This window comes from Peromyscus eremicus, unplaced genomic scaffold (genome assembly GCF_949786415.1).
Source record: "Peromyscus eremicus unplaced genomic scaffold, PerEre_H2_v1 PerEre#2#unplaced_355, whole genome shotgun sequence".
Lineage (NCBI taxonomy): Eukaryota > Metazoa > Chordata > Mammalia > Rodentia > Cricetidae > Peromyscus > Peromyscus eremicus.
The window spans coordinates 109300-181388 of NW_026734591.1; the positions used below are offsets into that span (position 1 = coordinate 109300).

Genomic DNA, 72089 nt, shown 5'->3' on the forward strand with positions numbered 1-72089 from the left:
AAAATATGGAAATCATCCTCAAGATAAAAAGGGAAATTATTTATTTCAAAAGACGCTTCTCGGCATAAAAGTTTAAGGCGAGGCAACAGTTGCTTCTGCAAATGAGATAAAGATTAGCACGCCTCCACTGAGTACTCCTTGGCTCTCAGAATCTATCATCTTCAGAGAAAGAGGCAAGAGATCGTCTCCTGATACCATTGTTCCAGAACAATGCTCTTGACAAAATAATGCAGCTGATTTGTGAAACATGTCAAGGTGCTAATTGCTGACAAAGCCTCCCGGGGCCTTCCGTCTTTTTCTTAAATGACAGTGTGGGACACCCGCATGCACTCTGCAGCAATCAATGTTTGCCAACATGCTGTCTCTGCTACAGATGTTTTGAATTCATTACATTTTCAGTGAAATGAGGGTGGCACAGTAAAGGCTCTCGCTATTTATAGGAATAATATGGACAGGTAGGTAGATGTGTGTGTGTGTGTGTGTGTGTGTGTGTGTGTGTGTGTGTATGTGTGTGTATCAGCATGCAGAAATGTACAATTACATGATAAGAATTCTAGCAGCCCATATGTCAACCTGTGTGATTGTCATATGCTGTCTTGTTATCAAGATAAATGCTTAAGTTTTTAAATTATTTTTGTAATAATTATTTTATTTTATTTGATGTGTGTGTGTGTGTGTGTGTGTGTGTGTGTGTGTGTGTGTGTGTGATACGTGGATGGGTGCCTGCAGAGTCCAGAGCAGTCATGGGATCCTCTGGAGCTGCAGTGACAGGTGTTGTGAGCGGCCTGACACAGGTGCTGGAAACCAAACACAGGTCCTTTGGGACGGCAACAAATCAAGACATCTCTCCAGACCCTTAGATTTTGTATCTATAAACTTTGTATAATTTCCTTCTGGGTTCTTTTATTACCTATTACAAAGAAAGTATACATATATATGCACGCATTAAATCTAATTAGACTCTAACTAATAGAATTAATTCTAACTAATAGAATCAATTTAATTACTGTTTAATTATTACCTTAATATGAATTGCAAGCAAGATTTAAAATAATAACCAGTATTAATTTGGGATCATCCCAAAGTAGTAATACATCTTTTGTCATCTAAATAGGACATGCCATGTCCTCTGCATAGAAAAAGTCTGAAACCACATGATGGGTTCAATTAAAATTAACTTTGTCCCCAACTCTTTTGTGTAATTAGTGTGTAATATAAAGTATTGAAGAGTGACACAATATTAGTGAAAATACAATCCCTTAAGGAATTTGAAAAGGAATGTATTGAGAAATATTCTAATTTAAGGCAGACATAGTAAAACTCCCTGTTGCGTGACTGAATTTTTTTTTTTCAAATAAATGATACCAATGGCCGTTAATGACAAAATTGAATTTCAGAAAACCATCAAATGCCTGGGAACGACAAGGAGGCATAGCACTGTGGAAAGCGACCTTGCAGAAGGACCAGAAGTCACTTATTTCTCCCGGGGGAAGTTGCCTGCTGTGTTTTGCTCATGGCCCACACTCCGACAGGGACAACAGTTGACAAAAAGCTCCACGGGTGGTGACTTTATGTCCTGTGGCCCATTAATCTCGTTTACTTCTAGCCTAATAAGCTCATTTAACAATTTTAGTTAAAAGAGTACATATAATACCTAGTTCCTCAAGCGTCCTCAAAACATATTTTAACGTTTTATTTATTTCCTCCTACTTAAAAATTTTCTAGATTTTGTGTGTGTGTGAATGTCCTAGTTTTGACTTTTTAAAGACTTATTTATTTTATTTCATGTGTGTGGGTGTTTTGTCTGCATGTCTGTCTGTGTGCCACATGTGTGTGCTGTGCCTGTAACACCCTGCCTCCTGGAACAGGAGTTACATATGGTTGTGAGCCAACATGTGGGTTCTGGGAATGGAATCCAGGCACTCTGCAAAGGCAAAAGTACTTTTAACCACTTAGCCACCCCTCCAGCCCCATTGGCTTAATTTTAAACTCTTTACATTATAATTTGGCAGTTTGAGGGAATTCTAAGGTAGACTAATATCTTCTGAAAAGGACATTGGAGCAGCATATTTTCTTAGCTCTCTCTGTAAGCCAATTAGAACATGACTTTGTTGAAATTCTGTTTCTTTTGCTTGTGCGGTTGATGCCATTTTGCACAGGTTTTGTTTTTGGTTAAGTCTTTATGTTTTTCTAAAGTGTGTGTGTGTGTGTGTGTGTGTGTGTGTGTGTGTGTGTGTGTATGTTACCTGACAAGTATGAGTGTGTACATGCTCATGCACTCACATGCAGAGGCCAAAGCAGAACAATGACTGTCTTCCTTTATCTTTCTCTGCTTAATTGTTTTGAAATAGGGTGTCTCACTGCTGCTGACTTTTGTAGTCTAGGGCTAGAGTAGCAGGCCAGGAATCACTCAAAATCCACCTGGCTCCAGCCTCGAAGGCTGGGGTTACAGGTACATGCAGTCATGCCTGACTTTTTACATGGGTCCTGGGACTTTAAAATCAAGTACCCATACCTGCAGAGCACTTTGAGCCACTGGACATCTCCCCAGACACTCAGCCCCACCTACCAAAGGCTCCAGGACCCCTTACTAGTGACTGAGGCTGGGGACCAAGCTTTCAACACAAGGGCCTTTGGGGTGTTCGAGTTAGAAACTGGGCTCTTGCCAGCTATTACTCTAGTCTAGCAGCTTTGCAGCTTTGCTGTAGTTTAGGTCAAGCATCACGCATCATCACAGGTGTCTACCTTCAGTTCCTGCTAAAAAAAAAATCTCATTTTTCTGTTGGGTGAAAGAGAATATGCTAATGCTTTCTGTTTTCCCACACCCCTTTTTTCAACACAGGGAATGAGATGACACCCTTTGAATCCTCCGTGTCTCTACTTAGAAACTGGAACTCTCCAATCTATGCATTCTAAATACTAATTTTACATTGAATTTATAAGCATGACTGAGAAAAAGGAATATTTGCTGTGAAAGATTAGACATGTCACAGGTCGTTCTTAAGGTTTATTTGCAAGCATTAAAACAAACTAACCACCATGGAAAAATAATAATAAGCAATGGAGAAGAAACAGAAAAGAAAACGTGGAAGTCCAGTGAGCATGTGAAGCTACTAGCCATTCTCATTGGTTTCGCTCTTGGCTGGTGTGAGCCTGAGGTGCCACAAAAAGCATTCCTGTGGCAATGGGAAGTGATGCTGCTGTGTTGCCTGGACTCCTGAGGTACATCTGAGCTCACATCTGCCTGCATACATATGTCTGTGGGCAGCTGTGCCTCCAAGAGAGTGGGCAGAGGTTTGGGTGTTGTTTTAACTTCAGCATAGTGGCTGCACCTTAATCTAATGATATTTCAACCAGCAATTATGACTCCACAGTTACCGGCCTGCTTCTCTGGCAGTGACCCGGTAGCTCAGACAACAGCCTGGTGGGAATTCTGTTCCCACTGGCCCTGTCACTGCTACTAAAGGTAGCTTCAGCTAAATATTGTTCTATTTATAAATAAGTCTTGAGATTCAGGGTGAAAACCTGCAAGCTCAGAGAGGCTGAGTAGCAAATAGCTAACCTTTTCTCCTCGCTGGGGTCTCCCAAAGAGGATCCTTCCACTCCACCAGACGAAAAAAAGCCATGCCACTTGATATCCCTCCCTACTGCTTCCGGTGCCTCTTTCTATCTCTTCCAGATGCCCTCTGATGCTCTATAATTGCTTTCTGTCAACTAGTTGCTAACTGAGATGCCTGACCCAGGGTTATTTTATTTAGTTAATAGAAATGCAAACTCGGGGTTCATAGTATCAAATATCCCCCAAAAGTGGGGGCAATCTAATATGTTCTTTTCTTCCCCTGTGTACCTGAAGGTACACTCTGAGTTTTTCCTTCTTTTTCTTTCTCCATATTTCTCTGCAATGCCTTCTGTTCTGTGAGTTAAGAATCCCTTTCTTAAAACAAAGCCTCTTTCTCCTTGCACTAACGATCAGGGAGTCTTCAGCATGGCTGTGGCTATTCCCACCACATCCATCTCACAATCTCTTTTTCATATTTTCCATGTTGCCTGTGTGGCACACACACACACACACACACACACACACACACACACACACACACACACACACCAGCACAGACAAGTCACCGCATTGCCCATTCTGAGACCTTCCCTGGAGAGTGTGTTGTAGCTAGAGTTTTCCTGCCTGGCCCACCTCAGGACAAATCTCTCTCACCTGCCAGACCCACAGCTGCTCAGACCTGACCAAGTAAACACAGAGACTTATATTGGTTACAAACTGTATGGCCGTGGCAGGCTTCTTGCTAACTGTTCTTACAGCTTAAATTAATCCATTTCTATAAATCTATACCTTGCCACATGGCTTGTGGCTTACCGGTACTTTACATCTTCCTTGTCCTGATGGCGGCTGGCAGTGTCTCTCTCACCCATCTTCCTGTTCTCTCAATTCTCCTCTCTGTTAGTCCCGCCTATACTTCCTGCCTGGCCACTGGCCAATCAGTGATTTATTTATTGACCAATCAGCAACACACTTGACATACAGACCATCCCACAGCACTTCCCCCCCCTTTTTTTTTCAAGCCTCCATGCCAGCCCCAATTCAATTTTCAGCCATGTTTGAGGTGTCTTTGCCTTTGCTGAAATTGGAAAGGACGTAAAGAGTTACTAAATGTCTTGGCTTTGAAGGAAGAGGGCTTTACTTGGCTCACAATTCCAGGTCGCAGTCCATCACTGTGGGTTAATCTGTTTTACAATCATGTAAATAGAAACATTAAATTCATTAAAGTATAAAGCAAACAGAACAAAAATATTTCTGAAATTGAAAAAATGCACAGATGATGATTTGCAGACTGAACTTTTACTTTATGACATTGACTGAGGCCACGCGAGGCCACGTTTGGTGGGAAGATCAGTTTGGGTCAAATCTTGTTTAGGGAACCCTCAGAACTACAGAGCCATCATTCAGTGGGTAATGAGAGCCACGTTACCTGTAAGAACCAGAGCACTAGCACTGTGTTGGGTCCGTTCGTTTCTGTCTTCAGCCCTGGAGTGACCTCCCTTGGCTTAGATTTATGTCTGCTGGGGACACTGGATGTCTGTAGCCAAGTGAGTTATAGCTTCATCCTGATTATCTGTATGACCTCAGGTGATCTTGGGGCAAATTGTCTAATGAAAACTTATAGTCCTGGCTTCAGTGTCTAACACAGGCCTGGTTTAATAGTTTGACTGTGAACCTATTTACTCAATATTTATCAAGCGTTATGAATTCTTGGCTCTGGGAATTATAAATAAAATAGTCTTCCATCTAACAGTCAAAAGCAGCTTACTAATTCTTATACCAAGGGAAGAATCAAGATGGTGCTGTTGAATGGAAGACAGAGTCTGGCTTCTGGGTCCTAGCGCCTATCACATCTGTGATAACACGGAGAATCGTACAATTCCAAAAGCCTTTAAAATTATGTTTTTTTTAACCACTGATTTCATAGAACAGTGGCATGGATCAGAAATTTTAGAATAATAGTCCTTTTTTATAATGTATTACTTTTGTTTTATCATCTGAGTGTTTTGCCTGCATATATATGTGAGTATATACCACGCATGTGCCTGCTTCCGAATGGCAGCCGAAAGAAAGTGTCAGACATCTTAGAACTGCGGTCACAGACAACTGCTGTGAGTCACCAAGTCAGTGCTAGCTTCTAAACTGAGGTCCTCTGTCAGAGCAGCAAGTGCTCTAACCACTGAACCACCTCTCCAGCCTCCTAGAATAATAGTCTTAAGTATAACAGCAGTATGGATGGAGGGGACATTGCCTTACCAACAGCACTGCTCATTTTTAAGAAATTAGAAACTTGGATTTAGCATAATTCATGCATAATTTCAAAACACCAAATTGCATGCCATATATACTAGTAATTTTCACTCATCAATAAATTTTACTGAAGTTAAGGAGGAAAATGAAATTTGGAATCCATTATAATCCAGATTTGCACAGATAACATCTTCTCATCACTCAGGCTTTTTCAGGCTTTTGTGTACATAGCCAGAACCTCTGAAGTAGCAGGCTGCACTGAGTTTGGCAGAAAGACCTTGGCAGGTGCAAGGGGAGGCTGGAAAGAACCGGGGGCATAAATCATGAAAGGGCTGTGAGCTTAGCTCGGAACAGAGTAGGAAGCAAAGGTGAGCTGCAGCAAGGAGCAAATGAAGTGTGTCAGCATGTCATGGGCATTCCCATTCCTCCATCAGAAAACAGGGAGAACATGAACATAAATATTTACCGTGAGCTGAGATATCACAGGAAGAGAAGCAATCACGGTGCAATAAAAATCAAGTCTTCCAAGCTGGCAGTGGATTTTCAAGCCCAGCACAAGCCCATGCAACACTCACACTCAGGCTGACATTTCAAGAAAGTTCATGAGCAAAATAAGGCATTTTAAATACTTGTCAAAGAGAAATAAAATCATCAGGACAAATTTTATTTAATAATAGCTTTCTTCTGGTTTCAGTTACATTAAATTTGAAAGGTGTATATTTTTAACACAATGCCCTGTGTGACTTTCTCTGGTTGCAGCCTAGCTGGGCTTAAATACTCCAGTGAATAATGAAGATAGAGAGTATGAACTAACCCAAGTAACGCTGATTTCTAACAGGAATGTCTTTCTTTGACATTGACTAGATAAGAAGTGTGGTGGCACCAGATCTAGATCTCACCCACAGCTTCCTATAAACACATACACTAAATACTGGATTCCTTCTTCTAGATGAAGAAACACAGGGCTGGAGAGATGTCTCAGTGGTTATGAATGCTGCTCTTGCAGAGGACTCCAGTTCAGCTCCCAGCACCCATATTGAGTGGCACAAACCACCTGAAGTGCCAGCTCCAAGAGATCTGATATCCTCTTGTGGCCTCTATGGGCACCTGCATGCACATCACACACACACACACACACACACACACACACACAAATCATCATTATCCTCATCACCACCACCATCATCATCACCATCATCATCACCATCATCAATAATAAATATTTTAAATACACACAAAAAAACGGGCTTTGAGAGAAGCTTCAGGTTTAAAATAGTATGAAAACCTGCCCCATTGCTCCAGAACCAACCCGAATGATTCAGAGAATGGCAGGTTTGTCACAGATGACGGTGAACACTGTGGGTGCTTTGGTTGGTGTGCATTCATGTCATCTTTTCCTGATTTGTTTTGCCAGTCACTGTTGTTCAATAGACAAAATGCGGTTTTGAAAAATGATACAACCTTTCAGCTAGGTGGAGGAATAAGTAAAATAGACCCTGTGGTGACTATCGTCAACAACAATGTATACTTGGAAAATTGCCAAGAACATAGTTCTTAAATGTTCTTTAGCAGTGTTGTGAAAACACTCTGATAATACAATCATTAATTAAATGCAATTAAATATACATAAGTGTGTGTGTGTGTGTGTGTGTGTGTGTGTGTGTGTGTGTGTATAAAAGCAACATTTTTTTCTCCTGGTTTTTATCTTCCTTCCTGAGACAGTGATTGAGAGCATCTTACTGATTCTTGACATTTCTTGGGCAGAGCCTGGTGGGATCTATTCATGTGACATGTTTGTTTAATGCATGGTTTACTGCATAGCTAACTTCAGCAGGGTTTATATCTTCTGCTATGCCATGTATTTCAACACTCACGTTGTGTTATAACATTTCTGTGGAATTGTAACTCATGCAATATTTTTAGAATTCTTGTTAAAATTTTAATTGTATAAGTGCATATGCATGCATATGTGTATTTGTATCTGTGGATGTTTCAGTGTGTTTCTCTGTGTGCGTGTGCATGTACGCACGTGTGTGTGTGTGTGTGTGTGTGTGTGTGTGTGGTCTCATGCATGAGAAACCACATGTGTGGAGGTCAGAGAACATCTTTGGGGAGTGGGTTCTTGCATTCTGCCTTGTTGAGGCAAGGTGGCTCTTGCCTGTACAGTCAAGCAGCAGGCCCCAGGCTACCTGGCCAACAAGCTTCCTACCAGCTCTCCTGTCTTCCCCTCCCATCTCACTGCAGGAAAGCCAGGATTACAGATGGGACCCCCTGCATCTGCCGTTTATTTTTAAACATGGATATTAGAGATCTAATTCAGATTTCCAGGCATGATTTTAGAATTTTTAGAACTCTAGTTTATTTCATCAGTACATCCTGCAAAGGCCCGTACACTTTAGCAAACCATGGTGATTCTACATGTGTTTGGATATTATGTATGTGAATGTATATGCACACATATGTATATTTAATTGTCGTTGCTATTATTTTTGAAACAAGGTCTTGCTCTGTAGACCTGGCTGACATAGATTTTCTATATGGAATATGTTGATCCAACACCCCTGGTAGTCCTTCTGCCTTTCATTCCTGGACAATGATACATTTGAAATCCTAAGTATACTTTTTCATTGGCGACACAGGGTATGGAGTCGGCCATCTTGATGGGGTGTGATTTCTGCTAGTAAGATAGTGAGATTAACATAATGGAAATAATGTAATTTTGCAAACATTCAGTGATATTGATATTCGTCATCTGAATAACCACTATTACAACATTAAGGTAATGGCTTTTACACAGAAGGAGTTCTTTATGACTATTTTGGGAAACATGCCACAAGACTCATGCTTCAACATGCTGCCTCTGATCCACATATTTTTTTTATTATTCTCATTAGAACTCAATTTGTTGTGTTTATTTAGGTGTTCTATCACCAGAAGAAACAAAAACACAAAATCAAACAAAATATTACAAAATTAACCACAAACGATAGACTTGATAAGAAATTCGCGATTTTAACTTTTGCTTTCTCTGAAGTGCAGCAAGAACTTGGAGCAGTGGAGAGCCTGAGTGGAGAATTCTTAGAGAGGTTTGTACTTTGCTGGTATTTTGTCATTGCTGGAGTGCTTCCCCCCCACACACTTATTTTTCTAACATAGTTTTATACTTTGTTATTCTTAGGGGATTTTATTTGCTACTTTTGCTCTTGAGACAAAGTTTCCCTGATCCCTGGTTTGCTTCCAGCATCCCATGCAGCAAAGGCTGGCCTTGAACTTCTGATGCTCCTGCCTTCATCTTCCAAGTGTTGAGATTACAGGTGTTGGGCACCATGTCAAGAAATTTACCTTTTATGGAATAATTGCCTTCTACAATCACATACTATCTTTTTGTTTATCATAAAATTAACTTGCGTGGTGCCAGTATGGGACACAGGGTTTGAGAGTGAACACAAAGTAAACTCTGGTGAGAAAACTGTTCAAACTGTTGGGAGCTTCATAGCCTGGAGGCGTCAGCATACCACAGAAGCAAAGGAGACTTTCCTTAGTCACCTCAGCAGAACTCGGAGTTTATATGCTATTGTCTGAATTATTCATAATTAATATGATTCACCTGAGTGGTCAGAAATAAGCAGTGCTATATCTCATTAATATTAGTGATATTTCTACTTACAACTACGAGAACAGGCATGATCATGAGGTTGCATACGATGTATGCAATGAATAGCAAGTAATGTGCATCCAGTTTATGTTAAATGCATGAGGATTCTATGCTGAAAACCATAATGGAAATGGCACCTTCCCTCTGGCTTAAAACTCAGCTTGTAAATATTGTATTGTTAATTAATGATAACTACTAATTTAGTATTTTTAAATGTGATCTCAATAAAAAGCAAGAGCTTTCCTTCACGTATGAAGCAAAAAAGTTACCAGTAATGTATATGTGTGTACATAAATACATCTGCATGAATGTCCCAGTGAAATCAAGAAGTTAAAATCATGACTTGGAATTTTTACCAAAAAATGTGTGATTTTCAAAGTTTCTAAAACTGATAAGCATACTTTACTGTTCTGCCTCATCTACTGTGACGTGGTCTAAACTGACCTGATATCTGCTGGTGTGAAATGTTCTCAGAGTCCCTTCTGAGGAGTCATGAAAATTCTTCAAAGCTGCTTGGTGCTAAGATGCAAGCAGGGCATCTCAGAGGAAGCGAACCTAGCTATTGGGTCCATAAAATGCACCTGAAAAAATGTCTTCAACTGGAAAAAAGGATGGTTTACCTAATTACGCTACTTTTCAGTGCTGCTCTTAGCGTTAGGAAAGAAATACATTTGGGGTTTATTTATTTGGATAAGATTTAAGGTATCTTTACAAAAACAAAGTGTTTATGTTGTCCTCCGCCAAAATGGTTTTGGTGCACACAATGTTAATTCTATATTTGTCACCAAGTTATTGTTAAATTTATGTCTTTTATGAGAAATATTTATAAGAAGAAATATCAGATTTACATTTTAAAGAAGTGCCCTGCACTTTCCTCAAAGTTGTACTTTCAAAAGGATTTGAAGTTAATTCCGATTACTTGTTTTCTGAGATACATATTTTAAAGTCGTAATGCAGACACGCTTGAAAGATTTTACCACAAAGCTTCCTAAAACTCAGCAATGAAACAGTTCAGCTTGAAGAAATTAATAGAAGCTTCAAACAGAGCACCAGCTGTGACTGTATCACCGCGTGTCACAAGGCAGCACACGCATTGGAATGATGCACCCTCACTCGCATGGGGACGACAAAGTCCAGCTTCCTCTAATCACAATCTCAGCAGCAATCTCCATTCTCAGGTTCCCACAGTAGAACTCAGAGGCACAGGCAGAGTGGGCACACAATCTGGGTTTACTTTGGCAAGTGAGACAGTCACTGTCATCTCCAAAGCAGAGGGCAGACCGAGCCATGCTGCAAAGCCCTGCCTCTAGTGTCTGGATTTCAGCCCTGGCCAACTTTTTCTCCTGTGCTTGATCGCCCTAGGGCAATCTGGGATAGATGAAGGTCTTCTTGGAAGCCAACTGTGGTGATTTGAAAGAAAATGGCCCCCAAAGGCAAATGGCACTATTTGGGGGTGTGGCCTTATTGGAGTAGGTATGGTCTTGTTGGAGGAAGTGTGTCACTCTAGTGGTGGGCTTTGAGTTCTCATACATTCTCAAGCCACGTCCAGTGAGACAGACTACTTCCTGTTGCCTGCAAGTCAAAATGTAGGAATCTCAGCTCCTTCTCCAGCACTTTGTCTGTCTGCATGCTACCATGTCACACCATGATGATAATGGACTAAACCTCTGAAACCATAAGCCAGCCTCAATTAAATATTTTCCTTTATAAGAGTTGCTGTGGTCATGGTCTCTTCACAGCAATAGAAACCCTAACTAAGACAGCAACCTTACCCACAATTAAGTCTGTTATATTAAATGCAATATTAAGATGGTTTAACTACTCATAAAGTTAAGACACTTAACAGGTGAAAAGGTAAGGTGTCTGTGACTGCTTCTCAGGGTGGGCATTGTGGGAGCCAGTCTGAACCAGTGCAGACCAGCTGCCTTTGTGCTCTCAGAACCTGCTGTTTCTCTTGTCTGATTGGCTTGGCCATCACACACCCAGCTGCAAGCCCTCTTCTGGACCTTCCTCGGGGCTCCCAAGCTCTGCCTCTGATCCCTTACACTCACCTTACCCTAGTACTTGTTTTCACCATTACAGTATACATGAAAGAACATTACAGGCCTGTGTGTTTATAAATTATGAATGTGATGTATATTTTCATAAATACACATGCACACATAAAACCCACCACATACCTTGGCTTCTCTTTCAATTCTTTTTCTTCGCCATTCTCTGACACGTTTTCTTGAATAATCTTTCCTACTTCTCCAGCATGCCAGTGACATTACATTAATCACCAAATATTCTCACCTCTCTTCTTTCTGACTCTTTCCACTTATATTTTCTTCATTTGACTATTCTCAATTCCTTTTGTAAATCCAAATTTCACTATATATGCATATAGATGCACACACACACACATACACACACACACACATAACCATATAATCCGTTTTCTGGTGGAGTGGGTCACTCTCCGCCCCACATGGAAACCTCAAGAACATCACAGCCTTCTTCAAAATAATGAGCGTACATAGTAAACTACAAATGTCTTTTCTTCAAAGACTTTATTTTCATTTTACGTTTATGGATATTGTATCTATATTATGTCTGTGCACTACACGTATATCCTCTGCCCTGTGCCCACAGAAGGCAGAAGGGCATAAAGGCTCGGCTGCTTTGCTTGTTGCTGAGATCAGATGGCTGACAAGCAGCAGCCCACAGAAGGGTTTATTTTGCCTCCTACTTCAAGGACAGCACAGTGCACAGTGGTGGGGGAGACCGGACGGCAGAAGCATGAGGCAGAAGTCACATCACATCTGCAGTCAGGAAGCAAGGGAGATAGATGCTGGTGCTCAGTGCAGAAGTCATATCACATCTGCAGTCAGGAAGCAAGGGAGATAGATGCTGGTGCTCAGCACAGAAGTCACATCACATCTGCAGTCAGGAAGCAAGGGAGATAGATGCTGGTGCTCAGTGCAGAAGTCACATCACGTCTGCAGTCAGGAAGCAAGGGAGATAGATGCTGGTGCTCAGTGCAGAAGTCACATCACATCTGCAGTCAGGAAGCAAGGGAGATAGATGCTGGTGCTCAGTGCAGAAGTCACATCACATCTGCAGTCAGGAAGCAAGGGAGATAGATGCTGGTGCTCAGTGCAGAAGTCATATCACATCTGCAGTCAGGAAGCAAGGGAGATAGATGCTGGTGCTCAGCACAGAAGTCACATCACATCTGCAGTCAGGAAGCAAGGGAGATAGATGCTGGTGCTCAGTGCAGAAGTCACATCACGTCTGCAGTCAGGAAGCAAGGGAGATAGATGCTGGTGCTCAGTGCAGAAGTCACATCACGTCTGCAGTCAGGAAGCAAGGGAGATAGATGCTGGTGCTCAGTGCAGAAGTCACATCACATCTGCAGTCAGGAAGCAAGGGAGATAGATGCTGGTGCTCAGTGCAGAAGTCACATCACATCTGCAGTCAGGAAGCAAGGGAGATAGATGCTGGTGCTCAGTGCAGAAGTCACATCACATCTGCAGTCAGGAAGCAAGGGAGATAGATGCTGGTGCTCAGCACAGAAGTCACATCACATCTGCAGTCAGGAAGCAAGGGAGATAGATGCTGGTGCTCAGCGCAGAAGTCACATCACATCTGCAGTCAGGAAGCAAGGGAGATAGATGCTGGTGCTCAGCACAGAAGTCACATCACATCTGCAGTCAGGAAGCAAGGGAGATAGATGCTGGTGCTCAGCACAGAAGTCATATCACATCTGCAGTCAGGAAGCAAGGGAGATAGATGCTGGTGCTCAGTGCAGAAGTCATATCACATCTGCAGTCAGGAAGCAAGGGAGATAGATGCTGGTGCTCAGCACAGAAGTCACATCACATCTGCAGTCAGGAAGCAAGGGAGATAGATGCTGGTGCTCAGCACAGAAATCATATCACGTCTACAGTCAGGAAGCAAGGGAGATAGATGCTGGTGCTCAGTGCAGAAGTCACATCACATCTGCAGTCAGGAAGCAAGGGAGATAGATGCTGGTGCTCAGTGCAGAAGTCACATCACATCTGCAGTCAGGAAGCAAGGGAGATAGATGCTGGTGCTCAGTGCAGAAGTCACATCACATCTGCAGTCAGGAAGCAAGGGAGATAGATGCTGGTGCTCAGTGCAGAAGTCACATCACATCTGCAGTCAGGAAGCAAGGGAGATAGATGCTGGTGCTCAGCACAGAAGTCACATCACATCTGCAGTCAGGAAGCAAGGGAGATAGATGCTGGTGCTCAGCACAGAAGTCACATCACATCTGCAGTCAGGAAGCAAGGGAGATAGATGCTGGTGCTCAGCTGCCTTTCTCCTCGTTATTCAGTGCCGACCCCAGCCCATGGGATGGTACCATCCACATTTATTATGGGTCTTGCCATCTCAGTTAACCTAATCTAGAACCTCCTTTATAGAGAGTGACTCTAGAACCTGTCAAGTGGGCAATCGGTACTGCACGTGCCCGGGGTTAGTGCCTCAGTTTCTGATAGAGTAAGGACAAACACCTGACATTTCATGGATATTTAACCACAAAGGGTTTGTGTCTCCACCAGGAGACAGCTGCTGACTTCGTACAGCTGTGGTTCTCTAGGCCACTCATAGCCACCTCCTTTTTGGTCAGCTCAAGGTCCTGCTGCTGATCTTCTGTCAGCTCAGATATTCTGCTGCCCCAGGGTTAATGAATTTGTTTGGGGTAGTGGAGCAGAGAAATGCCGCAGCAGATAAAGATGCTTGCTGCCAAGCCCGACAACCTGAGTTCGAGCCCCAGAACCCACAAGGTGGAAGGAGAGAACCACCTCTTCACACCTTGTCCTCTGACCTTCACCTGCTGTGACCCAACACACATGCGCAAGACAAATACATAATAAAAATAAAAGGGAAACTTTGATATTTTAACACTAAAGAGTTATCATGAAGGTGGGAAAGAGTTCTGCAATAATTTGTCAGGCTGTACAAACAGGAGCAGGGCTTGGGCTGGCTTCTCAGGGATCCTTCTTCAGCTCTCTCACACACGCCCATCTTCTGAGCAATGCTGCACCGGAAGCATTAAGCAGCACATTGAAATGCCAGTGTTTCTATAGTTTGGCACCAAATCTAAAGCTCTTTCACATATTCATTTTTCTTCAGGATAGTCTTAAGTACTTGCAATACAGTAGGGTAGATGTTGGCCAGAAAGGAGAAATTGTTTCTAACCTGTGTGCCTCTTTTAAACACTGCCAACAATCTCTACACCTTGTAGGGCTGCTAAATTCAAATTCACTCACTTAATACCAGAAGAAGCCGTTTAATTTCAAACTTCAATATTAGAGTCCACTTACAAGTAGCAATGATGCTGTCATAAAACAAACAAATAACAAAAAAAAAAGTTTAAGAGTTCTTGTTGAGCAGAGCTTTCAGAGGACTGTCAACCACCTCAGTTACTCACTGTGCACCATACAAAAAGAAATTAAAATTGCCTTACAGAATGTGCTAGGGATTAGAGAAACAAATTGCTTAAATAATCTAGAATGTAAAAGGATTTGGGGGAAGGAGATTACAATTTGTACTATTCTCCAAAAGGAAGAGCAAACGTGGCTGTATTTTCATGACTACTGAACTTGCCGAAGCGGGGGGGGGGGGGGGGGGGGGGGGGGGGGGGGGGGGGCGGTGGTGCTCGCTTTTTTATATTGGTTCTATTATGCTGCTTATGTGTATGTGCAGACTGTACCTCATATGATTGGGGGAAATATCCCGAAACTCTTGTAGATGTACGTCATCCTACACTTGCACAATCTCAGTGCCTCTGTCTTAATCAACTAATGTGTATGTGTTGGTAGTAATATCTTACTTTAGGCTGCCTCTTTAGTTCCCAGATGTACACCAACTGCCACGGAACACCATAATAGTGCCTTGTTCTAGACGTGTTGACCATCTGAACAGGCGAATCAGGGCACACTACACATGGCAAATGACCCTTCCCCATTACAAACTAACAAATCTTCAAAAACCCAACACAGAAAGGACAAGCAATTGGAAAAGCACACATCAGAAGACAGGTAGTTGTTACCTCTACGGTTTTAAACTGATCACCAGAAAAGCCTCATCACTGAACATGTGGTTCATGGAAGTGACGTCATTTTCAAAGCCTGTATCGGTGTGTACGTTCTAAGACTTGCCGCACAGAAAACATACCAAGTAATGATGCTGACCAGAGAAGGGAAATGGCTGGGTGCCCCCTTGAAGATTGCCAGCACTCTGTATACCCTGTTCTTTATATCTCGTATGAGAGAAGATGGGGAAATTTGATCACCACTTGAAATTACTGGTCAGGAAAAAGAAAAACATCGTAAGACCTCAGAAAAAATACGTACATTCAATCTCTGCCTTTCTCCCACTAGCATACATAAAAGGAATGGCCAAAAATAGTCCATTTCTTAGAGGTTAGCTTTTATTTTTCTTTGCATTTTCCTAACGGGTGGGTTTGGCCATGACAAGGACAGTAAGCTGTAGCTTACTCATCTGTAGCTCAGCACTAAAGGACATTTTACAGTGAATCAGTAGTAGCTTCCGAGTAACATTGTAAGACACCCCACTCTTTAAAGGGACTTTCTGGATTGGATAAGGTTTGGATAAGCCAAGATTCTCTGCTGCGGTTATAACCATTGCAACATGTTTCTCTTCAAAGGGCTTGTGAGGCATTTAAGATTAAATGTCTTCTAATTAGATATATTCTAGATGATAACCAGATGTCATTATGCTAACTGCATAGATTTATACGCAAGTAATACCATTGGCTATTTAATTAGCCAGAAAGTTCTCAATTTTCCACGGGCTACTGAAACACTCTCCCCTAAAAATCCTGAAAATCATTCTAAAATAGCATGACATGTCAGGACTTGCTGGCCCTTTGTAGACCCTAATTTAAATCCTGCCACTTAAATTGCAAGAGGCTGCTTAAATTCCCTGGCTAGACTTTCTATAAATGAGCGAAGGTACAATGACATCTGCTGAGGATGATCACCACAGTCAGAGATAATGTGCGTTCTTGACGACATATCCTCTGCCTTGCCTCGACACCCACCCTGGCTACAGTATCACAGATGTTTTCCAAATGAGAGGATTGGATATTTTTCAATATTTTTTTTAACTGAAATAGAATCATATCACTTTCCTCTTCCCTTGCTCCCTCTAGCTCCTCCCATGGCCCCTCACTCTCAGTTCACGGCCTCTTTTTCTTTGATTATTATCGTTATGTACATACCTATGTATACGGTATGTGCACAGATATATAAACACAGCCATTGAGTCTGTTTTCGTTGTTTGTGGCTGACCACTCTGCATTAGACAACGAGTAAGGGGGCTTACCCCTGGGAGAGGCCAACTCTCGCTCCCAGCGGACGGCACTGTATACTTAGAGAACTCTCTCCATCTGTTTGTACCTTAACTCCGAGTCTCACGGCAGTTAACATGGTGCACTGCTTAGCTCTCTTGATGTGACAAAAACACCTGGGGGGAGGTGCAACTTAAAGGGGGGAGGGTGTTAATTTAGCCACAGTTGGGGAGAAGTTGCTCATCAAGGGAATGGGACCAGCTGTTGCATTGCCTCTAGAGTCAGGATGCAGAGACCAGATTGGAAGGAAGGGTCCTTCCCTGAAAGCCTTAAACACCTTAAAGCCCACCAGGATGGCCCATGTCCTTGACCTGAAGCAAGCCTCTACCATCGTAAGTTCCAGTACAACGTCATCCTTTGGGCACCAGAAACATTTTCGTTCAAACCACAGTACCTCACATTTCTGTTTCTCATAGTTTGCTTTTCCTATTCCCCTTCTATCCCCTAGTGTAACCCATTCAGACATTTTCTTTTCTTGCAGGTGCTACCAAACATAGGGCCATGAATCAGGGTTTGTAGAGTTCTGAGCATTGGCTGGTGCTGGCTGGAAGTCACAGATAGCAAGTGTCATGGGGCCTTGAGCTTTCGCTGACCTGCAGAAAGGTTTGACGGACAGGACCCCTAAGGTCCCTTAGTCAGTGCACTGAGGGAGAGAGAGACTTCCTCCATGACTTCCCCTACAGCACATGACTGTAATGCGTAGCTGTTCTAGCTTTGACCTGGAAGTACTACCCCCATTGAGGCTTCCAGTAACTGTCACACCTATGAGACAGGGCCAAGAGAGGAGCTCTTGAGACCCGAGATCCGGATATGCCAGCTCTCTTGGTTCCTAGATCCTGGACGCTGGAGGTAGATTGAGCAGAGTTTTCCAGAGAACACCACTGGACTGCAGTTCACCTCTCCCAGACCCTGTAACCATTCCCTTTACTTGCTGTGAGTTACCCCACAAAATAAACCTCCCTTTTAACTACGTGAAGTTGCTTTAACACTTCCACCAATACATGACAGTGGGATTGGAACAGGGGTAGGTGTTTTGATATACAAAAACAAAAAGACAGAATTTTCATGCCAACACTCAAGAAGACAGGAAAATACCAGTTTTCAGGGGTGTGGACAATTTATAGTTCTTGAGACCCAAGGGACACAAAGCTGACAAGCTCCTGGAGGAAGAGTCTTAATTTCCTTGATCTCCACTGAACGTCCTTTTGCTTGGCTGAAAAACCCACCTCCTCCAACGAACTTGTCTAGGACCTACTGTGGAATGTGAGCCCCACTGTGAGCATCACTGCTTCTAATCCAGTGAGGAAAGCTAGAGAGAGCAGGGTCTCCAGTGCAGTTAGTCTCCACAGGCTCCTCAGTCAGATCTGATCAGGGGTCCCTGCTTTAAGATGCCTTGTGAACTATCAGTAATCCCTATGACATTGATAACTGTATTGTCTTCCACACAGTGGGCAGGAGTGTCTCGAAGGCCAGAGTTTAAGTCTATACCTCCAAAGCCGAGAGAAAGACAAAAGAAATTTAAATAATAATAACAGCTCTTAGAAATGGCTCTATTGTGAGTTTTGTTTACAGGCGTTTCTGACAGATTAGTAAATTTTACTCCCTTTTTTCTGTTAAAGGCTATTTCTCTAATATTGATTCTGATGCAAATAAGTTACTAAAACCCAGAACAAAATACTAAAAATCAGATAAAGTAACAGATTTTGTCTGGTAAGAGGGATTGTGGGAGTTTTACTTCATTATAATTTATAATATTTTAAGTATTTTCTATTTGTTTCTCATGACAGTACCACTGTTTAAAAGGATAAAAGCAACCCCTCAACACTTCTACCTACTTTGAGTACTTAAAATCCATGCTACTTGCCTTGACTCTTCGAGTGTTCATGCAGAATACCTTCTTTCTCTGATGTCTCCATATTTATTTTATTTTGTATTAGCTTAGTTTTCAAACAAGTTATATCATAAGATATTAAAAATTATTCCCACACAATTAACATCATTTATGCTCCACTCTGAACTTTATATTTATGTTACATTTATGATCTGTTGACTTTTCAGCTAACACTACTCTTTCCTGGGAGGGCTTTATCTTCAATCTCATTTTTAACAACACATCCCATGATAGATTTCAATAACAGCAGCCATAACTACAAATCTGTGTAAACATATTAGAAAAGAAATATTTTCTTTACTCTGAATATATTCTTTCTTAGCAGGTCAAACTCTCTCCAGATTTTCATTGTAGATGGGACTAAAAGCAGCCAACAATAACCATGCCACAAGCTCAATGCTAGGCTGCCTTAAAACCTCCTCTGTCAAACTAATTGATATATCACTTTCAAATTCAGCCTCCCATCAATGATTAAGATATGGACAAGGTAGACAGAGTCTCTCCCAGAATGTGACATGAATGGCCTACAATTCAGATCCCCAAACTGCCCTTGCAATAGTGTCCTAATCAATATTCCATAAGGCTTGCTATGCCTAAAACTTGCTTTAGAAAGTGAACATTAAATTGTTATAGAACATAATGATGAATTATATGTGTAAGCTAAATAGTACTTCTAATTGGAATCCTTTATTTTGTTGAGGATTCATTATTACTAACATGCCATTTATAATCTTAACTGCTGCTTAAACAGACATATGGCTGTGATAAAACAGCTGAGATGAAGCTTCAAATTCATGGTCTTACCTTATGCTGGAGAGGATGTGGAGCTAGGGGAACTCTCCTCCACTGCTGGTGGGAATGCAAGCTTGTACAACCACTTTGGAAATCAATATGGTGATTTCTTAGAAAACTGGGAATCCATCTCCTCCAAGATCCAGCTATACCACTCTTGGGCATATACCCAAGGAATGCTCAACCACACCACAAGAGCACTTGTTCAGCTATGTTCATATCAGCATTATTTGTAATAGCCAGAACATGGAAACAACCTAGATGCCCTTCAACTGAAGAATGGATAAACAAAATGTGGTACATATACACAATGGAATACTACTCAGCAGAGAAAAACAATGACATCATGAGGTTTGCAGACAAATAGATGGATCTAGAAAAAATCATCCTGAGTGAGGTATCCCAGACTCAGAAAGACAAACATGGTATGTACTCACTCATAACAGGATACTAGATGTGGAACAAGGATGACTGGACTGCTACTCACATCACTAGGGAGGCTACCTGGAAAACAGGACCCCAAGAAAGACACAGGGATCGCCCAATGACAGAGAAATGGAATGAGATCTACATGAACAGCCTGGACATGAGTGGGGGTAGTGAAGGGCGAGGGTCGAGGGAAAGAGAGCTTGGGTGAGTGGGAGATCCCAGCTGGATCAACAGAGAGGGAGAACAGGGAATAGGAGACCATGGTAAATGAAGACCACATGAGAATAGGAAGAAACAAAGTGCTAGAGAGGCCCACAGAAACACACAAAGATACCCCCACAACAGACTGCTGGCAATGGTCGAGAGACAGTCCGAATTGACCTACTCTGGTGATGGGATGGCCAAACACCCTAATTGTCGTGCTAGAAACCTCATCCAACTACTGAGGGATCTGGATGCAGAGATCCATGACTAGGCCCCAGGTGGATCTCTGGGAGTCCAATTAGCGAGAATGAGGAGGGTTTATATGAGCGAGAATTGTTGAGACCAAGGTCGGATAAAGCACAGAGACAAATAGCCAAACAAACGGAAACACATGAAATATGAACCAATGGCTGAGGGGTCACCAACTGGATCAGGCCCTCTGAGTGGGTGAGACAGTTGATTGGCCTGATCTGTTTGGGAGGCATCCAGGCAGTGGCACCGGGTCCTGTGCTCATTGCATGAGTCGGCTGTTTGAAACCTGGGGCCTATGCAGGGTCGCTTGGCTCGGCCTGGGAGGAGGGGACTGGACCTACCTGGACTGAGTCCACCAGGTTGATCTCAGTCTGTGGGGAAGGCTTTGCCCTGGAGGAGATTGGAATGGGGGGTGGGCTGGGAGGAAGGTGAGGGGGGCGGGAGGGGGGAGAACAAGGGAATCTGTGGCTGATATGTAGAACTGAATTGTATTGCAAAATAAAAATTAAAAAAAAAATTCATGGTCTTAGCCTTTGTCTTGCTAATTCAACACCCTCTGCAGTGGTTGAAGGTACATGTTCATAACCCACTTTAAACCTTCTGGAACTATTTTCTACTGATAACACATCACATTTTAGACTCTGTGCAGTTCTTTGCAATATGAAACTCAATGTTATAATTCTTAGAGTATTCAAATAGATAACCCGTTAAAGCCTTCACGAAAAGCCACATGAGAACTATCTTTAAGAATTTTGCATCAGAGGCAATGATTCATGATTACACTGGTTATTTCATTTTTCATTTTTTGCATATCACAGAGAACTTAAATATCTCAGTTTCTATCTATATTCTGATACACTTTACAACCCTCCAGTAAGTAGGATCACCCTTTCTGAATCGTGTTTAATTTTTGCATTACTGGGTTTGGCACATTTTTAAGTTTGATTTTCAATCATTTTCTATAATGATTGATTTTGATTAGGAAACATCCAGGAGATGATATACCTCTTTGTGCACCTGTGATGGCATTTCTAGGAATGATCAGAGCATTAAGGGTCTAGCCTAGTGAATGAATTGAACCAGTGATGGATTTATGATAAGGCAGTATTGTCAAGAGCTGAGGCCTCCTTAGAGGAGACAGGTTACAGATGGCATGTCCTTGAGGCCACATCTTTCCCTGGGCCCTTCCTTTAATCTCTGCTTCTCTGCTTCCTGTTTACGTGATGTGCACTACACTACAGTGATTCACAACCCCCACTCACACTCCCATAATGGACTGACATGCCTGAACATTCAGAATCCTGGAGAAGTTTGCAATCTGCACAGAGCAGGAAGCATTGTGGGCTGTGATGGTTCAAGAGAGAGATCCAGAGGCTCTGCTGCCTTGTATATTAATAAAGGGCTTAGAAACTAGCAGAGAGCCACATACATGCTTGGAAAGCTTTGTATCTACAGTTAGAATTTCAGCTTTGCAGATGCAGGAGATCCTTCAGAGTGCCTCCTGTTCAGGCTGGGGTCAGTTAGGTGCCTGGAAACCATCTTGCTAAAGCCAGGTTTCTTCTAGAAAAGTGCAAGGGTGTTACTGTCTGCATCACACAGTGGCAGACAGAGATTGTTAATGGCTGTATCACACAGTGGCAGATAGAGAAGCCATTATGCACGCCTATCAGTTTTCTCAGTTTGAAAGTAAAACCATCATGGCCAGAGGGTGAGACAACATCAGTGTGAGGCAGCCTGACTGTTTTGCATCCACACCTAGGAAACAAGTGATGAATGCTGGTGCTCAGCTCTCCCTCTCCCTTTTATTCATCTTGGACTTAGGCTCATATGAAGGCTGGGTCTTCCCACCTCCATTAACCAATCCCACAAACTCCCTCACAGGCATGCCCAGAGGTTTGTTTGCATGACAATTCTAAATCCCATCAAGCTGACCATCAACATTAGTCACAGCTTCTTTAGTGTCAAGCACTAATGTGGACAGATGCAGTCATCGTTTAAATTGATGTACCATGAACATGAACTCTTCCTTCCTGTATGAATAACAATTTATGATCACAGGTAAAATGTTGAACCAGGTTTGGTTGCTCTAACTATTCCACAGATATCCAAGTTGGACAACTTATCTTTATAACCTGATGAGACCCACAAGGCAGTGTGGCTCCTTTGCTTCGCTGTTGCACTCAAGTCCGAATAAGCAGCCAGAAATATTTCAATTCTATTTATATGACAAAAAAAAATGCTACCACTTTGAGCTTTACAAACATAGTATTTACAAATGAGTCGCTGTGCTCTGGTTCTGGGTTACAGTTTGCCCAGAGACTTGTAGGTTCGATGTTGTTTAGTGAGTTTCTTTTTTTTCCTTTAGAAGATATTGGGCTGTAAAGGACCAATGAGCATTGCAATGTGAGTTACAGAAAACAGGATTTCACTCTGAGAGAAGATGCGTGAGGATGTGGCTCAGTGGTAAAACACTGGCCTAGCAAGCACAAGGCTCTGGGTTTGATCCCCAGCACTGCAAACCACACAAGACAAAATGCACAAAGCAAAGGCTAAGCCAACTCCACTAAAAGTAGAAGGAAAATACAGTCCACTGTTCACCAGAACACCGCAAGGAAGGACAGACCTTATGTCAAAGTACCCCTGAATTCTGCCATGATCATACAGGAAAAGCTTAGATGTTCAGGACACAATGTCCATAATTGATAACTGTCACTCCTTTTGTTGCAATTATAAGTAAATGTCTCGAAACATAAATGAATAGGTAGGACAGGAAGAATCAATGGTATTTGAATGAATGTAAAGAGGTTTTGTGTCAAGAGCTTAATGTGCAATATTAGTTTAACTATGTAAAGATGTGTTGCATTTGTTTTTGTTGTGGAATATTTGTTTAACTATGTAAAGAATGTTGCATTTGTTTACCTTGCCTGTCTAAGGTACCTGATTGGTCTAATAAAAAGCTAAATGGCAGTAGCTAGGCAGGAGGTATAGATGGGACTTCTGGGCAGGAAGAGTAAGTAGGAGGAGGAATTTAGGCTTATGGAAGAAGAAAGAAAAGGAGAGGACAGGGAAATGCCAGGGACCAGCCAGACACGGAAGAGGCAAGAAAGTAGGACATACAGAATGAAAGAAAGGTAAAAAGCCCTGAGGTAAAATGTAGAGGAATAGTGTAGTGGGTAGCCATTCCAGCTTTGACCTGGAAGTTCCAACCCCCAGTGAGGCTTCGATAATGGTCACACCTACAAGGCGGGGCTGAGAGAGGACACTGAAGACCCGAGATCCGGATGCGTGGGCTCTCTTGGTTCCTGGACCCCGGACACTGGAGGTAGACATAGCAGAGTTCTCCAGAGAACACTGCCGGACTGTGCTTCGTCTTTCCCAGACCCTGTAAACTATCCCTTCACTTGTAAGTTACCCCACAAAATAAACCTCTCTTTTAACTACATGGAGTGGCCTTAATAATTTCACCAATAGAATAGAAACAGGTTAATTAAGTTAAAAGAACTAGTGGGACAAGCCTAAGCTAAGGCTGAGCATTCATAATTAAGTCTTTGTGTCTTTATTTGTGAGCTGGTTGGCAGCCCAAAGAAAATTCCAACTCTAGCTTCAGATATGAAAAACAAAATGCCTCGAGTATTTTTGTTTTTATAGTACTGTGATAGTTGTGATTGCCAACTTGAGGGGATTTGAATTGCCATGGAAACAAACCTCTAGTCGTGACTAGGAGGGAGTTTCTGGGTTGGGCTGAGGTAGAAAACTCCACCCTATTTGTGGGCAGCACTAGTCCATGGGTTGAAGGCCTGGACAAAATAAACAGGGGAAAAAGAGCTGAGCACCAACCAGCATCCATCTCTCTCTGCTTCCTGACTACAGAGAGTCAAGTTACCTCACACTCAGGCTGCTGCCACTTCCCTGACTTGATGGACTGTGGCCTCCACCCGTGAGCGAGCCAAAATAAACCGTCCCTGCCTGAAGTTTCCTCATCAGGAAACTTTTACCACAGCAATGAGACAGGTAACTGATACAGCCCCCTGTGATATGGAGTGCATACAACTTCCATTTGATTGGCAACCACCCCTTACAGCAAACCCTTCTGCACACTGAATGGGTGTGGCTGAATGAGCAACTTTTGCATGTATCAAAAATCATGATTTTCATGCTATACACACTAATTCACTTTTAACCTTTTTCTTTAATTGAATTCTTGCGTCTCTTTGAAAGCCATGTTCATGTTCATTCTTATAAGTTGGGTCACACAGCAATTTAAATCAAAAGAATCACAAAATGCAATAAATATTTAATTGACAAATATTTCAAAAAAAAACTATTTTGAGAAAACATAGGTATCAGAAGCTCTACCATATAATAATACCTTCCTGAAAATCTGATATTTTCATATTTTTGATACATGGTATTTTAAGCCTTGAGAACTCAGCACTAAGAATCTCACAGTTTGGAAGTAGATGGAAAACTGCTCATGTCTGAGTGAGCCAATTTCAGGACCGTGACACAAGAGCTTTCCCACTGATGTCCTGGGCTTTTAGGAGCTGCTCAGTGAGGAAGGAAATGAAAAAGTCTGCCTCCCATTGTCTCTTCAGCCACACTGGAGAGGAAGGCATGCTTTCCATCACCCTCTGTCTTTAGAGTTGAGAATTTGCATGTGGCCAGTGTCCCACTCAGCAATATCAATTGTATTTTAGGCACCTAAATATAGCGATTGGAACATCACACAGAGACAATTTCTACTCGACTGTGCAAGGCATTTGGAAAAAATTCAGATCTCTCTAATCACCGAGTCACATAGTCTAGAACACAGTGGGAAAAAACAAGACTAATTATAGGGAATTAGTGCATTCTGTTAACCCTCCAAAGGCACAACATAGTTTGGACTGTATTCTATTAGTCTGCCAGGAGATAAAATATGAGATTTCTTTTGAGAATCATTTTCTATCCTGTGACTATTACAGATCATTTTTGAGGAGTGCATTCCTCCCACCAAAGGCAGACGATAGGAGACGGTCCACTGTGAAGCACCGTGAAGCTTCTCCTCTGAAAACAGTTTCAAAGCTTCGTTCTCGAGAGTTCTCTCCCCACTGCCAGAATCTAATATTCGCAGTCAGGTAAGAAGGCAATGACCCGTGGAATTGGAAGATTTTCATTTTCCAGTAACCAGCCTGCACGCAAATGAAACCATTAGCCCCTCCTCAGAAGTAACAGAAGGCAGCCAGCTCCTGACTGAGCAGCTTTCCTGTAGTTTAAGAGGGGCAGAGGCAGAGGGCCCTTAGCTTGATGGGCTTTCCAGGGGAGCAGGGCTGTAGCCTTCTAGAATTTCCCACAAGGCCATGGACTCTTCAAGAAGTGGCTAACATTAGAGACTCTTCGAGTTTGAATTGGGTAAAGGCATCAAAAACTCGGAGTCCTACCTACACCTTCCATTTGGTTCTAAAGTTAGGCGTTACCACTTCGTCTTCTGATTTAATTTTATTATGTCTCAAACACTTTGCATGAGTTTTTTCTAGTAATTCAGTCTATATTCTATAAAATGCAGAAATATTTTTAAAAATATAGAAATACATAAAATATCTATATATAAAATATAAATCTCTCCAATCATAGATCCCATGTTGCATTCATCTGTGCCTCCATCTAGCATGTTCACATTGACCCATGCATGTAGTTCTAAGTTGGGGAGGGGTCCCAGACAGTAAACAATTGGCTGAACCTTGAGCAGTCAGAGTACGTGCAGAAAGGGAGCTACTGCAAGGACTATGTCTTTTGTTCACGGCCCTCCCAGAAACTGCTTGTTCAAGTCTCAGGAAACTGAAATTGAGGCCTAATTTCTGAGAGATGGCTGAGCAGCCTGTTATGGCATCTTTCACACTCACACACGCAGAGATGCATGTACACACATAGACAAATCCACCTTACAAAGTTAAAAAAAGAAAAGAAAAGAAAAAGGCTTCTGAGCTCCATGTTTATCATAGTCATTGGGGCTAGGGGTTTTCAAAGTGCAATAATTTGTCCTTGACCTTGCTTAGCATGACCTAATTAATCTGGTACATAAAATGATACTTGTGTGACACCCCCTTGGGCTATTTTCTGATGAACATGTAGCACATGTGGTCTTACCAGGGCACTCGGGATTCTTGCCAGTAACTTTTCTCTGGGTCAGGCTAACATGGCTCTCCTAACATGTAGATCACTGTAGTGTGCACATGGTCACAGTTCCTTCCAACTTCGCTGTGACCAATGTCACATAAATCACCATGTGGCACAGCTGTGGATCTGTTTTACCTTGCATAGTAATACAGCCTTTTCTTCTGAGCATAATATGATCATCTCATTCCATCTTACAGCAGAGATAACCTTGGCCCAGTAGCCATGGCAGCAAAATAAGCAGAACAATGCAATAACAGCCTCTCCTGTGGTAAGGATATGGGAGCTGCTAACAGTTCCTCAATTAAGGGGAGAAGGCCAGAGGACCATCACCGGGCTGCTAGTCCTTACTGTCTCCCACCCGATACTGTAGAGACTCGGCAGATGCACCCTAACGATGGCCTCCACACACTGTATCCACATTCCGTATTTTAATAGTACCGTGGATGCTCCTAGGTTCTGTTGGATCATAGTCAGCCATCATGTCCTTGATCTTTATGGAATAAACGCTTCACCCCCCTCCCTCCCACCCTCGTTAACATTCTGGGAAGCTTCTAACATCTGCTGGCTGTAGAAATCTTAGCTATTTACTTCGGCTTTCATAATGAATACACATGTCCCTTTTATGCAGGCAAAGCCATACTGAATATGATCCTGACTCAGCTAGAGATACCAGGGGAGATGGAATCAAGTCATAGCCAGGGGAAGATGATTATCTGAGGCACCTTCCCCACAGGAAGCCTCTTCATGGTCTCCAGAGAGGGGCACCCTCCCCCTCGAGCTGTGGGCCTCTCCTCCGAGTGCAGGACACACGTCAAGCACTTCACCTCAGACATTCTCATGCTAGGTGGAAGGTGGCAGGATGTCTGTATCTGCTTGGTTTAGCAATGAGGCTTCCCAGGACTGAAAACAAACACAAATCACAGAATGAGCAAGCGGGAACTGAGGTGGTGTTTGTCATGGCCATGACTCTGTCATGTTCAGCCTCATAGACACGCGTCCACCGTCTTAGGGGAGGCAGGTTCGTGGGCACCCACGCAGAAAACAACTGGCCCTCCTTGCTCCGCTCTAATTGATCCTTGACTAACTGGGCTCGTTGTTTCTTTTCTTTACTGCATTATTAGCACTCGGAGAGATCCAACCAACTCCATTCATCTAGAAATCCCATTGTAATTATATTTTCCAACGTTAGAGAAATGAATGACTGACATATCCTCCTTTACCTGTATCCAATCCCAGACACACCCCCTTTACTGAATCCAACCCCAGACACACCCCTTTACTGTATCCAACCCCAGACACACCCCTTTACTGTATCCAACCCCAGACACACCCCCTTTACTGTATCCAACCCCAGACACACCCCTTTACTGTATCCAACCCCAGACACACCCCTTTACTGTATCCAACCCCAGACACACCCCCTTTACTGTATCCAACCCCAGACACACCCCCTTTACCATATCAAAACCCAGACACACCCCCTTTACTGTATCCAACCCCAGACACACCACCCCCTTTACTGTATCGAACCCCAGACACACCCCCTTTACTGTCTTCTACTTCAGCTCTATCCAAGTGAGAACCAGTCATTCCTGACACTGTAGTATTGAAGGTCTGTCACTCCCTATCACACCCCATCCCTCAATAGATCCCTTGGCATTGGACTGTGATGATGGTCAAGGGTTCTTTCTTGTGGCATTGCCTACATTTGTTACAGCTCCCACTGTGATCACCAAATATGTTAGACAAAAGGACTTCAAACAAACAAACAAACAAATCTACTATTTATTGTCATTCATAAAGAAAATCTGGGATCAGGAGACGTTTAGCGCTGATAATTGCCTCCGAGTCACGCTTTTAGCTGCTGGGGGCTTGTATGTACATTCACTTGCTCTTGCTGTCCGAGAGCTTACGTGTCTATCAGGCAGAGACTGTTAAGAAAATTCAAACTATGTCTCTCTTGAGTGAATCCTGTTTTTTTCCTGAACACACACATGTCCATGTGTGTGTGTGTGTGTGCGTGCGCATAACAAAACTCATGAAAGATAAACATAGTTTTTCAAACACAAAATAGTAAATAAATAGTGTCTTGCCCTGGAGCAAAGGGCAGATTCACTCATGCTCATCAAAAGGAGAGATAACATTTCAGGAGAAGAAAGGGCTTATCTGTAAGATGAATTGCTAAACGGTCTTATTAATAAAAATACCTGGAGCCAGATATTGGGGTGAAAGCTGAGAGATCAGAGGAACAGAACAAGCCACAGCCACAAGTTTTTACCCTAGGAAATCCTCAGTCCAAGAGAGGGCTACTTCCTGTATACTCATGCCTATATCCTTTCTGTGCCATACCATCTCATTCCTGTCTGTCTGTACAGACCTCCAGACCTCTGAGGTTAACTACTCCTGGGAATAAAGGCATGTGCCTTCATGCTTGGCTCTGTTCCCAGTGTGGCCTTGAACTCCCAGAGATCCGGATGAATCTCTGCCTCCTGAATGCTGGGATTAAAGGTGTATGTTACCATTGGCTGACTTCTATGTTTAATATAGTGGCTGGGTTTTTCCTCTGATCTCCATAGAAGCTTTATTTACTAGAGCACAAATAAAATATCACCACATTTATCTACCACTCAATGTGAAAGACAAAGGCACCGTCAGTGTTGGGGTGCTCTTCTGTAAGCCTCACTCTGTGCTTTGCTCTGGGAGAGGAAGACTTACAGAACAGATGCAAAGTGGCCGTTAGTGTTAGTGTTAGTGTTAGTGTTAGTGTTAGTGTTAGTGTTAGTGTTAGTGTTAGTGTGGCTTCTACTAGTATGGAATTAACTGGGCTGGCCCATGCCTGCCTCAATAGTCTTTCACCTTCAGTACAAATCTATGAAATGATGGTTACTAAGGGGTTGGGTACAAAGAAAGGGAAAGCCTTCAAGGACCCTTCAGGTCACATTGGGAAAAGTGGAGATTCATATCACTCCTTTAAGGGAAATTCAACATATTCAATAACATGGCCAAACATGCTTCTCTTTTGTTGCTATTGAAACCTTGTCCTGAAGACCTCACTGTTGATAAGTTTGCTTCATTTTCCTCCATTAGAATACCCATTACTACCCAGTTGCTAACAGCAAACAACTAGAAATGATGCCAGACACTCAATAACAGAAGACATTAATTAAATGATACATTTATTAGTAACAGAGCAGCCCCATCCCATCAGATCACCATCTTTTGGACAAGCCCAGCCAAGACCAGAAAGGACTGCCAGGAAGCTTCCCCTTGGTGCCAGGAAAGCAGTGGAATGATTTATGTTTACTTAAGGTGGTTGGCTTTACTTCAGAAAGATTTGGTGTGGGGTGTAAGAAGCACCGTTGTGACGTTAACTACCAACAATGCACACAACTGAGAGGCCCTGGTCATCAGAGGCTGCAGAGACATTTCATATAAAAAGTGTAAACGGAAAAACTAAAGCAACTCAGAGACAATCTCACTGCCACTAATTTCAAAACAATGCATGCTTCATTAGGATCCAGAAGCATGCAAATTAAAATGATAAATTATGCTTCTATCAGATTAGCATGATTCTGCCAGTGCTGTAGATCATCAGGAAGCTTCTAAGCAATGGATACTCTTGTATTGGTTGCAACCATGAATATTTGTATAATGTTAGAAAAGTGTTACATTTGTATGTTCTAATAGCTCAAAATCCATATACCCCATAATAAATTTTATTTCTAAGCCAAAATCTGGAAGAAATGGATACATAAGGATCAGGAAGCACATAAAATTATCTCCAGAGCATCGCTGTGTAAAATTAAAAGACCAAAATTCACCAAGGTCCTATGGATATTACACTGGATTAATACATATAGTATATCTATTCATTACAATATTAACAGAGATGTGGAAATGGCCAAACTCTAGACTATGAGTCATAACAAATAAATCTTGCAAAGAAAATGGTGAATTGAAACACTAGTCACAGAAAAATAAAAATGTACTCATTTATTTACATGCAATTTTGAATGTGAGAATATATTTATGGATTGATACCAGTAGGAGTTATAAAGAAGAAACTCAATCTTCTCATAAGTCAAGATCATGGCAATGGGTCAGAAGATGCTGTATAATGACCACACAGAGAGGTTACTGCAACATTATCACCTTAAGTCTTGCATGATCTACAGGTAATAGAAAAGAAAAGAGAAAGGTGGGTAATGTCTTTCAAATGAGGGAGCTGTGGAGAAAATTATCAGGAAAGAAACAAAGTTGTTGTAGCTGTTTTATAACACATAGAGTGCTAATTCCTATCTCTGCATTATGTACATTTGCACACACACAAATGAACATCATACATGCTATAACTCTGCTGCTACATGGTACGTCTCCTCACAGGAAGGTCCTTGCTGATTCCCTGCCTCTTCTGCATTCTTAAATGAGAGTATATGAATGTTCCATATTAACTAGAAAGGCAATTAAGAAAAAGATAGTTGATAAATAACTGCAAATTTCAATCACTTCATGGAATTCTCTAGACATTCTAAATTCTAAATGTTTACTGCACACATAAATGAGATTTGAAAGTGAGCAATGCAGCCTTCAGATGCTCATCCTGAAAGCTTATGAACAAGGAGGGCAGACTGACCTGGGGTTTTCATTGTGCCTGGGGAGTGAGGCCAGGGCATGAGTTCTCATGAGCCACATGGACTTGAGTTATTTGGACTCCTCTATCCTGCAGGAGAGATGAGCACCTAGCTTCCTCACCCACTTGAGCAGGAATGAGTAACAGAGGGAAGAGGAATGAATGGACTCACAAACTGTCAGAGTCAAAAAATAGAGATAAAACATCATGGCACCAACTTCTTATTGAGAAGATAACATTGAGATTCCTGATGTGTGATGTGACAATATCCCTTCCACAAACATCCAAATCCTCAGGATTCAGGGGACTGATGGGAAAAATCTATAATCAGGTTTCTACAGAACTATGAATAAGAATGGAGATTTCTGACAAATGAGTAGGAAAGCTGACAAAAACATGAAGGAAAGATAGCTGAAAACCATGTGTGGATGTTACAAAAGAAGAAAGAAAAATGGCTGACTGGACATGAAAAAAGAATATTTTCAATGGAACCAAAAACCTATCAGTAGGTAGAAGAGATAGATGATAGATTGATAAATAGATAAACAAATGATAGGTAGTTAGACAGACATAGATGAGAGAGAGAGAAAAAGAGAGAGAGAGAGAGAGAGAGAGAGAGAGAGAGAGAGAGAGAGAGAGAGAGAGAATAGACAGGTAAATCTATGATGATAGATAGTTTAGGTAGATAGTAATAGAAAAATGGTGTGAATATATTAAAACCCCAGAATATAACTTACTCCCTCACCTTAAAAATCATGAATATTGACTGAATTGAAGTTGGCTCAATCCTTCAGCATTTTTAATTGTCCCAATAAGAGGACATAATGATTACCTGAGACTGTCTGCAGTGGCTTCTGAGACTTAATGTTCAAGAATGGCTATGTATGGAAAAGGTGGCTGATTCCATCCACATCACTCAGATCTGCTCTGTAGAGAGATGCTTGTCAATGCAGTTGCCTCTGACTTCTGCTCTTGTAAGCTAAAACGAAAATGGTGAACTCATCACTTGAAGTTTTGTATTTATTTGTTTAAAGAACTAACAATTGATTCTTCATGAAGAACGGAATACCAGCAGAGGGTGGTGGGTGGAGCTGAAATGCTCTCACCCTGACTTTCTTTTCATCTTGGAGCTTTGGACTGCACATCTTACTTAACTCTGCATATTTTACAGCATCCATGGATAAGAAAAAAAATAATGTGGAAAAGCTGAAGGAACAAAGCCAGGTTCATGCCTGTGAAAGCCATCAACAGAGTCCTTAGTGGTTGATGGCTGCCAACCTCCTTGATCTCACATCTGATTTCATTGATTGTTCAAACTGATGAGTAACTAATTTTTCAGAAGTACAAATGGAGCCCTAAAAGACAATAAATATGAAAGTGAATCATTTTTCATATTTAGTAATGATTTGAGATATGGAGACTTTTAGAAATAATCCAGGCCAATCTACTGATGTATGTGTGAGGATTTCTGAGCTAGAAACCATATTTTTCTGATTTCAGAATTAAGCACCCAAATGCTCAAAATTTACAAATCAAATGAAAACAAAATAATGCATTAAAAACATGGATTTTTATCTTTATAAAACTTCTATTTACAAAACCCATCTTACATGCTTTGGTTATCAACTCATCTTGCGTCACAACTGGTGACTTGTTGATTTGGCTGAACCATTGGATCAAATCCTATTCATGCTGAGTCTTGCAGAATGAGAGATTAATAAAATCAATAGTGGATATAGCGGAGGAAATAACAAAAAAAATGCATCTTATCAGGATTGTTCATGCATGTGGAGACACAGCAGGGCACAGAGGCTCCAGTTCAAAATCTGGAGAAGGGAGAGGACCCCTTTCCTTTCTTATTTAAACTATGAACTATGAAACCTTCAATGCCTACTGCAGCTCACCCAATGTTTAAAGAAATAAGGCTTAGTTATTGGACTCTAATGGCGTTTCTTCCCAAAATATACACACATCCTGAATTAGTGAGCTAAATAAGTGCTGAAAGTGTACAGGGGTGGATGACAGGAAGATAGATAGGTAGATAGACAGATTATAGGTAGATAGATAGATAGATAGATAGATAGATAGATAGATAGATAGATGATAGAGATAGATAGATAGATAGATAGATAGATAGATAGATAGATAGATAGATAGATAGATAGATAGATGGATGGATGGATGGATGGATGGATGGATGGATGGATGGATGGATGGATAGATAGATAGGTAGATAGATGATAGAGATAGATAGATAGGTAGATAGATAGATAGATACATAGATAGATAGATAGATAGATAGATAGATAGATAGATAGATAGATAGATAGATAGGCAGATGATAGAGAGATAGAGATAGACAGACAGATAGACAGATGATAGATGATGGAGAGATAAAGATAGATAGATGATAGAGAGATAGAGATAGATGATAGAGAGAGATAGGTAGATAGGGAGACAGAGAGAGAGAGAGAGAGAGAGAGAGAGAGAGAGAGAGAGAGAGAGAGAGAGAGAATGAAGGACAAACAAATTATGATGAAAAGATGACACCCATTGCTCCCTACATTAGGAAGCCCAACATGATGAGGCATAACTGAGCTTGTGTGACAGCCAGGCCTCAGAGATGGAAGATGAAATTAACACATATATTTGTTTAATAATTGTTTAAGTAGAAAATAATCACATGCATTAGCAAATGATTCTTTTAACTATATCAGCATATGAGGTCTCATAGAGGAAGCCAAGGTACTTGGTCTGGAAAGGTTTTTGCTACAGACTATAGCGTCTCGGCTGTAGCCACCCAATTGTCCATGTGTTCCCATTCTTAGTCAATGGGCATAAGTTCAATGAAAACAAACAAACAAGCGAGCAATAAAAAGCTGTGTTTTCTCATTACACAACTAAATATTTTGAGAGCATTATCTTCCCATTTCTTTCCCCTTATTTGTTAGAAGGCAAGCTTTTATCAATTACCAGACAAAATTAATCATAAAGAATAAAATTGTTCCCTGAGCATCCCCAGCCAACTCTGGTGACCTAACACTTACAGAATCACAAGGAAAAGTATTATGGAGACATCTCAACCCTGGCAAGACTTTCCTCAAGAAGATTGGGATCTACTTTATTTTTACTCTGGAAAATATTGATGACTTTAATTCAAAGCAAAACAGTATTTGGTTGTTTATGGACCACAGAATTCACATTGCAGGAGGGAAGGGAAAACAGCGCATTGTCCACAGCCTCTGTGGTATCCTTTGCAGCAGTCTCTGTGGCATCCTCCATAATAGCCTTGCTCCTGTGACATTCTCCATAAAAGCCCTGCTTCTGTGACATCCTCCATAGTAGCCCTGCTTCTGTGACATCCTCCATAGTAGCCCTGCTTCTGTGGCATCCTCCATAATGGCCTTGCTTCTGTGGCATCCTCCACAATAGTCTTGCTTCTGTGACCTCCTCCACAATAGTCCTGCTTTTGTGGCATCCTCTGTAATAGCCCTGCTTCTGTGGCATCCTCTGTAATAGCCCTGCTTCTGTGGCATCCTCTGTAATAGCCCTGCTTCTGTGGCATCCTCTGTAATAGCCCTGCTTCTGTGGCATCCTCTGTAATAGCCCTGCTTCTGTGACATCCTCTGTAAAAGCCTTGCTTCTGTAACATCTTCTGAGTGTTGAAACCATTTAATTCTAATTAGACACAGGTCTGGATTTTAATTAAGAACTGGGGATAAGTGTGATTGCACAGCCTTGCAGTTCCAGCTGCTTGGGAGGCTGAGACAGAAAGATTTCTTAGAACCAGAGGTAGGAGGCTAGCCTGGAAAACATAATGGGATCTTTATGCTTTTAAGAAAGAACAAAATGGCCTTTAATTTTAATTTTAACATGCTAATTTTTGAAAATTCTAAACTTTCATCTATGAAGAAATTCTGATTTTAACAGTTCTGCATTCAGCTGAAAAGATAGTTAAGAAATGTAAAATCCAGAGATTAGAGAAATAGCTCAGCAGTTAAGAGCACTCACTGCTCTTGCAGAGGACCAGAGTGTAGGTCCCAGAACCCATATACTCCAGGGGATCCAATGCCCCCTTCTGCTGTCTGTATGCATACACACCTGAGCAGACACACACACACACACACACACACACACACACACACACACAAACACACACACACACATACACACACACACACACACACACAAACACACACACACACACACACTCACATAAAAAATAAGTCTTTACCAAGTGAGTCCCAGGAAAGGCGCAAAGCTACACAGAGAAACCCTGTCTCGAAAAACCAAAAAAAAAAAAAAAAAAAAAAAAGTCTTTTAAAAGAAGTAAACTTCCAAGCCATGGGTATCTCAAGTGTAACCTACATGTATATTACTATTGAGAGATATCACACACTGGATTAACTTCAATTCCATGACATTCTGGAAAATTTACAACAGTGGAGGAAATAAAAGATGGGTTGTCAGGGTTTGTGGAGCAAGGAAAGATAAGTAAGAACACAGGAGTATTTTTTATCAAAGCAAAATGAATCCTTTTTATATGATCATGGTAGAGACGGTACATTTTATATATGTTCAGATGCTTATATCACACAATACTGGGAATGTTGACATAAAATATAAGCATTCCTGTTCCTGTAGATTTATTGGTTGAACCCAAATGGACCACTCTGGTTAGGAATGCAGCAGTTGGTAACTGGGGAGAAGGTGGGTCCTTGCCCACATAGCAAATCTCTGGGCTTTCCATTCCATTCTGCTGTGAACCTAAAATTGTGCTAAAAAATAAAGCATATTTTTTTTAAAAAATGTGAAAATGTTAGAACAAAAATGCAACAGATTCAGAATTTAACAAGTGGATTAAATCAAACCAAGACTCAGTGAAGACTTTTAGCAAATTTGACGTTGTCTCAAAACTATTCAGGAAAGAGAGAAGAGATAGTAAGAAAGAAAGGAAAAAAAAGAGAAAGTGAATCTCAGGGGAATAATCTAAGAAATATGAGTGCGTTTTCTGAACATAATTAACAATTACTCAAAGAAAGAGTCTGAGCTTATGAAATCTGACTATATATATATATATATATATATATATATATATATATATATATATATATATATATATATATATAATGGGATATATAACTACTATATGCCTGAGCTTTTTAACCCTCTTTATACCCTCTTCATTCAGCGGAACCTTCAATGGCATCTTTTTCATACAGGACAGAATCCCCTCTGACCTTGACTCAAGGATGTGGCATATTCTCACCTTCCAGAGCTGTTCACAGCATCTGCATCTGTGAGGACCAGGCCAGAACAGGTGATCAGAGTCCTGACTGGCTGAGAGTATACAGAACCACGAATCCAGGGAGTGCTAGCTGCCAGCAAGAGGAGCTGGGCAGCCCCCTGTCTACAGGAGGATGGAATTCACAGGAATCATTTCCAAAAGAAAGAATGGCTCCCCTTGTGAGGAATCCCACAGCCACAATTTCTTAACTGGGAGCCAGGCACCATGGCACATGCCTGTAATCCTAGAGAACTGCAAGTTCACCCTCCCCTAAGTAGCTTATAGTTTTGTGTTCTTTACCACACCTGGGTGAATCAAAAGAACTCTTTGTCTCCTCTGTAGGACTCTACCTGCACAATTCAAGTAGCTGCTATGTGAAGTTAGTGACTATAAAAGGAGCCATTCCATCTCCAAAAGTTGTTTTGGTTGAATAATAGTCTCACAATAAAACAAAAAAAAGAAAGAAAAAAGAAAGCAACAAAAGAGGGATGGAAGGAGAGACAGAAAAGGCCCTTTATTACTTCCCTCTTCTTTGTCAGTGTGGCAGTATCCCTTAAAAAGTAAAAACTGAAAACGAAGGACAAGATAAGGAAAGAAAAAACACACAAGCACAGATGACATTTGATCTCTAGGAAACCTTCTTCTCAGTTTGGGACAGAACTGTTGATATGCCCTGCCATGCTCCCTCCTCTTACTGGCAGAACTTCTATCTATGGTGAGCAAAGCTGTGGAGAGGTCAAAGATGCTGGCTTTTCTGTCCTGGGACCAAACAGATGCAGATGTAGCACTGACCACCATCAGCACCCCAGGTAGATAATGGCTCAACTCAGATGCTCGTGAGTATAGCTGTAAACATCTGAGGAATATTATTCTGACCAAAAAGATTTCTGAAAATTAGATGGCTGTTCCTGCAGAAACTAAATATCACAACCTCTTGTGCTGTATAAATTGAATTCTGCAAAGCATACAAGAGAAACAGGAGCTCTTTTGAGTCAAGCCAGTGTGGTGGAAATCAGAGTCTTAGTTTCAGTCTTTTCTTGTTATCAAAGTAGTTGTAGAAGCCTGGCAGTTAAGACAACAATGATCTAAAACAGATGTAACCTCGCTAGCTCTTCGCATGGAAGGCCGTGCATTAAAAATGAAGCTGCTTTTTCCCTGTGGAAAACTTGGGCTTTGCATATGCTGGGTAAACAATCGTCCTCTGAGCTGTACTCCCATACTGTTTTAGAACTTTTCAATAATTACTTTCATTCCATGTAATAGCCAAGAACACCAAAAACAAAAAAGAAGAAAAATGAAGAAAAAGTCTTCATCTATATTTTATCTAGAAAGGAAGCATCATGTGAAGTGCATCTTAACAGTCAACTGTGTGGGGTAGTTTTAATTAGTTTGTTTCCAAGAACACATTTTGTATTTGATTCTCTGTGGCCACTATGTGAGTTATTTAATCAGAATATTTTCCTTATGCAGATATTTTTCATTCCCAAGGCGTTTACCATGAGCTATAAACTTTTGATTCAGTTTTTCAATAGATTTTCAAGTTCTATAAAGTATAGTTAAGTAAGAATCGGTAGTAGAATCCTGGAGGCAGAGTGCTCGCTAACACTGTATGAAAGACTGGCCTTTGAGGCTAGCTGCTGGGAGGCAGTAGATGGCTGGGACACCTGACATACAGCTAACTGAGAAGTCAGCATCTCCATGGCAGCTCACAGCACAGTAAGTGCTTCCATGAGCAGTCAAAGCAAAGGCCCTTGCCACTCTTTGCCCAGCTGATTAAGAAAATCAAACCTTATCCACGAAGTTCAGGCCGAGAGAATGAAAGCATTAACAATCCTGAAAGACCATGGTGAAAAGTGAGAGAAAGCAGGGAGGATTGAATCACTTGGAGATTGGATCCAATTCATTCAAAAACTGAACTGACATCACACACACACACACACACACACACACACACACACACACACACACACACCTCATTCTTCCACATACTTCTCACTGGGGTACAGCCAGAAGTTACCATTGGACCTTGTAGCTACCAAGAAGAAGTGGAGGGACTGCCAAAGGTACCTATGTTAGGACTATAGAGGTGGCTCAGGAGTTAAGAGCACAAGCTGAAGGCTGTTCTTAAAGAGGCCAAGTACAGTTCCCAACATCCACATGGAGGCTCACAAACTGCCTGTAACTCCAGTTCCAGGGGACCTGATGTTCTGACCTCATGGAGAACTGATATGCAGGTGGTTGTTAGGATCCTGCCCTCACTCTGGCACATGCGCAGCTTGGGTTCTTTCATCTTACATCATCTGCAGGCGCAGGTGACTATGTACCCGCCTCAGGGTTAAAAATAATGGATGCACACCCCTACCCTCTCTGTGTTCTCTGTCTGTGTTGTCTCTCTGTTCCCTCTCTGCTCTCTGCTCTGCTCTGCTCCCTCCCCCAAGGCCTGGCTCCCCTCTTTTTCTCCCCCCCCCTTTCCTTCTAATAAAGCTCTAAAAAAGTACCACTGGGTTCTGTCATGACCATGACAGTGACCTTTCCAAGCGGTAACCAGCGCCACAACCAATGCCATTTATCATAACTATCAGTGGTGCCTAGGCATACATACATGGAGATAAACACTCATACACATAGAATAAAAATAAACAAATATTTTAAAAGATACTGAATATTAGTTCAGCAAGATGGTTCCATGTATAAAGGCGCTTGCCACCAAGCCAAACGACTTGAGTTCACTCCTCAGAACCCAGATGGTGGCAGGCTCCAGCTGAGGGACCAGGGGTCAAACTGATAGGAGCCCTGAAGGACAGCTGATGAGTTTGCTGTAAATGCCTAGTGCAGATCTAAGCTCTGGGTTTAGAAAAAAGCTTGATGATGAATTAAAATGATTTAGGATCTTGTATGCTATAAGGTCTCTCTCCTCCCAGACTTAGAGCCCAGCAAAAAGTGGGCAACTTCCTTCTTGGTTTTGGTTATTGAATCTTCAAAATGTGTAATCAAATTTCTGTGCATGAGCTGAGCCACTGGTGGACCTGGCTATGGATGAAGGATTGGCAGTGGAATCCTAGGACCAGGGTGATAGAGAGAGCAATGCAGAGATAGAAAAGAAAAGGTGAAGAGCTAGTGAGTGAGTGAGTGAGTGAGAGCAGGAGGGAGGGAGGGAGGGCAGGAGGCAGGAGTGAGGGCAGGAGTCTGTGCAGAAAGTTATAAAACAAGAAATTACTGCAGCTCAAAACAAAAAAAAAGTTTCAAATCTTCTGTTTAACCTCCAAATTAAATAACAAAGTGAAAGGTCATTCAGAACGCACGTGTTTATTTCTAAAACTCCTGTTTAAGGCGTTGAGGGTGTCAGGTGTCGCTCACTGCTCCAGAGGGCACCTGCTTAACATGCACATGGCCTTAGGTTCCATCCACAGTGCACGTGCATATCCATGCAAAAATCTCATGCAAAGTATCTTCTAAAACCATAGTCACTAACTTAAAAATAGTCTCTGAAGGAATTAACGCCAGTGTTCAACAGTAGCTGGACAGGTTACATTGAGAAAGGGACAAGGGAATGAGAACAGGGAAGTCAATAAACACATAAAAATTAGAAAAATATGAAATGCTGGTGGAAACATGATAGAAAAGCAGGTGTCAGGAGAGGATGTAACTGAAAGTTCAGATCCTTCATCTGCTTCAGACCAAGGTGTTTGCAATGCTCACCATACAGGGTCCTGTCAGTATATCTGCCTAAGTGGCTTCTGCTGGTGGGGAAGCTGGGGAGATAGCGTCTGCTTCCAGCACAGCCTGCCGCACAGACTAATGGCTACAGGCAGCATGGTTGGCGAAGGAGAAAACCCGGTTGAGGGGGCTCCTGTTGACCCCTAAGTGTGAAGCATAGCCATCAGAGCATGGATATTTCTTGTTAGATGTCATGCTTATGGTCCTTGAAACCCCGTCCCCACTCCCTCAGTGATCCCAGCTCCACTTTCTAGTCACTATGCCTTCTCAGCAAAACAACATCCTTTTGGTTTGTTCTGATTTGGTACAGGTTTTGTTGTGGTTGGTTTTTTTGTTTGTTTGATTGTTTGTTTTAATGCCTCCTTCCTGGCAGTACTATTTTAAGATCTCATAGTCCACCTTCATTCTGGTACTTTCTATGCCTCTCCACATACCTTGATAGTGTTTCTGCTGACGTGTTTTCTTACAAAGCTTTGTGGGCCTCCTGTAAGTTCTTCTGCAGCACACAGGTACCACGGTTGCTGAATACACTAAAGCGTGTGTGCTTCAACTGCTCCTACAGCAAGACCCATGTCTGCAGTCCAACCATGTACTCTGGCCGTCCGTGGGGGAATTATCATGATTACTTCCTGAGATGGCAATATCTGCTCATAGTGGGTGGCACCATTCCCTAGGCAGGGGGTGCTGAGCACTGGCATGCATGCACTAGTTTATTTATCTTGTCTCTTGACTGTGGGTGCAAGGTGACTAGCTGGTTCAGGTTCCTGCCGCCTTGACCTCCCCACAATGATGAACTGTAACCTAAAATTGTGAGCCAAATAAACCCTTTCTACCGCAAGTAGCTTAGTCACAGCATCAGGAAAATAAACTAAAATCACAACTGTTTTAAAAGTTTAGACCTAACTTTAAAAATATGGAATTAAACATATTTAAACATAAAATGTAAAGATAGCTGCTAAGAATTTGAAATTATAATCAGTGTAGAAATATAGGAATGTAGGTAAGTTTACATCCATCCAAAGAGGCAAAAGGGGTGTGTTATTCAGGGTTCTCTAAAGGAACAGAATTGATAGAAGGAATAGATAGATAGGTAGAGAGGTAGATAGACAGGTAGATAGATAGATTAAAGTGGAATTTATTAGCTTAGCCTACACCGTATGGTCCATGTAATCCAACAATGGCTGTCTCATATTGAAGGGCCAAGATTCTGTTAGTTCTCAGTCCATAAAGTTTGATGTCTCTGCAGGCCCAGTCTGGATTCCCAAAGGGCTGCTGGTTTTCAGTTCACCCTGGAATCCTGAAAAAGTTGGTTTTAATATGAAAGAATGCCTCAGCAACAGGATAGAAGAATGTGCTAGCAAGAGTTCGGACCAGCAGGCAAAGAGCAAAGCTTCTTTCTTCCATGTCCTTCCATCGGGGCTGCTTAAAAGGTGCCACCCACATTTAGGGTGGGCTGTACTACTTCAAATGATCTGATAAGCAAGTCTCTCACAGGGGTACCCAGAAGCTTAGTTATTAGTTGATTCCAGGTAAAGTCTTATTGACAATCCAGATCAGTCATCATGGGGGAAACTGGACAATAAAAAAAGAGTAGGTTTAGAGACAACACTCATAAAACAATAGTGATACATCCTTCAATGGCATTAATTCAAATGGAAGTAGTTGTAGAAACTCAGTGTCGTAAAGATGCAAATATCTGATATTTATTGATCTTTTTTCTTACCAAAGCCCTCTCTGAAGAGTTACATAACAAAAACTTCTAATATCACCCTCCTTTTCTGTTGTTGCTTTTTTGTTGTTGTTTTTGTTTGTTTGCTTGCTTTTTATTTATTTATTTTTTAAATTTTCGAGACAAGGTTTCTCTGTGTAGCCCCGGTTGTCCTGGAACTCTCTCTGTAGACCAGGCTGGCCTTGACTTCACAGAGATTAACCTGCCTCTGCCTCTCAAGTGATGGGAGGAAAGGCATGTGCCACCACTGCCGGCTATGACACCATTGTTTTCCACACAAAGCTGTGAAATACAGCTAACACAACAAGTAAGCAGAGAGCCACGATCGAATCCAGAGATCCTGCTTCAGCCAAGATTTCTCTTCTCATGAAAACATGAGCTTAAAAATGAACTAACTGGGGCTGTCACCTAGTGGTAGAATATATATTCATATCTAAAAAACATAACCACCATTTATTTCCAATTTGTTTGTAATTTGAAGCAATACTTGGTCTTTTTCATTGGAGCACATGAAACTAGTCATTAAAAAGAAAATGAAGTTTCCAGGGGCCAGCAAAGGATTGAATGGATAAATGAAATACCATGTACCTCTGGGCATCAAACCAATGCAACCTTTTTAAAACTAAGTGTTGCAATGTGACATAGTTTCAAAGGTCCACAGCAACACTCTTTCAATTTATCACAAACTTCTATTTATGTCTTTCTTATGCATATGTTTCTTGGTAACACAGATTTTTATTATGATGGTGTTCTCAAAAGCAAATGTAGGGCTGGAGATATGGCTCAGCCATTAAAGGCTAGGCTCACAACCAAAAATATAGAAAGCAAATGTAAAAGATTACGGTGAGTGGCTCTTGGCTCTATGATGCGATCTTTGACATTTTAATAACTTATGCATTTTGGGCAAGTGGAAAGCTGCTTTGGATCAAACAGGGATGATCCTGTGACACAGGGATGCAGTGCATCAGAGCAATCACATTGACGGTGACATCACAGTTTACAAGGAGAAGGATGCATTTTGATAATAAATTCATGAAGCCTTGCACATCTGTGACCCTGCATCTACAGTCTGTCTTATCTGGTCCCACCCCAGCTCATTACCACCACAACAAAAGTAGCTGTTCCACTCCATTTCCATCCTAGCTGCCCTTTGAAGGTGAGGACACATAAAAGAAATGAGTTGATAGTAACCCTACATTTTTCTCCTGTAAGTGGCCAGGAAGCGCTTTGTTAGTCTATTGAATTTGAGGGGAATGTGTGCACTTTCTTTGTCAGCAAGGTGCTTGGTGTATTATGCAACTATCGAGATGATACAGATGACACCGGTTCCTGTCTTCAGTCTTTTGTCTTTTCAGTAAAGCATGTGGTGGGCAAAGTCTCATTGGCATGCAGGAAGACTTCCAGTGTTAGCATGCCTGACCCGGGAGTGTGCTCTGAGTCCTGGTAAGAGTTTGACAACATCAAGGATAAATGGTGCTAGGGCTTCTGAAGAGACCTTCAAGGAAAGGAGACAGAGGACAGTTACACATAGCCCAGCGGACAGTCTCCACCTGGGTCCTGGACCCTGGGTACCTGCCGAGTTGCATTTCACCTAGGTGGAAGGATGTTCCTCAGCCCCAGGCTCTGCTGTGCACAGAGAAACTAGTGGCCTGGGGTTTTGTGGGAATCAGACGACCATGGCAGATTCACAGCAGTGCATGGTTGCTCATGAGAGGGGGAGATAGAAGAAAATGACCCAGTCCATGTGACAGAAAGAGAAAACGGGAGTGGGGGGCAGACAGAGATTCTGGTAGGTACTTGGGATGCAGAAAGTAGAGTGGAGGAGAGTAAGATTCCGTAAATCCCTGGATGGTCATTTACTTGGAGCAAAGAAGCAAAGAAAAGTGGAACCCACAAATGACTCAGAACTCTGGTGACATGTGGTAATGTGGGAGGCATCAGAGGGCTATGCTCACTGTGGTTAACACACAGTTTAACCCCTTCGTGGCCTTGCAAGCCTGGTGCGGCTGCACTCTCACCTGCACCTGCCTTGTGTTTTCTCTAGCTGTTTTTTTTTTTTTTTTTTTTTTTTTTATTTTTCCTACAGATGCTCTGTGTAGCACGAATCTTAACAGGTCTTATTAATAAAAACAAACCTGAAGCCAGGTATTGGGGTGAATGCTGGAAGATCAGAGAAACAGAACAAGCCACAGCTACCTCACCTTGTCAGTTCCTCAGCTGATCCTATTTCCTCAGACTGGAAGCCTCTGAGTCCTCATCCAAATGAATCTCAGCTGAACTGCTACTCAAAAGCCTAAATGCTTAACCAGGCCCAAAGCTTCTAGTTTCTGGTTTTCACGTTTTATATACCTTTCTGCTTTCTGCCCTCACTTCCTGGGATTAAAGGCGTGAGTCACCATGCCTGACTGTTTCTAGTGTGACTTTAAACTCACAGAGACCCGGATGGATCTCTGCCTCCCAAGTGATAGGATTAAAGGCGTGTGTGCCACCATTTTCTGGCCTCTGTATCTAGTGGCTGTTCTGTTCTCTGACCCCAGATAAGTTTATTAGGGTGCACAATATTTTGGGGAACACAATATCACCACAACTCTGGACTCACCAAAGGAAAGTCCAGCAGAAGGTGTGGGTAAACTGTGAAACCAGAAACTGTTGGAGGGTCTCATGCAGGCTAGGCTAGCCTTAAACTTACTATATAGCTAAGAATGACCTGGAATGTCTGGTCCTCTTGCCTCTAGTTCCCAGTGCTGAGATCACAGGTGTTTGTCACTATGTCCTGTTTTATGTGCTGCTGGGGACTAACCCTAGGGTTTGGTATGTTGTGAGATATTTGTACACTGTGTGAAGGTATATTGCTGTGGTTGCTGTAATAAAAAAAAAACTGAATGGCCAATAGCTAGGTAGGAGGTATAGGTGGGACTTCGGGGCAGAATAGAGGAGGAGGAGGAGGATGAATCACATGCAAGACATCATTGAGATAAGGAATGAGTGGGACACACAGAATAGGAGAGGAGTAAAAGCCACATGGTAAAATGTAGATTAATAAAAATATGGGTTAATTTAAGTTATAAGAGCTAGTGGGACAAGCCTAAGCTAAGGCTGGGCTTTTATAATTAATAAGTCTCCATGTAGTTATTTGTGTGCTGGTGATCTGTTGAGAAACTAACTGCAACATTGGTAGCATTCCTACTGGGGTAGCACAACACCCACTGAGTTAGTTACATTTCTAGCTTGCGAACATTTCTTTAACCCTTGTATCTTTTCAAAGATTTATTTTATTTCTTGATTACGTGTATGTGTGTGATGTGTGTGTGCATCTATGTGTGCATGTGTGGTGTGTGTAGCTTTGTAGCATGAATCTTAATAGGTCTTATTAATAAAAAAAATCTGGGCTGGGTATTGGGGTGAATGCTGGAAGATCAGAGAGACAGAACAAGCCACAGCTACCTCATCTTGCCAATTCCTCAGCTGATCCTGTTTCCTCAGACTGGATGCCTCTCAGCTGAACTGTGCCGCTCAAAAGCCTAAAAGCTTAACCAGCCTAGTTCCTGGTTTTCGTGCCTTATATACCTTTCTGCTTTCTGTCATTACTTCCTGAGATTAAAGGCATGAGTCACCATGCCTGGCTATTTCCAGTGTGGCCTTGAACTCACAGAGATCCATGCCTCCAGAAGGCTAGAGTAAAAGGTATGAATACCACCAATATCTAGCCTCTGTATCTAGTGGCTGTTCTGTTCTCTGACCCCAGATAACTTTATTAGGGTGCACAATATTTTGGGGAACACAATACCACCACATAGCTTTATGTATGTGTGTGCCTGCATGTGTGTGTGTGTGTGTGTGTGTGTGTGTGTGTGTGTGTGTGTGTGTGCAGCATATGAAGGCAGGTGCTTGGGAAGGCAGAAGTATCAGGTCCTCGGCAACCAGAGTTAGAGCCAGGCAAGATGGGCACTGGGGATGGAACTTGGGTCCCTACAAGAACAGTACAGGCTCTTCACAGCTGGGCCCTCTCTGCAGCTGGTCAGCATTGTGGCTCACAGCTCTTTTTCTTTTGATGTTACAGTTCTTTGAACTTCTCTATGGTGTAGCCCACTAGTGGAGTGTGACTAGCATGACCTCCATCGTTAAAAATAAAATAAAAAAAATTAAGAGTAAAGCAGCAAACTCTTGTTTATATTCTGTTTAAAATGAAGTGACAGCCTCCCAGTGTCAATCAAATATTCTGCCAACCATCATTTTAATCATCTTCTTAACCCACCTGAGGGGAAGTCATTTACTGGCCTGTTTAATCGAATAGCCAATATACAATTTAGCAACTAAAGACGGGAGGAGAAACCATTAATTTGCATAAATTTTCATAATGATGAATTCACATCTAACTGAATGACCCCAGTGTGAGTTACACAGCCACTAAGGCAATGTGTCAAGGATGAATGGTACTGCTTGAACATCCTGCCATACATTGCTAAGCCAGGCTTTACTCCTGCCTTTAAACTCCACCCTGGTCTCAGATGAGCAGGGAGCAATGCTGTTAACAAGAGCCAGTGGATGCTGGTGCTGCCTCTGTGTGGGTTAAGATGATGGCATCTGTCATCAGCGCTGGACTGGATGCTGGCACAGCAGAAGTGAGGTCATTCTTTTGTATTTGTACTGTCTGAAGTCTTGCTCACTGTCTAGTAATGCTTTCTGTCTGCATGAAACAGTTTTCACAAGGCTACATTTTTCTCTGGTGGAAATGAAATCAGAGGAATATAAGCACATATATTTCAAGTTGACTGATTTGTAACACAATCTTGTATTTTTCCCATAAAAAAATATAGTCTGTGGATAAGAGCACAAAGAATTAAGAAAATGACTGAATGCTGGGTTGGAGCCTTGAGCTTCGTGTTGGTAATGCTTCGTGTTTCTGCGACAAAATTCCTGGTAAAAGTTATCTCAAGGGAAAAATGGTTTGTCTGGGTCACAGTATGAAGGGACATAGTTCATCGTGGGTGACAGGCATGGTGGGTAGGTGTGCAAGGTGACCCGTCTGTCACACTGAATCTATGGGCAGGAAACACAAAGAAAGGAACAGTGGTACTTGGCCTGGGTTCTCCTTTCATTGGGTCCACGGATCCTCTGGGATGGTGCCATTCACATTCAGTGTGGAACTCTCCTTCTCATTCCAAGTTCTCTAGAGACATTTCATAGGCACACTCAAAGGTATGTCGTGGGTGATTACCAATCCAGTCACATTAATAATACACGAGCCAGCAGAAGCTTTTGCACACATGAGCTGCTTTAGGGATGTTGAATGTCAATCAGTCTTTCTGGGGCCTCTTTCTTGAGGTTTTAAGCAGCAAGATTGTCTAATTTGCAGTTTATTAATCTTTATACTCATTCACTTTACAATGAAGAAGAGAGACCTCAGCATTTGCATATCCTTCAAGTTAACAGGGAGCATGGTCACTAGTCATGAGCTTCAGATTCCAGAATATCTTTCAGATACTAATAGAAAAACACACCTTGCTAGATAGATAGTACATCCAGCTCCCAGAATCATAGTCTTTGTACCTTTCTATGTCTTGAATATTTTGTTTTGGGGCACAGTGAAGATGTTTTCATTTGCAATTTAAAATGTCATAAAACACTAGGTGACACTCTTCTAAAAACAGTTTATGATTGTGGCACACAAAGATGCTTTCAGCCAGCATGGTGACATGTATGACATGCATAAGGAACCTCTGCCTCTCACTAGTTTATGAGATTGGAAGATCACATATCACAGCGTCTATATGATGTAAAGCAATTACCAAGAACTGAATTCGAAACATGCAGGGCATTTGTGGCTAGATATTGCTACCAACATGCTTGTTTAGTATTGTAGGTGCACAGAGGGTTTTGTTCATGACTAAGGGTTTTCTTCTGTGAAGTTTCGCATTAAAAAAATATGTTTTTTTAGCCGGGCGGTGGTGACGCACGCCTTTAATCCCACACTTAGGAGGCAGAGCCAGGCGGATCTCTGTGAGTTCAAGGCCAGCCTGGGCTACCAAGTGAGTTCCAGGAAAGGCGCAAAGCTACACAGAGAAACTCTGTCTCAAATAAAAAAATATGTTTTTATAACGCACTGGTATTAAAAGGGAGTGATGGAAGAAGAAGGGTTAAACTGGGGTGGTAAAGTTGGAAGGTGAAATGGTTGAGGAAGAATGGGGAGAGACAAATAACATTTTAAAGACTTTTGGAAAAGACAGAAAGAAACCACAGACGCTTCCTAAACACATACAGTATAGAGTTAAGGCGGAGTTTCCCTAACAGGTCAAGAGTACCTCTACCAAACACTGGAAGCTAAAAAAGTAAAAAGTCCAATGACAGGACTGGATTACTTCTTTTGTATTTGTTGGGCAGTGAGATACCACAGACCCCCAAACGTCACAGGCTCTTGCCATTGCTCTTGAGTATCCCCCAGAACTTGATGGTAAAACCTTGTTGCTGAAGATACCACGTACTTGATTCATAGAACACAGAGAACTCAAACTGGTACTCACCTGGAAGTTTCATTGCTACTGGCTAGTTATCATAGTGCTGAAAGTGCTATGCATGCTATCACAAAAGAAAAGTGACCGTTAGTCACACCCAGCTGTGAACTCTGTGTGCTGCAATAATGACTGGCCTGGAAAGGCACACACACACACACACACACACACACACACACACACACGTGCAATAGTGCATGACAATCCTTTGAGCAACCAACTGCCTTCTAATTGGGTAAAAGATGACACCAATACATGGATTGTTGGCTTTAAAACATATGGCTAGACAGATCACAGACACTATGAGAGAAACAGCTGCTATTTTGCTAGGTGGGAACAGTATCAAATTGACTCCTCTGTGTTCTTCGACATCACGGCCGATGGCGAGCCCTTGGGCCGCTTTTCCTTCGAGTTATTTGCAGACAAAGTTCCAAAGACAGCAGAAAACTTCCGCGCCCTGAGCACTGGAGAGAAAGGATTTGGATATAAGGGTTCCTCCTTTCACAGGATTATCTCGGGATTTATGTGCCAGGGTGGTGACTTCACATGCCATAATGGCACTGGTGGCAGATCCATCTACAGAGATAACTTTGAGGATGAGAACTTCATCCTGAAGCATACAGGTCCTGGCATCTTGTCCATGGCAAATGCAGGACCAAACACAAATGGTTCCCAGTTTTTCATCTGCACCGCCAAGACTGAGTGGCTGGATGGCAAACACGTGGTCTTTGGGAAGGTGAAAGAAGGCATGAACATTGTGGAAGCCATGGAGCATTTTTGGTCCAGGAATGGCAAGACCAGCAAGAAGATCACCATTTCCGACTGTGGACAACTCTAATTCTTTCGACTTGCGGGCTTCTTACCCACCAGACCATTCCTTCTGTAGCTCAGGAGAGCACCCCCCCCCCATCTGCTTGCAGTACCCTGTAATCTCCGCTCTCACTGAAGTCCTCTGGGTTCCATATTCTCCTCATTCCCCTCCCAAGTCTAGCTGGATTGCAGAGTTAAGTTTATGATTATGAATAAAAACTAAGTAAGAACCGTTTAAAAAAATGACTCCTAATGACTTACTGTTATATCTATAGTTCAATGAAGTTTGATCCTCATATCAGAAACTCCTATAGAGACTGCAGAATGCTCAGCCTTAAAAGGAGTATATGGGCCTCCTCCCCTCCTCCCAAGGCTCAGGGATCATCGCAGATGGGAGGGAAGGAAGCTACAAGGCAGAAGTTGGGAATGACTACAAGGAAACCCTTGGACACAGCAGGGGAGATGCACACGTAGGAACTAAACAGCAATTACAACAGCCCCTGTTAAACTTGCACAAGTCCAAGCCAGTCCAAATCCCATCATGGAGAGGGGACCTGGGTCCACAATCCCATCCCATGCCATGGAGCTGTTGGTAATTATGAGCTGCTGGGAGCGGGACAGACAATAGTCTAACCCCCTTCAGTGGAAGGCCACACATCCAAGAATATTTGGGATGCACAAATTAGTCTTTTGTTTGTTTGTTTGTTTGTTTGTTTGTTTGTTTGTTTTTAAATAGGACACAGAGTTGAGTAGATAGGGAAGTTGGAGGGATGAATCTGGGAAGAGTTGGGGGAGGAGATGAATATGATCAAAACACATTGTATGACACTCTCAAAGAACTAATAAAAATATTTAAAGGAAAAAAAAGATACGTTTAAAAAAATCATTTCTTGTCTTACCAGATGCTGCCACTTCTGCATAAACCACTTCTAGGAATGAAATTTTGTTCATTCTAGTTGCTTTCCAGGTTTTAAACTTGGATCTTTTTATCATGTGTATTTATCTGTAAATGTCAGGGCTTGAGCTGCTAGATCAGGGTGTGGTCCAACTTTACCAAACTGCTTTCCAGAACTACAGTTCCTAAGCCACCAGCCCATCAGGAGGACACTCCTCAGCCAGCATCTTGTCTTTGCTCCATGAGGCAGGAGAACCACACACCCATGTGGGAAGCCTAGGGCTCCCAGTAGTCTCTCTACTCACACATCGTTCAGCTCACGATCTATCATTCCTCTCAACATCATTAAGATCCTAATATGTCCTGTAGTCAATCTCGTTCATTTTCATCCATTTCTTTACTGTAAAACCACCAGCCCCCCATCTCAAGGGTCTACCCAAGAAAAACAGGAAACAGCATCATTTATACCCACGGGAAATTTTTTTCACCACGAGAAGTTATAATCTGATTATTCCTTATACAAAATAAGCTTCAAATCACATTTAAGTGACAAATATGTAAATATCAAGTATATTTAATGGTCTTTTGAAAAGCACACATACAAAAACATTAACTGTCAAACAGCCTTGGCACAGCCTTCCTTCTGGAGAGATGACACCCCTGCGTCATGTCCTTGGCCTGGGAATGCTGCAGTCTGTCTGTGTGGAAGAGGAAGACAGTGTGTTGACGATTCCTACCCTGTGTATATTGAGGTGAGTGTGGATAGTTGTGCTTCAGTTTTTAACAACAACAACAACAACAACAAAATGATTAAATGAGGTGAATGTGGATACTTGTGTTTCAGTTTATAACAACAACAAAAATTGATTAAAATCTACAGATATGTTGAAAAATTTATAAACAAAAAAGTTTATAAGACAAAGACATAAAAAACAGTATTTTTACAATCCTTTCCCCCTCTCTTCTGCAGAATTCCCTGAGCTCAGCCTGATGTTTGCTGTGGGTCTGCATTTGTTGTCTCCATAGGGTGCTGAATGGAGCCTTTCTGATGACAATTGGACTAGGCACCAACCCATGTGCATAGCAGAATACTGTTAGGCATCGATATTTTTCCTCCAGTCATGTTTAGTTCTATCCTAGGTCCCTGGGTCATCCAGCCTGTGGGTCCTGGTGCTCCAGGCAGTGTCAGGTGTGGGCTTAGGGGTGGGCTCTTCCGGCATGGGTTTTGGATTAGACTAGTGATTGGTTGGCCATTCCCTCAATCTGTAGGCCACCCTTACCCCAGCACATCCCATAGGCAGGACAGATTGTAGGTGGAAGGTTATGTGGCTGGGTTGGTTTCCCACTCCTTCTACTTGAAGTCTTGCCTGGTCACAGGAGATGGCCAGTTCAGGCTACACATCTGCTATTGCTAGGAGTCTTAGCTGGGGTTATCCTTGTAGATTCCTGGGAGACTTCCTTGTGCCAGGTTTTTCCTGACCCTGAAATATCCTCCCTTACCAGTAGTCTCTTTCAGCACTCTCTCCCTCCACCCCTCCAACTTGATTACTCATCAAGAAGAACACAAGATAAACAAAATATGGTACATATACACAATGGAATACTACTCAGCAGAGAAAAACAATGACATCATGAGGTTTGCAGACAAATGGATGGATCTAGAAAAAATCATCCTGAGTGAGGTAACCCAGACTCAGAAAGACAAACATGGTATGTACTCACTCATAGGAGGATACTAGATGTGGAACAAGGATGACTGGACTGCTACTCACATCACCAGGGAGGCTACCTGGAAAACAGGACCCCAAGAAAGACACAGGGATCGCCCAATGACAGAGAAATGGAATGAGATCTACATGAACAGCCTGGACATGAGTGGGGGTAGTGAAGGGCGAGGGTCAAGGGAAAGAGAGCTTGGGGGAGCGGGAGATCCCAGCTGGATCAACAACAGAGAGGGAGAACAAGGAATAGGAGACCATGGTAAATGAAGACCACATGAGAATAGGAAGAAGCAAAGTGCTAGAGAGGCCCACAGAAATCCACAAAGATACCCCCACAACAGACTGCTGGCAATGGTCGAGATACAGCCCAAACTGACTTACTCTGGTGATGGGATGGCCAAACACCCTAATTGTCGTGCTAGAAACCTCATCCAACTACTGAGGGAACTGGATGCAGAGATCTAGGCATGTCTAGGCCCCGGGTGGATCTCTGGGAGTCCAATTAGCAAGAATGAGGAGGGTTTATATGAGTGAGAATTGTTGAGACCAAGGTTGGATAAAGCACAGGGACAAATAGCCAAACGAATGGAAACACATGAACTATGAACCAGTGCCTGAGGGGTCACCAACTGGATCAGACCCTCTGAATGGGTGAGAGAGTTGATTGTCTTGATCTGTTTGGGAGGCATCCAGGCAGTGGGTCTGGGTCCTGTGCTCATTGTATGAGTCGGCTGTTTGAAACCTGGGGCCTATGCAGGATCGCTTGGCTCGGCCTGGGAGGAGGGGACTGGACCTACCTGGACTGAGTCTACCAGGTTGATCTCAGTCCATGGGGGAGGCTTTGCCCTGGAGGAGGTGGGAATGGAGGGTGGGCTGGGGGGGAAGGTGAGGGGGGCGGGAGGGGGGAGAACAAGGGAATCCGTGGCTGATATGTAGAACTGAATTGTATTGCAAAATAAAAATTAAAAAATTTAAAAAAAAAAGAAAAAGAACACAAGAAAACTCACAGACTCAACTAACCCGGGCTCATAGGCTCTCACAGAGACTGAATCGACAACCAGGGAGCCTGCATGGGACTGGCCTAGGCACTCTTCATATATGTCACAGTTGTGTAGCTTGGTCCTCTGTGGGACTCCTAACAATGGAAATGAAGGCTGTCTAGGACTCTTTTAATAGCTTTTGGGACCGTACTCCTCATACTGGGTTTCCTTGCTCAGCCTTAATGTGTGAGGAGTTGTTTAGTCTTACTGCAACTTGATATGTCATGTTTTGTTGATATCCATGGGAGACCTGCACTTTCCTAAACAGAAACAGAGGAAGGGTGGATTGGGGAGGGTGGAAATAGAGGTAGGGTAGGGGGAGGGACTAGGAGGAGAGGAGAGAGGGGAAATTGCAGCCAGGATGTAAAATATATGAATAAATAAATTTATTACAAAATTAAAAAGACAGTATATTTGCATAAACACTCAGAGTGTGTTTGAGGACTGCTATTTCAAGTGTAGAGCCTACAAAGTTAAAAGTGTATAATAGAGTCAGCTTTGTAAATTGAAGATACTGTGTTTATAAAGTCTGCAATATAGACAACATCCGTGAGCATGGACCTGGGCTACAGCCTAGGTGTCTTTTAGGCTCAGCCGTTAGGCTTACGATGCTTATGCACTTAAGAGAGTTCTTAAGCATGCATCCTTAAGAACATATTCCCAGTAATTCACAGCAGTACCTACATGTAAAAAATACACATGCATAGACATGCACAGAGGTATGCATCTATATTAATCATAAATATAAACAATAGAATAATCCTCAATGGCCACTTAGCTTTTTCACTCACTTTCTTTTTTTTTTTTTTTGTATTTGATAGGCACTAGATAAAACTGATATATCCTTTATTTTCAAATGCCTTCTTTTTAGAAGAGGATTAAAGGGAGCATGGTGAGGAGATTAAGCAGATGAATATTTTGCCCAATAACTTAAAAGTCAGGAAGGCAGAAAGTAAAATCAATGCTACCCATCTTATGCCAACGGTTTAGCCAAGAATCTCTTGCAATGTTTACGTTCCAGTACTGAATTGTAAGTATGCTGTTGACTGTGCCAGAGGAATGGTCCAGGCCAGATTTGCATAGGGAAGGGATTATCCTTTTTCTCTACTTCACACCTGTTTCTCTGCAAGTGATAGCATGAAGCTCACAGGCTCATTTTTTTCACAGCAGGCTAGGTAGGTCCCTGTGAGTCAGGTCTAAGGTCTACCACTGTTCTTTATCTTAGCCATTCTCCCTTAGATTTTGAAGATGATTATTTTGGTCTTTTCTAGCTCACTGTTATAGTCATCCATCACATGCATGCTGCCTGTCTTTATACCCCATCACCACCAAACAGAGGGTCAGCTTCTCCAAAGTCAAATGATGAAGATGGCTGTGTCTGAGTGTGCACAGATCCCGTCATGGACAAGTGTGGGACACAACCGGTGATCTCCAAGTCCTTGCTGACCTTTCACAGGACAGAAACCTCAGTGAGAAGATTCCGGGAGCAGGCATGTCTGGACACTGAGGGTAAACATTTCTCATGTGAGTCCATTTAAGGTTTTGCTAATGTCTCTTACTGATGAAGCAGCTTGCTCAGCATGTAGGCTATGAAGCTGGTCCAGAATTTTTCAAAGAAGAGTTTAGTGACAGATGATAGTAAACACACTATAATAGCCTTGTTTTGTTTTATTGTATGAGACCAAGATTATGGCCAAGACCCCACTGGTGGCCTGGAGTAAAATGCAGCCTGTCCCCAAGTCCCTCTGGGTATAGATCTTGGTCTTATTCCTGGGGCTAAATTCTACCACAGGATAGACAGAATCAGTGAGCAGAGATTCCATTCTGGGCTGTGAGTGGGAGGTGCAGGGAGTCTATGATACACTTTCTATGCGAGAGTATCAGTTATAGCACAAGAAATTCTTGTGGATGCACTGAATGAAGCAAGGGAAGAAAGGAGAAGTATTTTTAAACAGCATAATGAGAAAGAAAAGAAGAGCCCTGAAAATAAACAAACAAACAATAACAAAACTAGCACGAACAGGAGCCAAAAAAAAAAAGTTGCTTCAGTTCCTGATTCCAGATTCCTGCCTAACTTCCCTCAATAAGCTAATAAGCTAATAAGCTTGTTCTTCCCTAATTTGTTTTTGGTCAGAGTGTTTATTGAACAGAAAAGCAAATTAAGACATGTCCTGTTCTCTCTCTCTCTCTCTCTCTCTCTCTCTCTCTCTCTCTCTCTCTCTCTCTCTCTCTCTCTCTCTCCCCATGCATGTGTGTGTGTGAATTTCTCTCTCTCTCATAAGATAGTTTTCATAGCTACATGGAAATAATGGGGTTTTCTTTTATGTAAGGCTTACTGGATTAATATAGATGAGGGCTGAATAAGCTGAAGATGAGTGAAATAAGAGTGAACATAAAGACAAGAGAGCAAGCAAACCTGTGTGAAGCAGGTGATTTGCTGAATACATTTTTCATATTATGCAGCCAAGGCATTTATTAGAAAGACTGATCTATTATAACCCCAGACATTAGAGACTTGGGACATGGAATTAGGGTTTGTTGATGATTCAATGGCCATGTACAATGAGCTTCAAGACAGCTTTAAGACTTTTATCCCTTTTGAGTGAATATGGTTCTCTATGTCCCATTGATAATAACTAAATTGGAAGGGATGATGTTAAAACAGATAATAATAGCAAGCAATGATCTTTGTTTCTGCTCTTCAAAGAAATCACAGAGAAGTATCAAGTTCCTAGAGTTTGTGCCCACAAAGATGCTGCCTGACTTACTGCTTCTAAATCTCACTGTGTGTGTGTGTGCTGCTCACTCACATCTAATACATCTCTTTGTTTGAAGAGTCAGCGTCTTCACGGAATTCATATTCCATCAAGTGGCTCTTCTATTTTTATGTAAGGAGTGTATTGCTTTGAGAACCATGCATTTAACGTTACGGCAGCTTTCTTCAAATTCATCTCCTTAAAAGGAAAAAAGCAACTGCCTGCAAATAGTCCGTTAGTTTTGGGTGTTTCTCCAGTGTTGACAGAATAAAAAATATGTTGATTGATAATTGTCAACATCAAGAATGCAATTCACATCAGCTCCTACAAACAAAGTTGTACTGACTGTTGTGGATAATTTCGGTTTTACTGGCTGATGAAAATGTCCTTTCTAGTTTTAAGACTATACACAACTGTACGAATAACTTTTGTGAAAGGGGTTAAGCCATCATAATTTAGGTTCTGTCACAGCTGTGTGAGCTTTGTGCGAGCCTCCTCTGTTTATCTAAGCTGTCCCCTGGGTGCTCTAGATGGCTTCAGTTGTCCTGTCTGGTTTCAACATTCAAATCTCCTTTTTTCCCCAGGAGTTTTTTTATATTGTTGTTATTTTTCCAGTAGCTAGTTAAAGGGATGGCTTAAAGGACAGCTGCATTTTTTTGGATATTCTCCTTCACAAGCTATTTCCCAGATAATATTAAAATACTAATTTCTCAAAAGAAAATTGATCTGGTATTAAGTTCTTTATCTCTAATATGTTCTAATCCACAACCATACTTCTATCTTACCCATCTATGTATTTATCTATCAGTCATCCATTTGTCAATAATCTATCATCTATCTATCTGTCTATCTACCTATCTATCTATCATCTATATCTATCTATCTATCTATCTATCTATCTATCATCTATCTATCTATCTATCTATTTTGTATCTGTTGCATATCAAACATCATTTATCTCTATCATAAACCTATATCTATCATCTATAACCATCAATCATCTAACTACATTAACCATCTGTCAGCCATGTCTATCATCTATATCTATTTATCATCTCTCTACCTATCTCAAATTCAAAGGCCAGCAGTATTTTACTGTCCAACTTACTCTATTGATAGTCAGACACCAGTTAGAGGGAATATTCTTTAAACAAGAACAGTTTTGATTTGGAAAATTTAAAATCAGTTTTGATTGTTCCATGCTGTGCATAGTGATGCCCCTTGCCTGGGAGACTCTGCATCCTCTTTCTTTACTGCTTAAACACTCAAACCATCACACAGTCCTGGGCAAGTCTACTCTGCCTACAAGAAGCTAATACACTGAGCTTCCACAAGCAATAATGTGTCAGACACATGTGATATAAAGAGATCTGGTGATATATTGTGTAACCTAATAAACTTGCCTGAGAATCAGAGGACAGAGCCAGCCACTAGATTAGACATAGAGGTTAGACAGTGGTGGCACACACACACACACACACACACACACACACACACACACACACACCCTTAATCCTGTCACTCAGGAGGCAGAGATCTGTCTGGATCTCTGTGTGTTCAAGGCCACACTGGAAACAGAGCCAGGCAGTGGTGGCACACACCTTTAATCCCAGTACTGGAAAGCACACATGCCTTTAATCCCAGAAAGTGATGTCTGGGCAGAGAAAGGTATATAAGGTGTGAGGAAACAGGAACTCACTCTCTTTAGGCTAAGGATTTCACAGAGGTAAGAACTAGTAGCTGGCTGCTCTGCTTCTCTGATCTTTCAGCTTTCACCCAATATCTGACTCTGGGGTTTTTATTAAAAGACCATCTAAGATTCGAACAACAAAGAGGCACCAGAGAAAAAGTTCCATGTATGAAGACATGCCAGGCTGCCTTCCTAGTGAGTTGGCTCCTGTGTTCTGCAAATGAGAAGTAATAACTCTCCCCACTGCCACATGAACTGACTCTCTTTCTCAGGCTAAAGAAAGTTTAACAACACTTTCTTAGAGATAGTTCTGAAGGCACTTTTGTAAATTTGTTAATACGATGAACTGAGTCTTTTTATTTCATATTTATGGTAATAAATCATTCTTTAAATGTTCAAATGCAACCTATTCATAGGTTAATGGGTATGGTATAATGACCAACAAAGAGTCAAGTAAAGAGTACTTTCTTGAGGAAGTGACACAAAATTCAGAATGTAAAATAAACTAGGAAAGGTACATGTATTGGTCATCTTTCTGCCGCTGTGCACAAATAGTTGTTACAAACCTGAAAAAATTCTAGAGAACTAGATATTAATACAAATATTAACTAAAATGCATTTATTTGGAAAACTGCAGGTGCTTGGTGTAAAGAAAATGCCAGAGTTGTCATTACAACTACCAACGCTTTTGTTTCAACTACGATGATTATTCTAAATTAGTTCATAAAATTGATATTAATATAATAAAAATTAGAGTTTGGAGCCTGAGGACATGGCCGATACAGTAAAATGCTTGCCTTGCAAATGTGAGAGCCCTAGTTCATTCTCCAGAATCCACATTCAAAAACAAAAATCCAGGCCTGGTAGTATGTGCTTGGACTCCCACAATGGGAGGCAGAAAGAGGATGGTCTCTGGGGCTCTCTGGCAGCCTTACCTGTGCAGAAACCCTAGGGCACTGAGAGACACTAGTCTCAAAAGAATGAGGTAATCAGCTCCTGAAGATGACATCCAAGCCTGTCCACTGGGCTCTACTACACCCACATGCACACACATGCACACACTCATGACATGATCACTCTCCTCCATGCACAGCATAAACTCACACACATGCAAAAATAAACAAGTAAATGTATGAATTAATAATTCAATTTATAAAAATAAATTTTAAGCATCTTGACAAATTTAGATACCTTTAGCTTTAGTTATATACATTATCATGGGTCTTTCAAATATTGTAAATAGATTTTAAATGATAATACATTTATCAAAACACAGTTGACTCTGTATCTGAGAGACGATGGCCACTGTAAATGTGTTGATGCACATAATTAGGTTAGGGAATATCAGAATGTCCCAAACTCATACCTTAAGATGATAGGAGTGTTTTTATTTTCTAGTTTTTAATTTCGATAGTATTATTCTCACAAAGTGTGTGTTTCTTACAGTGGGTACAATTTGGGGATATTTCTTTGTGTTCTTGACTTAGCAACTTCTATCCAATATCTACAATATTTGAAGTATCTGGTTTTTAGAGATTTATTTTTATTATGTGTATGTGGGGGAGTGGAGGATATGTGTACATGGGAGTGCAGGGTGGAGCCCAGAGGGCATTGCTGGAATCCCTGGAGCTGGAGTTCCAGTGAGCCACCCTACAGTGGTGGGAGGAGCTGAGCTGGGATTCCTTGCAAAAACAACATATGCTTCTAAACATTGAGCCATCTCTCCAGCCTCCTGAAATGTCTGTCTTTGTACAAAGTATAAAGACATTAATTTTTTCTGTGAAATCTGCTACTTGAATATTTGTATTTGTGTAGAGAATTCATCTTTATAATTAGAAAGGGGAAAAAAGACTCAGATGTTATGTAAGAGTTGCTTTCTTGTGTGATGTGGGCATGACATGCTTTATGCAAGAAAAATGAATTCACCGAACATTACTATGTAGGTGCAAACAGCCATGCTTTGAAGAATTGGATTTTTGTAAACATCTCCAAACAATTGAATTGAAAGCAGAAAGCAAATGTTATTAAAACCTGTATCATTTTAGCATGTATTAATTATGCAAATTAACGCAGTTCACTGTGGTATTTTTCTCTGTACCTGTATTACATGTTGATGATATCTGCCTACCTTTTATAACAGCACTCTTCATGAACCTGCTCTGAGAACTCTTCTGGGCTAGTTGGGGAACTGATTCACACAGGAATGCCCAGCACCGTAGCAGAGGAAAGAGAAACTTCAGCTGGGCCTGGGTGTCTCCTCTGCCTTACCTCTGTGCTTCGGTTTCTGTCTGGGTCTCTTTTGTTAATCACTATTGTGTTCCTGCCTCACCCTCTCTTGATGGTGGAAATGCTCATGAGTGGGTCGATCTTTTGATCTTTCTCTTTCTGTTAAATGTGCAGTATTTACATTTGCAAATGCAAGACTATTAAATACATATATTTCAGGTAAGTATTTGAATATATATTATGTAAGTATAAGTTTGATTCTTGCCATTCCATATATCATCCAAAACATAGGCTATTCATTAAACGTTATGCAAACCACACGTGTTTTGTTGATTTGAAGTGAAGTACAGATAATCTAGGTAACATTGTGTGGGTGATAGGAAGACTCTCTTGCTAACAAACCTTCTTGTCTCTTGGTATAAGTCCAAACCAAGTGTGACTTTACAAGCAGGATCATCCATGACACTTGCAGTGTTCACAATCCAACCATAATTCCACTTACATCTTTGTTTAACTGCATCAAGGCAGGCCAAGCATTTCAAAGCTTCCCTGTGTATTTTTCTCCCATTTGCATAATATACATGCAAAGAAAACCTCATTGCTCCAAGCATATTATTAATATTATTCATGGTCATATTTCTAAATCTCTACAAGGCCCTAGTCACCTAAGAGCTGAGAGAACAATGTGTTCTGAGTCAGGGACATTTGTTACATGGTCATTATGACTGGGAGAAATCCTGTCTTTTGCTTTCTAGTTCATTAGATGTCAGATGATGATTACAGGGGAGTGCAGCACAAAATACATTTCTATGAAGAAAGCATCCAATTTCCAACTGGCAGCTCTGCCTCTGTTCTCTGTGAATTCAGCCTACTTTCTTTTAGCCAAAAAGCTTGCGTATTTTACATGGCTCTATGATTGAGTCTCGCATATGTGAAGGACATTCACAGGGGCATGATCTTTGTGTGGATGGGTCTTCTCTTTTTAGTCACCCTTTCTGAGAGCTTAAATTTCCCCAGCTGCATGCTATCATAGAAAGTAATTAAATTCAATAGTCACTGCCCTTAATTTATGGCCACAGCAGGAAATAATCATATCTAAAGTAAAAGCCACAGTATTTAAAGGGAGATGTGTGCTATTACAGCATGTCCCCAGTAAAGGCAGCCTTTTACCAGGACCACATTGAAGGGGTTTTTATTTTTACTCCTGTGCATTTTTACCTTTTTGGAAATCTCACTGAACTCTTGACTAGTTAGTAGGGTGACTTCCTGTTATCCAGTTTTGTTGAGCCTTAAGATGATGTTTTTTCCAAGTGTCTATCTTTTTCATTGACATCTCTGTCTGACCTACATTTAAGAGAGGCATTAATTTCCCTTTTAGAATCTGATGAGATATTGATTTTCATTGGACCTTGAATCCCCATGCCTCATGCTTAAAATTAAGGCCCAGGTGTGTAGAGGCACTGACGGTTTGTGAAGTACCAGGGCATTCTGGGGGATCACCAGCATTTCTGAATTGGATTGAATGTATTTTTCCTTACATGAAACCTAAATGGAATCACTCCATCTCTCAAAAACGCTAAGCTGTTCTTGTGTCTGAAAATAAAATTAAACAGTATATTTTCAAGGAAGTAAAGATTTCTCTAGAAAGGAGCCCATGAAGTGGAGAAAGGTACTGAGGAAGGAGGAAGGAATAAGATATAAGAGAAAGGAAAGCAGAAAGGAGGGGTATGGGGTGTGGAAAACACAAAGGAGTTAGAGGGGAAAAAAATCAGCAAAAACGGATTCTGGAGACTGGAGAAATGATTCAGCAGTTAAGAGCACTTCCAGAGAATCTGGCTTTGATTCCCAGCACCAACATGGCAGCTCACAACTGTCTGTAACTCCAATTCCAGAGGACTTGGTGTCCTTTTCTGGCACCCACTGGCACCAGGCATGTAGTTGGTACACAAACCTATAAGCAGACAAAACATCCATACATATAATTTTTTAATTAAACACATTTTATTTGATAATGCAATATGCATGCAAGAAGGTTCAGAAACCTTTTGATAGCTATGGATTTGACCCAATGGCCTAAGCTGGTTTAACAAGGCCGAGTAGGCACCTCAGAATAGATGCTCACTCAGGCCAGTCAGGGCAGACTCAGGAAAAAGTACTTGGTCGGTCAAGTTTAGATGTAGTAAATGCTAAAAACAAATTCATTTCCAATTGCTTAGGAGCGATTAACTGTGTTCTCAAGGCACACAGTTAAAAACTGTCTTAAGATTTGTATTAAATGTGCCTGACTTTTCAAAATGAAATTTTCAATCTAAATTATCTGAATAAAAATAAAACTTAATAAGGTATTAGAATATTTTTAGGAGAGAGAGAGGCTCACACATGTCTCCAGGGTAGTTTGCCCTGGGCGGCCAGAAGAAGCAATTGGGTGCCATTATGGTGAGCAAATGTGTGGAGGAGTACAGCGGGAAGAGAGAGGCAGAGAGGTTCATGTCCTGTGGAGAGAGTAGGTTCTGTAGAGGTGAGAGTGGTGAGGAATGAGCTGAGGTGGGAGGCCTGTGTGCCATTTGGGGCCACAGCAACGTCCGGTCCTGGGCTGCTGCCCGGGACCATATCTGAGTCCATAGCCCTGCCATAGTCTGTGTTGAATTCCAAGGCATCTGTTGCTATTGAGGATAGGATGGGTGCCTGGGGTCTGGGCCCCCACCCGGGGCCATGTTGTTGTCAGAGGGCCACCTTGGAGCCAGGGTGATATCAATTTGAAAGGCCTGTGCGGTCACTGGGGCCATAGTGACATCTGGGCCTTCGAGGCTGCTGAGGACAGTGTTTAAGTTCACGGTCCTACTGCAGCCAGGATCTATGTTGATGTCCATTGCCTGCATTCCCACCAAAGGCCACAAGGACAGCTTTCAGGTGGCCACCTGTGACCATGTTGGGGTCTGAGGGACGTGCAGTTGCTGAGGCCATGCTGACCTATGTGGCTTGTGCCACCTATGGTTGTCTGGGATCTGTGTTGATATGTATTGCCTATGTTATTACAGGGACCCATGAGAACCATGAGTTGAAGTACAAAGGCCTCACTGAGCTGCCCCACCCTTCACTAGCTCCAGGAGAGCCACGCCCCCACCAGAGAACTAACTCAGTCTCTCACTGGCCTTGGGATGGCCACCTGGACTGTCCCAGCACAGGAAAGCTGGCCCTACCCCTAACAGGAGAGTTGCCCCCCCTCCCACTTGGGAAAGATGACCCCAGAAGTATGCGAGGGCTGGCCCCACCCCTCAACTGAGGGGAGTGGTCCCAGTGGCCCCGACTGATCAGTTCAGCAGCTACCCGGGTACACATCCAGGGCTTTGAGCTGGCACATCCCCGACAGCTATCCCATCTATGACCTGCTGGAATATGTGAAGGGACTGACTGACCCTGCAGAACAATGACACGTTGTCTACACGTCTTAGGGCAACAGGGGAATATCCAGAAGTTTCTGTGGGGATGCAATGTTGATGGTGTGCCGGAGATCAGAGGTCTTGAACCCGACCAACAACACTTTACATAATGAAGGAAATCTGTTTGGGTATATACTGCATGTTGCACAGCTGCTCCCAATGCCACTAAGATAAATGAAGAGGCCATGGAGAGGCAAAGACAGAGGAGCAAAGTGTTTGGGTTTTTTTCTCTTCTGTTTTGTTTGTTTGTTTTTAATTGAAATTGGTGTTATTTGCATTTTAAAAATTATTATTTGCTTCTTTATCTTTATCTTATTTTTATTATTTCTTTGTTAATCATCCTTTGGGGGGATACTACAAGGGTGGGATGAATACAGAGGGACTGAGAGATGGGTGGGATTGGGGTGCATGATGTGAAATCCCCAAAGAATCAATAAAATCAAATAAAATGAAAAGAATATCATTAAGAGATGATAATTAGGGCTGGAGAGATGGCTTAGTGGTTAAGAGCACTGACTGCTCTTCCAGAGGACCCTGGTTCAATTCCCAGCACCCACATGGCAGCTCACAACTATCTGTAACTCCAGTTTCTGAGACCCAACACCCATGGCAAAACACCAATGTTCGTGAAATAAAAATAAATTAAAAAAAGAGAGAGATGATAATTAACACTTTCTTTTCTATGGCTTCTTACATATTTGTTCAAAGTAAGTGAAATTATTTTAGAAAAATGTTATTTATTTGGCCTTTAGGTAGTGGAAATAGAGAGTGAAGTTCTGATTTAGTCCTTGGTTTTTGAAAATTGTCAGAATTTGCTTTGTGGAGGTCACTATTGCTCCGTGGAGAGGAACAGGCAAGTCCCTGTCTTCACAGACCCCTTCCTGGAGTGTGGACTTAGACATTTACAACACAAAACTTGTTTCCTGTATTAGGCGTTTTATATCTTATGGAGCCTTCTATGTGTACATGTGGAATGAAACCAGTGGGACATCATGATGTCTGAAAGTCCAAAACCTAATCACTCTTAACACATGGGCAGATATTATACTATTTAATATCAGAATTCCTTTAGAAGATATACTTTTGCTATTTTTTTCCTTGAGCAAGCTCGAATGCCCACAGTTAGTTATGGGAACTTTGTATTCTGGTCCACTGCATAGTTTTTGCACAGATGAGTGGGGATTATGGTCAAATCAGTAAAAACAATAATGCAAATCATTATGTCCTAATATATGAGGTAAAAGTTCATGCAATGCCATGTAAGCAGTTCCTTTGTCCTTAGAGATAATTAAAATGCTACTGAAGAAGTAATATTTTTGTTAATTCATAATCGGCATTTTCATGTATGCTTCATCTTCCATTATAGTATAAATAATCATCCGATGAGGAAGGATGAGAATGTTAAAAATTTAATACTCATTATTTAAGAATAAAAGTAAATGAGAGCCCAGTGATTGGTGTCTTTGGAAAGCTAAATTTAGACACTTTGATGAGATGACTGCATTCAGTTGTCAGACATAAGGCTTGTGAACACTGATAGATATTCCTGTAGTCACAGACAACATCTTTCAAAGCAGAGGCATTTTGTATGTGGTAACTCAAGTCTGATCATGAACATAAAAATCTCCATTTCTGACAGCACTTGAAGTTATAATATAGCATGCCCTGTAGTATATCTATAAGTATTTGCAAGCAATTTATTACTCATGGAAGGATATCACTTTGAGGGTGAAGTTATGGTACTCCCCAGAATGCATTACAAACTCTCCTAAAGGGCATTATTTCTCAAAGCCCATAAACCCAGGTGTCTGTAGCTCTGAGAAGGTTGTTTTGTTTTTGTTTTTGTTTTTCAAGACAGTTTCTCTGTGTAGCTTTGCGCCATTCCTGGAACTCACTCTGTAGCCCAGGCTGTCCTCAAACTAGCAGAGATTTGCCTGGCTCTGCCTCCCGAGTGCTGGGATTGGTGTGATTTTCAACAAGGAAAATACATAGAGGGTCGGCCGGATAGCTGAGTGGGAAAAGGCTTATGGTGCCAAGCTTGGCAACCTGAGCTGAGTCCTGGGACCCTAACGGTGGAAGGAGAGGCCCCACTCCTGCAAATAGCCTTTGATAGTGGTATGCATGCCCCCCATGCACATGTGTGTGTATACACACATACACACAAATAATATACAAATGTAATGAGAATCTCAAAGCTCATTTTAAAAACAAAATATGAAGATGTGCTCATATTTCACTATTATTTTTGCCTTACCATACCATCTATTCTTTAAGGGAACTGGCCATTAAAATGGAGCAAGCTGGAAATTTTTAAGCTCTCAGACGATATGATTAAAGCTTATCTAAAAGTATTTTTGTTGTAGAATATTATTTTAAGGCGTGCTACTTTTGTTTGTATGGCATTTGTTTAACTCTGTGAAGCTGTGCTACTTACTGTGCCTGTCTAAAACACCAGATGGTCTAATAAGGAGCTGAACAACCAATAGAAAGGCAGGACAAAGAATAGGCAGGGCTGCCAGACTGAGAGTATATATAGGAGAAATCTGGGAGGAAAAAAAGAAGGAGTCAGAGAAGGAAGAGGACACCAGGGGCCAACCACCCAGCCAACCATGGAGTAAAAAAGAAAGATATACAAAAATAGTAAAAGGAAAAAGCCAAGAGACAAAAGGTACACAGGTTAATTTAGGTTCAGAAAAGCTGACAAGAAACAAGCCAAGCTAAAGCCAGATGTTTATAATTAAGAATAAGCCTCCTTATGATTTATTGGGAGCTAGGTGGTGGGCCCCCCAAAAGAGCAAAGAGTCAAAGAGCAAAAAACAACCAACAACATACTTTACTCCAAACGAGTTCTTATGTTGAATTATAACATCATGGTGAATAGAGAGAATATAACTTTTTAGTCTTTCTTTTTAGAAAAAGGGAACTGTTTACAGTTATGTATGCAGTAGGATTTGCTTGGTATGATGGCATTGAAGTGCTGGGATGAGTGGTTCTCATCGTTTCTAATGCTGTGATCCTTTAACAGTTCTTCATTGCTACTTCATAACTGTCATTTTGCTACTGTTATTAATTGTAAATATCTGACATGCAGGATAGCTGATATGCGACCTGCAAAGGCATTGCAACCCACAGGTTGAGAACTGCTGATCTGGAGCATGGTGTTTCATTTTGACATCCTGACTTGTCAGTAGATCATTTTACATCTTCCTAGTGTCAGCATACATTCTATTATTTCATGTTTTATGTCTGTAATAATATATGCTTTTCTGCGGAATAATTGATTTCTAATCTATAATCATGGGAACACCACAGAGGTCTCTCACAAAGATTTGAGCAACAGAAAATCTGTAACAGTGAGAAATTATAAGTGTGAAGTTGTAAATTAATTTTTTGGCACACAGTTATGGGAAAATGAGAATTCTCTGTGCTAAATTACCATGTATAATTTAAGATTCTCTATGATGAGAAACATTTTCATTTCATATATGCAACTGTGATCATTTTAACACTGATAAAGTTGATAATTTTGTATTGATCCTCATTCATTCAGTTAGTGACCAATATTCTCCTTGTTATTCCTTCAGAAAGCTGGCAATCCCTTGGGCAGATGAGCGTCATCTAAAGCATTACCGTGTAAACTGGCACAGGTCCTAATTCTTTGCATACACAAGCTCCTCTTCATTGAAGCAGAAATGTTTACTCATAACCATAACATGTTGCCATCGTATTGCAGAGGAAGACAAAACAAGTCAGTGTTTGTTATCAGTCAAAGCTGCCATACAGTGAGCATCTTTTAAACAGGAATTTAGGAGTCAAGGCCAGTGTTTTGTGTGGAGCGGACCAGAAAGGTACAGAGGGTGAAAACACCCACGACAGACCCATCCAAGCATGCAGTATGAACCGAACACCTCATCTCGTTACTAAGTACACATAGGAAGGTGCAGCACTGGCTACTGTTGAGAGAGACGGCTGTGAATTGAGTTTAGAGAGAACGACACACAAAATCTGCCAGCCTAGAATCCTAACACGGCTGCAAGCAAGAGCACACTGGATGCAGGTCTCAAAGTAACATGTTCCTTGTGGAAAGTCATGTGGCATGTCTTCCTTTCAGACTTCTTTATTTGATTTCTGGTAGACTAGACTGGTTCAGTACTGCCCTGTTTCCTAAAGTGATGCTTTTTACTACTGGGTGTTGCTCAGACGGTTTGGTTGGTTGGTTGGGTTTTGTTTGTTTGTTTGCTTGTTTGTTTTTTCAGACAAGGTCTTATGTCTCCTAGGCTTGCTGCCAACTAATATCCTTGAATATGATCTTGGTGAGTCTACCCCACCCCCCAGGGCTGGCATTGCAGAGGTAAGCCATGAAAACTAATTTATGCAAGGCTGGGGATGGAGGGCTTCAAGTACTCTTACTCTAAGTTATTCTTTTTTTTTTAGATTGATTTTTAACATCTAGTGTGTGTGTGTGTGTGTGTGTGTGTGTGTGTGTGTGTGTGTGTGCATGTGTGTGTGCACACGCGCATGGGCCTGTGCATGTGAGAACAGGTGCCTGTGGAGGTCAGAAGAGGGTGTTAGATCAACTGCTCTTAACCACTGAACCATCTCTCTAGTCTCTAGTCTCTATCCCCAGTACCAGACTTTTTTTTTTGAGACAGTGTCCCTCTGTGTAGCCCTCAAACTCACTGGCATCTGCCTGCCTCTGCCTCCTGAGTACTGGGATTAAAGACGTGTGCCACCACTGCTGGGCTACCAGACATATTCTTACAGCAAGGATCTTCTGTGTTCTCACCCCAGGCTTGACTGTTCACTGAGGCGGTCCCTACAATCTGTCTTCTGAAAAATTCATGTTCCACCTACAGCCCCTCAGCTCTTCACTGATTATCCTTGTTGGGGTCTTGGAGACCACTCTGGATGTGTCCTTTCAGAAGTAAAACAGTGGCTCATGTGAAAATCTGGTGTGTCTGTTGACGAATGCCTCCTTTTCAGAGCTTTGACTCCTGGGAACAGATCTCCCTGGCAGAGTGCCTGCAGTTTTCTCTTGGGTTGACCAGGCCAGTGCTCCTCTCGGCTGTATTTGCCTGCACCATCCTTAGCACATGCTCTGAGGAAGAAACCTCTCACCCTGGGTTCTCAATTCAGGATGCAGGGCCTCCTGAGTCAGGCTTATGGGAAAGGCCTACAATCCCTTCCAGTCATACTGAATACATTTTATGCATCTTCCCTGTTTTCAGAGAACCATTAATTCTTTGCTGTAAGCTAATTTGTGAGTGCCAAAATTAGATAGTATTTGTAAATAAATTTTAAATAAGATGTGTGAACTTCCTGAAATTGGAATGGATTTCATTGAAGCTGCATTTGAGTTGGGGTAAAATATAAGCATGGATCATGCTAGCTTATCACAGCAAATGGCACTGAGGAGGTTAATAGAATGTGGTTCTTTGAGCTTTCTCCACAGAGAGCATGTGTGGGTCATTGCACTTGTTAGGAAGCTTCGTCTACTCTGTTTCCTGCTTAGAAAGGATTCATGTTAAGAAATAATAGTATCCTTGCTAAAGAGTTTACTGAGCTTAATAATTAACTGACACCATCTGGTTTTATAGGTACATGTTCAAGTCATCTGTAAGTAAGAGTGTCACTATCCATCTAGGCTTTGGGCCTTTCATTGTATTTTGTACTACTGAATTTATTGTATTTAATTTTGCTGTTTCCTTCTTAGGGCTCTTGCCAATACTTCTAGCCCTGTGTGTTTACCCTGTTCTCAAAAAGGATCTGGTCTCTGCTCAGAAGGCTCACCACCTCCCGTAAATCCAGCTTCTTGGGACCTGATGCCCTCTTCTGGCCTTCACAGCTACCTGCACTCATGTACACATACCCATGCATGAATACACAGAATTGAAAATAAAAATAAATTTACAAATAAAAAAATAATATTTTCTGTCACCAAGGAAAACCTAAATTAAAGAAAATTCTCTTCTTCTCCTGATATTGTGATTAAATTTGAAGCAAAAACTACATGAATCTGATCAAAATTATTTTTTTTCCTGGTCTGGCAATATCGTGAACTGTTTTTGTTTGTTTGTTCTGTGCTTGTCTGTCTGCCCCAGGCAGGGTCTTGCTATGTTATTTTGGCCTTGCAATATTCCTGCCTCAGTTTCCCTACTATGGAAGCTTGTGCCAACACACTGGCTCCACTGAGTTATAGTGTAGATTTCCAACAGTGAATCTTTCTCTTTCATGTGACAGCTCTCTTCAGTTACCAATAAACTGTGAATCCTCTTACCTAACTCTTACTGGAAAGAACATTTTCATATGTGTTCCATTTGTGTTATGGCCTATTTCAGTGAAAGAAAATGTGATTTTTTTTTCTATTTGTCTTTCTCACCATAAAGCATTTTTTGTTTGTTTGTTTATTTTGTTTTTGTTTTTGTTTTTTGAGAATTTAACCCACTGGTTGTGGAAGTACAATCATAGACTCTCACAATCAACTCAACTTACTGCATTGTTTTATAATTGCAATGGCATGTCCCTGCTTCAGAACTAAGATCTGGAGTTAAGTCAGCACTAAAGTTATGTCTTTAATACATTAGCGAAAAGAAATGTGGGGCCATAGAAGGAAAAAATATGTAGAAAGAACAAGAATGAAAATAAACATACTCTCTAAAACTGGAGCTTAGATTGGGCTTTAAAGTTGGATTTTAAGTTTGATTTTAAGACTTGTTGGCAGTGAGAGTCAAAAGATAAACAAGATTTGTGTTGCTCTTTTAACATAAGAGAAGAAAGTGTCCTGTGCTTGATGAGAGACAGGATTTTTCCTGGCAATGAACCCTGGCTAGCATTCTTTCTGGTAGGGAAGTTCATATACAGTCTAATGAAGGTGCCGATGAATTCTTAATTATGGTGACATTATCTGATGTTTACCTCACATTTGCAAATAGCAGTGTTGAAAGAGCTGGAGGTTCCTATTCCATCTTCATATCAGCAATTTAAATGAGAAAAACAAATATAGAGGAAATACTATTCACACATATAATAACATCAGGCCAACCCTCTTCCTGACTCCACACCCTACATTCCAGAACATTCTTGCTAGTCTGCCTCGTCTCTGTCTGCTTTCAATGTGCATCAAACATGGAACCAGCAGCTGCTGCAGCTCTGTCTTGTGGGCGATTACAAACTTACAATGCAGAGATGTACTGCCTGAGCTGTGAAGCCGATGTCACTTTCCTTGCTCGGTCCCACCGAGACTGAGTTAGATATGTCTCCTGAGAATCTCAGGGCATATCTAATTTTTAATCGTAAGTATATACATCCTGTAATAATGTCCAAACATGTATTAAATAAAAACAATGCTCTCAAAATAGTCATCTTTTCAAAAACTGTTAAGTCTTAACTTCTGCTGGAGTCTAGATGTAAAGTTGTTTGTAGAATGTGGGGTCTGTCGTAGCTGAAGGTCAATATAGACTACTTCCTCTTTCCATCCACTGCAAGGCTGAGGCTGCACCTCGACAGCTCTCACTAATGTTGTGTGCTCATATTTGGAAGAAAACTCCATATCGTGGCATTTAAAACTATTTGTGCTTATTATTTTCCTTGTAACTAAGATAAAGCATCTGACCAAAGTGACTTAACTGGGAAGGGTTTATTTTAGCTTACAGTTACGAGGATCACTGCATCATGGTGAGGAAGTCATGGTGGTGGGAATGGGAGGCAAGTCACATTGTGCCTGCAGTCAGGAAGAAGGGAACAATGGGTCCTAGTATTCAGTTCATTTACCCTTCTTTCCTCAGCCTGGGGAATGGAGTCGCCCACATTTTGGAGGGGTCTGCCCATCTTGTTAGCCTAATTTACAAAATTCCTCGTATGCCCAGAGATTTGTTTCCACGGTGATGCTACCATCAAGTTGACATCCCAGATTTACCATCACACTGCTCAATGAAAGCAGACTCTCCACTACAAATGGCCAGGGATATAGGGGGCTTAATGGTCACTTTGAAAGGCCTCACTTCAGTTGTGGATAGAAAATCAACTTGTCTCCACATTGGCTACTCCAAGCCAACAGGTAGCAAATCTTTGCCTAGAATATCATCAAGTCAACAACATCCTTCAACAGCAGCACAATGAGATCCATATAATGTGTTATATCCCAGGCAGATTTTCCATCACCAGCATTGTCCACTGTGAGCATCTATCAATTCCAGCACTTTTCTCTTTTTGGCTTGCTTCCCAGTCTGATTTTAGAATCTTGTTTTGCTCAGTCAGTCTACCTCTTCCTTCTCTTCATCTGTACTTTACACTGGGAACATGGAAAAAATTAAGGCCTGTCAACTCCTCCCCAAATAGAGACCTCAGCCTCAGTGCTACAATATCCTGCCAGAATGCAGTTTTGAGGAATTGCAAAATAAAACAGACCATGGTAAAACTGCCCTGATATTTACATTTATTTGATCAATGACCAACTAGAATTAAGAACATTTTGCTATGAAAGAAAAAGGAGACCACTTATTTTCTTTGTGTTTAGTTATATGAATATTCAGTTTCTGAACAGATTTAGAAAATATACTAATTAATGAGAAGTGAAGATGTTCATCTGCTTAAGTGTCTGATATTCAAAATCTAGTTGATAACTTGCTATTTTTGAAAGCTAAATTATCTATTTATATATTGTTTGTTGAATCTAAGAAACTCCATGCTGTGTACAAAGAACACAGATACAGTTATCACCACAGTCTGAAGTCCCAAATGCCCTACACACATATTCCTATCCTCATCCGTGGATGAGTTGGAAGCCAGTTATGGAGCCCTGACCTTCCTGAGATGGCTATGGTATAGGAACCTGAGCCATCTCCACATACAGGTCTCAAGACAGAAGCACTGTTTCATTTTTAAGTGGGATTTTTTCTTTTAATAAATGTGTAGAGGTGAGAAGTACCATAGCACTCATGTGGAAGTCAAAGAAAACTTGTGAGAATTGGTTCTAGCCTTCCGCTGTGTGAGTCCTAGAGATTGAACTTAGGGCCCCAGACTTAGCAGCAAGCACATTACTCACTCACAAACACAGAAGACAGGTTTTAAG

General features: G+C 41.6%; 1 protein-coding gene across 1 annotated transcript; it reads left to right on the top strand.

The window, feature by feature from the left end:
- Nucleotides 1-5595: 5595 nt before the first annotated feature.
- LOC131901784 (peptidyl-prolyl cis-trans isomerase A-like) lies at nt 5596-49477 on the top strand. Its single transcript, XM_059252861.1, has 4 exons — nt 5596-5667; nt 8726-8892; nt 25378-25530; nt 48772-49477. The coding sequence occupies exons 1-4, from the start codon at nt 5596-5598 to the stop codon at nt 49277-49279; spliced, it is 900 nt and encodes a 299-aa protein (XP_059108844.1). The 3' UTR covers nt 49280-49477.
- Nucleotides 49478-72089: the final 22612 nt, after the last annotated feature.

Excerpts from the sequence above, each read along its gene's own strand:
- LOC131901784 (XM_059252861.1), top strand. The coding sequence starts at position 5,596 with ATGTGCCTGCTTCCGAATGGCAGCCGAAAGAAAGTGTCAGACATCTTA. Across the intron at positions 5,668-8,725 it reads TGCGGTCACAGACAACTGCT|GTGTTCTATCACCAGAAGAA; the intron begins GTGAGTCACCAA and ends GTGTTTATTTAG. Across the intron at positions 25,531-48,771 it reads AATCTAATATTCGCAGTCAG|GTGGGAACAGTATCAAATTG; the intron begins GTAAGAAGGCAA and ends CTATTTTGCTAG.